Raw genomic sequence first — 72,089 nt, forward strand, 5'->3', positions numbered from 1 at the left:
ACTATACCAATTATTTACAGCAGGGAGTTTGTCAAGTCACGCCATTTGTGTCGAAACTGTGGAGTCATTGTCATAGTTTCCGATTTGCCTTTCCCACTTGGATCACAACTAGTATAATATTTCTAATAATAATAAAGTTTACATACAAGCTTAGGCTCTTTTCATTCCAGAGACCGAAGCTCTCTTGTCTACACTCGGTATTTCTTTTATTCCATATAGATACACTTCTAGTATTGTTCTTTACCTTGTATTGAAGATCCTAAAGCTTGCTTGTTTAAGTATCAAAGACACTAAAGCCTGCTTGTTTAGGTACAAAAGTTCTTGAAGCTTGCCTTTTCAGGTACCAAAGATCTTAAAGCTCAATTTTTAGGTACCAAAGAACTTAAAACTTGCTTGTTTAGGTACCAAAGATCTTAAAGCTTGTCTGTTTAGCTACCTAAGTTCTTGAAGCTTGCCTTTTCAGGTACCAAAGATCTTAAAGCTTACTTGTTTAGGTACCAAAGATCTTAAAGCTTGTCTGTTTAGCTACCTAAGTTCTTGAAGCTTGCCTTTTCAGGTACCAAAGATCTTAAATCTTGCTTGTTTAGGTACCAAAGATCTTAAAGCTTGTCTGTTTAGCTACCTAAGTTCTTGAAGCTTGCCTTTTCAGGTACCAAAGATCTTAAAGCTTGCTTGTTTAGGTACCAAAGATCTTAAAGCTTGCCTGTTTATGTACCAAAGATCTCGAAGCTTGCTTGGTTAGATACTAAAGATCTTAAAGCTTTTCTCTTTAGGTACCAAAGATCTTGAAGCTTGCCTGTTTAGGTATAGATTTGCATGAACTTTATGACGCCACTTCAAAATGAGACATTATTATTATTATTATTATTATTATTATTATTATTCGCTAAGTTAAAACACTAGCTGGAAAAGTAAGATGCTATAAGCCCAAGGGTTCCAACAGGAATAGGTATCCCAGTGAGGAAAGGAAATAAATAAACGATATAAGAAATTATGAACAATTAAAATAGAATATTAACAGTAACACCAAAACAAGATATTTCATATATAAACCATAAAAAACTTGTCGGCCTGTTCAGCATAAAAAACATTGCTGGAAGTTTAAACTTTTGAAGTTTTTCCTGTGTTAAAGGGACAAACAAATTTGAACTTTTGAATTTTTCCTATGTTAAAGGGACATCTTGTAAGTCTGTGTTTATAATACATCCTTTATAAATGTCCTTTGCCGTAACTTCATTGGTAACATTTTTTCATGTTTTTGGTTTAGGTTTCCACATGGGACCCGGTCTGTTACACCCAGTAAAACGTAAACGACAAGTAATAGGCTTTAAAGGTAATCCTTGGGAAAAAAGTGGTAATGCAAATAGTCATTTTGGGCAAATTAGTCACTTCCGGGTTGCTTTGTAAGTTAGGAGAAATATTTGCGGGATATGAGGGCATTTACTCTGTAAATGTATACAGTTCTAGTTTAACAGCTATATCTCTAGATTTGAGAACAAAGCCCTCAGAAGAACATTTGGAGTTAATGGCAGGATTAGAAATGAATCTATAAGAGAGATCACTCGAGTGCCATATGTGATCATGGTGAGGGGTAGATGGAGATGGTTTGGGTATGCTTTTCGCACTCCCCAAGAAAGATGAGTTCACCAAACTTTCAACCTGGCTCTAGAATGCATTAGAAAAGTTAGAAGACCCAGTTCTACATGGCTGAGGACTATGAAGCGCGAAGTAGATGATGATGAATGGAGAAGTATTGATTTGAAAGCTCAAGAAAGAGACTGGCAAAATCTAACCGAACTCCTTTGCGTCAATAATCGTATGAGGAGATGATGCTGATGATACAGTTCAATATATTTTCTCATGTATGCTTTATGCCGTAATATCATAGTTCTCTTACTTGAGGGTACACTCAGTCACGCTATTTGATTTTTGTCCGTATTTCCTTTCCTCACTGGGCTATTTTCCTTGTTGGAGCCCTAGGGCTCATATCATCCTGCTTTACTAATTGGGTTTATAGTTTAGCCACTGATAATAATAATGATAATAATAATAATAATAATCATCATATCAGGAAATATAATAACGTCTTTATTAATGGAGATAATTTTGTAGATCGTGTTGATAGTTTTGGTATAACCAATCTAATTCAATTTAATTTTTAACATTAAAACAAATTTCTCATCTCAGAAATTGTAAGTTTCCTTTACTGCCCAACATAGAATAATTGAATAGGCGAAGAAGTCTGGCTGCTTGCTTCCCTTGGTACCGGCGGAGGTTGTGGGGAGAACTTGACTGTATTATTTAGCGAGTGAACTAACTCCCCTCCCAGTGATTGTGCCTTGCGTGTCCCTCCCAGTGATTGTGCCTTGCGTGTATTCACCTTTTGTTTGTATATAGATCGTGTCTGTGGATGAGCCGATTACAGAAACGGGTAATTTATTATTATTATTATTATTATTATTATTATTATTACAAGCTGAGCTACAGACCCAGTTGGAAAAGCAGAATGTTATAGGCTCGAGGGCTCTTCACTGGGCTATTTTTCCCTGTTGTAGCCCTTGGGCTTATAGCATCTTACTGCTTTTCCAACTAGGGTTGTAGCTTAGCTAGTAATAATAATGATAATAATAACAGGGAAAATAGCCCATTGAGGAAAGGAAATAAGGAAACTACAAGAAAAGTAATCGCAGTTAATATAAAATATTTTAAGATTAACAGTAGCAACATTAAAATAAGTATTTCATATATAAACTAAACCTTAAAAAAAAACAAGAGGGAGATAAATAAGGTAGAATAGTGTGCCCGAGTGTACCCTCAAGCAAGGGATCTCTACCTTAAGACAGTGAAAGACCATGTTACAGAGGCTATGGCACTATCCAAGACCAGAGAACAGTGGTTTGATTTTTGGAGTGTTCTCCTAGAAGAGCAGCTCACTATAGCTAAAGAGTCCCTTCTACCCTTACCAAGAAGAAATTAGCCACTGAACAATTATAGTGCAGTAGTTGACCCCTTGAGCAAGGAAGGATTATTTGCTAATCTTGTTGTTAGGTGTATGAGGACAGAGGAGAATATGTGAAGAATAGGCCAGACTAATCGGTGTATGTATAGGGAAATAGAAAATGAGCCGTAACCATAGAGAAGGATCCATGTAGTACTGTCTGGCCAGTCAAAGGACCCAATAATTCTAGCGGGAGTACCTCAACGGGTGGCTGGTTCCCAAGCCTACTTGCTACCTAAAAAGATAGTTCCATCCACGGAAAGTAGATTGGTAATGTGAAACAGGTTCCATACAATCCTACATTGCAGTGAATACTTCAGTAAACTTTCTTTAAAATTGGGAATTTGAAGTGGTAAAAAACAAAGGGGCAGACCCATTGCCCCTTTGTTTTTTACCACTTCACTCGTACTTCTTAGTTTTCTCCTTGTATTTTATACTTTTGTGAAATATTCTTTACTTAACAATATAGTTATCCTCCCTACCTTTGTCTATATAAGCTTGTCGAAGCTCACTTAGAGGTAAAACTCACCTACTACTACTACTACTACTACTACTACTACTTGCTAAGCTACAACCCTAGTTGGAAAAGCAGGATGCTATAAGCCTAGGGCTCCAATAGGGAAAATAGCCCAGTCAGGAAAGGAGACAAGAAAAAATAGAATATTTTAAGAACGGTAGCCTTTTAAGCTTATCATCGCGTGTTATACACCAACCCCCCCCCCACACAAACTATTATTTATTCCCACAATACCCCTCCCCACCCGTCCCACAGTTGCTCCACCCACATTCAACTGTCCAGGCACTGATATTGATCGCTTGCAGGTCGGCTAGTTTTTTTTTTCTTACCTGGTTGTTGAACCCCTGGTGCATAAATGCATTATTATTATTATTATTATTATTATTATTATTATTATTATTATTATTATTATTAGTTGCTAAGCTACAACCCTAGTTGAAAAAGCAGGATGCTATAAGCCTATGGTTCCTATAGGGAAAATAGCCCAGTGAGGAAAGGAAACAAGGAAAGATATATTTTAAGATCAGAAACATTGAAATAAATATTTCCTATATAAACTATAAAAACTTTAACAAAACAAGGCGAAGAGAAGAAAGACAATAGTGTGCCCGAATGTACCTTCAAGCAAGAGAAAGATGACGCATCTTTTTATGGTCTTTATTTGCCTGTCTATTCCCGCAAATTTTCCTAGTTCGTCAATCCATCGTCTTCTCTACCGTCCCCTGCTTCTTTTGCAAGCACCAGGGACCCATGTTGTTATTCTTAATGTCCATCTATTATCTGTCATTTTCATTATATGTCCTTCCATGTCCATTTCTTTTTCTTACAATTTGTAAGAATATCCTCTATTTTAGTTTGTTAAAATTCATGTTGTTCTTTTTCTATCTGTTAGTGTTATCCCCAATATTATTCTTTCCATAGCTCTTTGAGTTGTAATAAGCTTATGTTTTAAGGCTTTAGTAAGCCTCCAAGTTTCTCATGCATAAGTTCATACTGGCAGGACCATCTGAGTAGATACATTTCTTTATAGAGAAAGTGGTATTGTACTTTTCATAACCTCATTTTGTGTGCCAAAAGCTTTCCACCCCATTGCTTATCCTTGAGAGAGAGAGAGAGAGAGATTGTGACAGCTACATTATAATAGTTCATCCTGGTGATCCATGAGAGAGAGAGAGAGAGAGAGAGAGAGAGAGAGAGAGTTGTGACAGCTACATTGTAATAGTTCATCCTGGTGATCCCACGAGAGAGAGAGAGAGAGAGAGAGAGAGTTGTGACAGCTACATTGTAATAGTTCATCCTGGTGATCCCACGAGAGAGAGAGAGAGAGAGAGAGAGAGAGAGAGAGTGTCTGTCTTGTATTAGGAAATATATTATTCTACAATTTTCCGGCTGGTTGTGACAGCTACAGTATAATAGTTCATCAGAGAGAGAGAGAGAGAGAGAGAGAGAGAGAGAGAGAGAGAGAGAGCGCACATACCTTCATTTTCTCGTTGTGCACCTGGTCTGTCCACCCGTACGGAATTCCCCCAAGCACGCTGATGGAAAATTCTCTCTCATTTGTTTTTTCAACACAATGTTTTATAGTTTAACAAAAGGGGTCATTATGCTTTAATTGGAAATTCTCGTAAAGATGAGAGAGAGAGAGAGAGAGAGAGAGAGAGAGAGAGAGAGAGAGAATTATGATGCCTCAGTAAAGATAATTAAAAAAGTGATATTTTAGTTCGTCTGAATCTAGATATTAATTTTGTCTAGTAATTTTAAGATAAAAAAATTCCATTGTTCGTAGAATGCTGATGACCTTTGGAATATAAGAGAAATGCTATTCAATGCAGGTGAAAAATCTTTATTAGAATAAACCCGGCTTGGCAACTTCTCCCTCACCCACCAGCTGGCTTCAGGGTAGGTTACCAGTTAACCTTTTTTTCATAGAAAAATTCACTGCATTTCTGTTGGAATTGTGAACTTTTGACATTTCGAGGTTTTGTTAATACTCGTCAAATGTATGTAAGCGTGGACAGGTTATGACTATTTTTAATTGTTAAATGTATTTTTTTTATTGTAGATGGACTGTTTTTTGTTCAAGTTATATACAAATCCAAGGTACATAACTATGAAACGTAAAGATGAGTAAGTCTGGAAAGCAGTGTATTTAGGTCAGAGATGAGAGAGAGAGAGAGAGAGAGAGAGAGAGAGAGAGAGAGAGAGAGAGAGAGATGATATGATGATATCTCAGTAAAGATAATTAAAATGGTGATATTTTATTTCCGCTAAATCTAGATATTGATTTTGGCTAGTGATTTTATGAGATAAAATGGTAAAATTTTGCAGTAGACCTTTTAAGGTTGATCACTATTGATGGCTGGTTATATAGTAAAAATGCATCTGAAAAGAAACGGAGGTTGCATTTTTTTCTTGTAATTCAAGGAAAACTAGTACTAGGGGGGCCTCTAGACAGCGAAAGGTGAGCTAGGGACCCCGAGTCTCTCTCTCTCTGCACTTGCTACTTTTGATGCTTTGAAACAACTGCTTTAGAGATATATTAGCACTTTAGCCTAGTGCACCCAGGTAGACATAACTAGACTGAGACTAGGAGTCCATATAAACCTCGAACGAAGTTTTCCTCTCTCTCTCTCTCTCTCTCTCTCTCATCTACCATTTCAAGGTTAATTCACAAAAGTGAGTGAATTTCCGTCGTTTCAATTTGCCATTGAATGGTGTAGGACATGGTCAGTTCCGTTTCGATGTGTTGTAACCCTTCTCTCTTTCCGGTCAGGGTCAACTCTGCAACGCCAGACTGACTTAGGATATGAATATAGTTTTTGTCTTTATTTTGCCTTTTCAACGTACTTATAAATGTAGTTTTACATATACGTTATACATTCATCATAACTTTATCTTGTATGTGTTAGGTTAGGTTAGAGAGAGAGAGAGAGAGAGAGAGAGAGAGAGAGAGAGAGAGAGAGAGAGAGAGAGAGCGAGCTTTTAGTTAATCAGGAAAGTTAATTTGAAAAGAATTCTCATCTGCATTGCCTTCTGCTCATATGAGCGGACCATATTCGATGTTAATCAATCAATAATACAGTAAATTCATCCATCCCTATTGTTTCTATCACACTTGAGTTGTTCAATTTTTTTTCCTTGCCATGCTCCAACTTAGACTTCTTCCTTGAGAACTAGATTTAACAACCCCCTGTGGATATATGTGGAAGAGATCTTGTTAAAACGCTGCACAGGATTATGATGATAATTCTGGATGTTGTGTTGAGGACAGCCCCTGAGGGAGCTGCTGATTCTAGAGTCATATCTAAAAGTATTGTTCAAGATTTTTACCAAACCTATGAAAATTGTTTCCATTAGTTATTTAATCTCATATAGACAAGGCAGGTTTGCAGGGTTGAGTGGAATCAAGGTCAACAGTGGAACTCAAATTGATGTTGCAAGTTTGTAGGTTTGAGTGGAATCAAGGTCAACAGTAGTACTCAAACTTGTGTTGCAAGTTTACAGGTTTGAGTGGAATCAGGGTCAACAGTGGTGTTCAAATTGGTGGTGTAGGTTGGAGTGGAATAGAGTTCAAAAGTGGTATCAAGACTTGTGTTGCAAGTTTACAGGTTTGAGTAGAATCATGGTCAACAGTGGAAATTGGTGTTGCTGGTTTGCATGGAATCAAGGTCAACAGTGGTACTCAAACTGATGTTGCAAGTTTGCAGGTTTGAGTGTAATGAAGGTCAACAGTGGTATTCAAATTGGTGTTGCAGGTTTGAGTGGAATAGAGTTCAACACTGTTACCAAAACTTGTGTTGCACAAGTTTGGAGGTTTTGAGTGGAATCAAGGTCAACAGTGGTGTTCAAACTAGTGATGTAGATGGAACTCAAACTAGTGACATGGCCCTTTTGTATATTCTAGGGATCTGATTATAAGAAAGGTTATTCTATATCAATGGCAAGTGATCTCTAAAAACGACAGTCACACCAAGTGTAAAATTAATTTGTATAGGTTAAGAAGGAATATTAGTGAAGTTTTTCAATTATTATATGTGTAAATGTTACTTGTAATGAAGTTGGATATTTCATTTATATTTTCACATTTTATTTTCCAGGTTGATATTGAAATTAATGGAGAGCCCGTCGACATCCACATGAAGCTTGGAGAGACGGGCGAGGCTTTCTTCGTGGAAGAGTTGGAGGATGGAGTGGAAGTTAGTGACCTCTTAGGAACATCTCCTCTTCCGGAATCCGTTCTGATCGGAAAGCATGATCTCCTGAATGATGAGGATGCCAGGCAAGCTGGGGACTCCGGTGTCGATGACATGACATTCCCGTCGACCCAGTCCTCCAAGACTGAAGGCAAAGATGATTCCCCTTCGTCGGAAACCATCACTGCTGGGGATGTTACGGAGTCGACTCTAACAATGCCGTCTGATGGAATGGAAAGTGAAACCAGTGTTGCTAACAATGGCAAGGAACCCAGTGAAATCGGAGTGATCAGGATAGTCCGTAAGAATAACACCAAAAAGGAGCAGAAGGATATGGAAACTCAGACAGATAGGCCAACATTGTCTGTAATCATTCACAAGAAGGGTGATGCTAATAGTACCCTCAAGAAGGGAGTGTCATCCACCTCTCTCGTCATTGAAGAGGCCGGTCCCAAACGCACTGTCTTGATAAACGAAGGCAGGGGGAGTAAAACTGATGGTGAAGAAACTGTCAAGAGTAAGTTGTCTTTCTGGTCAATTTTTTCCTATTTTTATATGAAATTGATATTGCATTGCCAAAAAATTGTCTGACCACACTTTGGTTTTGTTTTGGGTAAAATTTGTTTGATTATAGTAGGATAAAGGTTGACATATTCATTCTCTCTCCTAACAGGCAACAAGAGTATCCGTCGGAAGCGCAAAAAGCGTTACAATGGCAAGAAGAACAGACCAAAGAGCTCTGGCAGTCAGTCGAGTGACACTTCGACCACCAGTGAGGTTGCCGACATTACAGCTGTGCTTCCTGAATCCAGAGTAGCACCAACTAATCAGGATGGAATATTTGTAATGGATGATATTGAGGCAACGGATAAGGTTGGTCCAGAAACTTGCGATGAAAGTGGATGCTAAGCTTTTCCTTTTTTTTCCCAACAATTGAGGCGTTCACAATATTAGGGGTCTCCAAGGGCCCTAGCAGAAGTATAGATCACGAGAAAAACGCGTATGAAAATTGGCAATTTTCAGATACTATCTCGGCAATTTATGTACAAATTTTGTAAAGTTTTGGAGTACCATTTTTAATGTGAAAAGACTAACTTTAGAAGCCATTGAAGAAATGATAAAAGTAGCACTTTTAGCTCTGGATACCATAAGTACTAAATTGTGAATGCCTCAATTGTAAGGTTGTGGTATTTGTACGGGCCTTGTCGGTTAGGCCGTAGTATCCTGCATAAATTACTGAACATAGGTTAACTGAATCTGTTACCTAATTGTACATTAATGTTCACTACACAATCTTAAAAAAATTTGAAGTAGAAAATCAATTTTTGACAATTAGAAGAGCAAATTTTTCTTTTATTTCGTTTAGTCTTCCCTCAAAGTAACATATCGGTATAGACTTTTAGATTACAGAAGGTCCTCAACCTACAAACTTAATAAGTTCCAAGAAGCTGTTTGCAAGTCAAATTGTATTAAATTTTGGCCTAGGGTAGGCCTAACCCGACTCCCATGCCTACGATTTCCAGCTACAAAAGTCGGCAAATAGTCCCATTTCATATGAAATATATACAGTATCAGGTTATTGTAAACGTTATTTGTTCCAACACGGAGTACTTACCTCGAACTACTTTCTTAGGAGTATCTGGGATTCTCCTCCCAACCGACCAGAATATTGTGTAGTTTCCCCTAACTACGTTTTCTATAGTGGGTCCATCAGTGGCAGAGACTGCGTGGGTACACAAAGGGTCGCACGGGATTAGAGAGTGCGACAAGATGTTAATCACGTCACGACCAGAAACTTACTGTTGACCGAGACCTGGCCACGCACGCTCACTGACCCGGGTCGCGTCAGGGCGCGTATTCATCCGCCACAGATGGACCCACTATAGAAAACGGAGTTAGGGGAAACTAGAAAACGGAGTCTCGGGAAACTACACAAAATTCTGGTCGGTTGGGAGGAGAATCCCAGATACTCCTAAGAAAGTAGTTCGAGGTAAGTACTGTTAGGAAAAATACAAATTACTTAAAATGTGTGATTTTGCCTACTGTATTAAATTATATAAAATTGTTTTATTATAGTATTTCTTTTATCTTATTACAGTATACAAACTTATGATACAATATCTGAGTTTTAAGATCTCTGTTTTATTTGTATCTCTGAATGTTTATGTTGAAGACCTTCATGTAATTAGTTATCTCCAGTGATAGTAAAGGACGTTTATATAGAATCTCAAATGCCACAGCCTTTATGCATTATATTTTAATTTAAAGTATAAACTAAATCTGTTTTTGTCGTGATGGATTCCATCTAAATTTGTTTTAGTGACAATTATAATTTCTTTTATTTTCCCTTTTAATATTTCATGAAGCTTGTTTAAAAAAAATGTTTAGAGAACTATTATTTTTATAGATTCGTTGATATGGTGCTGCTCTTATTTTTGTGGATGTTAAATTTTCAAGTTGTTAGTTTTTTCAATGTATTTTTTTTTTTTTTTACATAGTTTTCGTAAATTTAGTGTGTTGTCCCAGTACAGTAGCAATAAACATACTTGCCCAAGGCTCCAAAATCTGAACAGCAGCCCTATTTTAACTCTGTCAGTCTGCTCCAAGTTCCTGTACTTCCACCTCTCACATGGCACAGTCAACATCGATGCCGCTGCTTCGAGAGAAATCCCGCGACGAGGTGGTCAGCGAGTGGACTGGGCCGATGTCGCGGTCTATGGGTCCCGATTTCCATCCGTTTAGCGACACTGATCTCAGCCCCCCTCCCAGGTGAGGATTTGTTTCCTGTTGCCTTTGTCTCTGGAACTCTTGACCAAAAGATTTTTAACTCCACACTATAATAGTTCTAGTAATTACAACTTCTTTATCCACCAGTGGAGTTGAATTGATTTCACTTACGGTTTATATTTTTTGTTGAGAACAACTAAAAAAATGAGTAAAGTTGCAAAACAGATTTTAAGCACCATGATATTGTTAAATTTTGAGGGTGTGCATATTGCTTTTTTCTAAGCGAAATAACATTACAAAGGTACTTTATGTAGAGTTATGCAGAATGCCATTTTTATTATGTAGAACAAGGAATAAATCTATTATATATGAGAATAAGTGTATGGGATGTTATAATTGAGGGAAAAATAAGTTTCTAACTGGATGGATGTTTGGAGAGACCGTGATTGTTTTGGATGCAGTTTCATAGTATTTGTCTGAATGTCCTCATCCCCAGAACTATGCATATGGTTCAAGTTTTATATATTCAATGACATACTGTATGGAATGAATGTCCTAGCATTTACATTGCTATAAAGACAAAATAATTTAAGCAATAGTGGAGCTGTACATACATACATACATATACCAAGGCACTTCCCCCAATTTTTGGGGGGTAGCCGACATCAACAAAGAAACAAAAACAAAAAGGGGACCTCTACTCTCTACGTTCCTCCCAGCCTAACAAGGGACTCAATAGAGTTCAGCTGGTACTGCTAGGGTGTCACAGCCCACCCTCCCACATTATCCACCACAGATGAAGCTTCATAATGCTGAATCCCCTACTGCTGCTACCTCCGCGGTCATCTAAGGCATCGGAGGCAGCAGCAGGGCCTACCGGAACTGCGTCACAATCGCTCGCCATTCATTCCTATTTCTAGCACGCTCTCTTGCCTCGCTCACATCTATCCTCCTATCACCCAGAGCTTCCTTCACTCCATCCATCCACCCAAACCTTGGCCTTCCTCTCGTGCTTCTCCCATCAATTCTTGCATTCATCACCTTCTTTAGCAGACAGCCATTTTCCATTCTCTCAACATGGCCAAACCACCTCAACACATTCATATCCACTCTAACTGCTAACTCATTTCTTACACCCGTTCTCACCCTCACCACTTCGTTCCTAACCCTATCTACTCGAGATACACCAGCCATACTCCTTAGACACTTCATCTCAAACACATTCAATTTCTGTCTCTCCATCACTTTCATTCCCCACAACTCCGATCCATACATCACAGTTGGTACAATCACTTTCTCATATAGAACTCTCTTTACATTCATGCCCAACCCTCTATTTTTTACTACTCCCTTAACTGCCCTCAACACTTTGCAACCTTCATTCACTCTCTGACGTACATCTGCTTCCACTCCACCATTTGCTGCAACAAGAGACCCCAAGTACTTAAACTGATCCACCTCCTCAAGTAACTCTCCATTCAACATGACATTCAACCTTGCACCACCTTCCCTTCTCATACATCTCATAACCTTACTCTTACCCACATTAACTCTCAACTTCCTTCTCTCACACACACTTCCAAATTCTGTCACTAATCGTCCAAGCTTCTCTTCTGTGTCTGCAACCAGTACAGTATCATCCGCAAACAAAAACTGATTTACCTCCCATTCATGGTCATTCTCGTCTACTAGTTTTAATCCTCGTCCAAGCACTCGAGCATTCACCTCTCTCACCACTCCATCAACATACAAGTTAAACAACCATGGCGACATCACACATCCCTGTCTCAGCCCCACTCTCACCGGAAACCAATCACTCACTTCATTTCCTATCCTTACATATGCTTTATTACCTTAGTAGAAACTTTTCACTGCTTGCAACAACCTTCCTCCAACTCCATATAACCTCATCACATTCCACATTGCTTCCCTATCAACTCTATCATACGCTTTCTCCAGATCCATAAACGCAACATACACCTTACCTTTTGCTAAATATTTCTCGCATATCTGCCTAACTGTAAAAATCTGATTCATACAACCCCTACCTCTTCTAAAACCACCCTGTATTTTTAAGATTGCATTCTCTGTTTTATCCTTGATCCTATTAATCATTACTCTACCATACACTTCCAACTACACTCAACATACTAATACCTCTTGAATTACAACACTCATGCACATCTCCCTTACCCTTATATAGTGGTACAATACATGCACAAACCCAATCTACTGGTACCATTGACAACACAAAACACATATTAAACAATCTCACCAACCATTCAAGTACAGTCACACCCCCCTCCTTCAACATCTCAGCTCTCACACCATCCATACCAGATGCTTTTCCTACTCTCGTTTCATCTAGTGCTCTCCTCACTTCATCTATTGTAATCTCTCTCTCATTCTCATCTCCCATCACTGGCACCTCAACACCTGCAACAGCAATTATATCTGCCTCCCTATTATCCTCAACATTCAGTAAACTTTCAAAATATTCCGCCCATCTTTTCCTTGGCTCCTCTCCTTTTAACAACCTTCCATTTCCATCTTTCACTGTCTCTTCAATTCTTGAGCCAGCCTTCCTTACTCTCTTCACTTCTTTACTGGAATGAATTACATTTTTTTACACATGACACTAAGTTCCATAGTAGAGTTACAGGAAAGGAGAGCTTTTGTCTATTAGTGAACACTGTATTAAACTGAGTACCAAATATTTTTGTACAGCCCATCAAACTCAAGACCTCCAACACCCATTAAATCTGATACGGAATATGAGGTCGAGAGGCAGAAGGCAGATTTGACAGATGGCTCTAGCCAAACTGATGAGAACAAGTGGTACTGGACTTGGGGTGAATTGCCAACACCACCCCCAAAGACGCCCACCAGAACAGGTAGTTTATCACAGAAATCTGATTCTGCGACTTCAAATGCAGAGAAGAATGGGAAGACCTCCAAGGAGGAAGGTTAGTTTGTTTATATTTGCTATTTGGGTATGCTGGAAAGACTTTCACATCCTATAGAGAAGAAGGAAGTGTGTAGACACCCTGATAGGATGGATGTGGTTATGCTATTAGGTGTTGTCTTTAGATGGTACAGGAAAGCTTTTATTGCTAATTGTTTATTTAGTGTTAATTTGTGATGATGATGATGACTATTAGTATTTAGTCACATGTGCCTCTTGTGTTAGCCAGCCAAGTGATGTCCTTGTTTTGTCTTTAGCATTGCATCTATGTCATGTGAATGTGACCTGTTGAATGTTCTTTATGAAATGTCATGTGAATCAACATTGGTTCCTTCATGAATACAAACCTGATTCCTATTATAGGATTCACGTTTGTATAGTTAGGAAAAAAAAAATAACTTAAAACTTTGTTTTTTAATTCGGCTGTTATTTTATCAACAGCGGAAGATAATTAGTGGTGAGTTTAACTTTTCCACTGTAAGGTTTTTCTTAATCTAGTTTATTTTAATATTTGAAAATGCATTAATGAAATAAGACCTTTGTGACTAGTTGCAACTAGACATCCTATTAAAAAGGTAATTTAGATAGAATAAGAGTACATGTGGTTATTGTCCAGAGTGGATTTTTTTTTAGTACTGCAGTATGTCCTCTTGTTCGAAGATATATGTTGTTGGTTGTGTTATCTGTTGAGTAGAATTACATCTACATGATATAGGGGTATTGGAAGTGGAACCTTTTTTATTAAGATATTCTTTTTATAATCGGTAAATCTAAAATTTTAATAACTAACATTATCATATTACCTTGCCACAATGATACATTTTATTTACCCTTTAAGTCAGTTCAATAACCATTTTTATTGCATTAGGGTACATTGCCATTAACTGTCACAGGTACTAATGTTCTCTTGTATTATTATTGTACATTACTGTATATGCTTCAATAACACATGTGAAAGGGTTAATCAAGTAAGGTTTTACATTTTAGGCTTTTGACCATTTCATCCACTTACACATGCTAATGTCAACAACATAACGGAAATGTATGGACTTATGTATGGACTTACTAATCCACAACACTTGCTATCATCTAATTGAAGGAGGGAATGTATACACTAATGCCTGTTTAGGAATCCTGGCTGAAGATTCGTACCTTAACATATTTCTATTGAATTCTGCTTTTGGGTGATAAGTATTTCTTATACCTTTTCCATTGCTGCACCTCTCTCTCTCTCTTTTTCTCTCTCTCTGTCATTTGCTATATTTTCTGAAACTGTATGTATTGTATCAAGAATTTTTTATTCATGTGGGTAAGTATCACCGAGGAATACTGTGTATTTGAGTTGCTCTTTACTTTTATAAAGATATTCCTAAAGGTATATTAATATTTTATGGGGGTTTATTTGATTGTGGGCTTACATTTTATGATGGGAAATAGATACTGTAGTTGGCTTTATAAGTAAAATCTTGGCTTTGAAGTATTTTGAGATTGAAAGATGTGTGGGCTTGTTTTCCTTAGATGATGAGCGATCTGTGTTGGGCAGTATGTTTAGCTTCATGAGGGCGACCAAGAAAGCTCGCCATAATCCAGAAAGCGAAGGTATTTACCTTGATGATCTCAACTTGGAAGAGCTTGATCCCGAAGTGGCAGCATTGTATTTCCCACGTAGCTTCAAAGTTCCAGAAAAGCAAGGCTACAACAGCAGTTTCCCATCGGGTATGAGTGTGACCTGGAAATGCTACTCTGTTGAACCTTTTTTCTTTTGTCTGTCTTACATGAAAACTCCTCCATTGTAGAAGGCAGATCTTCTTAAAGCTGCTGAAATAATTAAAAGATTACCTCATGGTTGAACCCTGTCAGGGCAAGTGCTGGAAGAATACATACTAAGCTGGCCGGTCACCTTTTTCTTAACTGAATGGAGAAATATAATCCTCTAACCTGTAACCATCACACTGAACTCGAGATGGAAACTATACTTAAAAATCTATGAGATGGAAAAAAAAAAAATGGCAAAAATTTGACGTTCGTCTGCTGAGCTGGACAACATGTGCAGAAAGTATTGAGAGATATGATATTTGCATGATGTGTACATTAGTGTTATTGGATGGTACACTTCATCTGTTAAATGATTTTATATTCCTCTTAGCTGTCTCGTAACCTGGTCTCACTGCCATATACTGTACTAACTTCTGCAAATACCTTGTATTGCTCAGTGTAACTGATTTTAACTATGAGATGTGATGCCAGTGAAGGTAAACTTACAGCATGTTTGCACTAACTGGGTTCTTCTGTTAAGAGAATGAAGTCTTAGATTAAAAATGCATCTAATACCCTATCTTGCCATAATTGTATTGCTATACATAGCATGAAAGTCAAGATAATCCATATGTATGAATGAACTTTAATTTTACATATGTATGGCATTAGTTTTTAAAAGCATGTTCCACTGATGTATAATCTTTCATATACAAGTTTGGCAATTTATTCTATGGATATGGTATTTTTTCTTTTTTTTTTGTACTCTTGCTATCTCTATAAGGATTAAATTCATTGCTTTTATATGTGATAAAATGGCTTTTGGTGTAAACTCTCTCTGAATGTGGAATCTCATTTACTTGCTTTGCATTTCAGGTGGCATCAAAGACGACGATGCAGAGTCAGGGAATGGACCTTCCCTCCCACAGTCACCACATAGCGTTGAAGGTGCCATTGGTGGCCCCAAGCTGTGTAGTGATTCCGATTTTGAAGATTCCAGACACCCAATCTTTGATTACAAGTAAGCTTTTAGTTTAAACTTTTGGATCATATCCTACATCCTGAAATTTTACAAACTTATTTTGCTGGAGTTCTTGTGTTTACAGAGAGAATGCAAGAGAAATAACACAAGTGAGGACAGGGAGTGAAGGATGGCTTTATGCACAGAGTAAACTTGACTTACTGAATTAATTATGCTTTTTGTAAACTAGAGCATTGCATTGTACCCTTGTAACTAGACTCCTGGAAATGCAATTGACTAAAGTTGCTAAAGCTATTGACTAGCTGTTTGTTTATCTAGCAATTATGCACCTAATTGCAGTAGCTACTATAAGTTATTGCTACTTGTAGTGTCTGAATGAAAATAAAGTTTTCTTGTTACTTTTACTCTGTTAGCCAAGTAATACAGTTTATATATGTATTTCCATATGATAATGAGTTGAGTAGGGTTTTTGTTGATGGCACTGCCAAAACTCTTAAAAAACGTAGTATTTGACACACCTTAATTGGGAAGATGTGGTCGCTCATTAACTAAAGTATAGGGGGGTTGCTGCTAAAATCTTAGTCAGTGTTTTGATATTGTGTAAGAAGAAACAAACATATAAAAAGAAAATTTATACATGAACTTGATCAAAGCCTAAAAAACAAAATTTTTTTTTTCTTGATACCCTAAATTGTTTGTCAAGGTTTAACTCTTCCATTTAAAAACAAAATTCATTCTTCTTGTTTAATTTGTTCACTGAACATCGCTGGGATTTCCTCCTTTTGTTTGAAAAATAATTGGTGTAAATCACAAAATAAGGGGGAAAAATTCCCCTCAATTTTTCAAATCTGGGCAGCAGCACTAACTAGATGAAAGATAATAATCTAATTCTACACTTGATCACATTAAGAATATAAACACGTTTTTAAGCCAACACACTTGGGGTTAAAAAGAAACGCTTTCTTCCACTAGCATACCAGGGTTGGCACTGTGTGAGCCACAGTGCTCTTTCCCTAGCATGTAGCTTCCTATCTTGGATATGTGAGCATGTGTCAGCCAAGCACTGTGTTGCTGGAACTGTAAAGTGCACAGTTCTATACAAGGGTTTTTGTATTACTGTATATTTTTTATTCATATACAGTAGGATGGTTATCGATATCAAGTATAAGGATTATATAAGGTGATAGTGTGTATAGAAAAAATTGAAGAAAAAAAAACTCATTAATATTGAATGTTGTTATTGAATTTTTAAGTAATAGATTGCAAAGAGTTGTTGTTGATGGGCACCATAGTGAGTATAGGAATGTGATATCTGGTGTTCCTCAGGGTAGTGTTCTTGGCCCATTGCTTTTCATACTACATACACATAACAGCTTGTTGCATATATACATGATGCTACTCTTTGCATCAATTCCATCTTCCCTGAATGTATATCTGGGGTTGCTGAATCCCTTAATAGAGATCTAGCTAAAATTAGTGCATGGTGTAGATTATGGGGCATAAAGTTGAATCCCAACAAAACTCAAGTATGATTATAAGTAGGTCAAGGGCAGTGGCTCCTCAACATCCAGATCTTAGCATTGATAATATTTCTTTAACTTTGTATGACTTTTAAAATTTTAGGTGTGATTCTCAACAGCAAATTTACTTTTAAGAAATGCATTAGGTATGTCTTCTTCAATTGCACAAAAAATTGGCTTATCGAGAAAGTCTTAAGATTTTCGGTGATCAATCTATTCTGTAGAAGTGTTTTAAATCTTTTATTCTACCTTGTTTTGAGTATTGTTCTCCTGTTTGGTCTTCAGCTGCTGATTCTTATCTTAATTTGTTAGAAACTTACGGTCTAATAAATTTCTTATTTCTGATCTAGATATTAATCTCTGGCATTGTCGTTCAATTAGTTCATTATGCATGTTGTATAAGATTTTTTTTTATAAATCTGACCTTCCTTTGCATTCAGATCTTCCCGGACAGTTCTATCCTGTTTGTAATACTAGGCATACAGTTAATTCTAAAAGTCAGGCCTTCTCCATCATGAGGCTCAATATTACATAGTACTCTAGAAGTTTTATTTCATCTGTGACCAAGTTGTGGAATGAGCCTAATCGGGTAGTTGAATCGGTAGAACTTCAAAAGTTCAAACTTGCAGCAAGTGTTCTATGTTGAACAGGCTGACACATAAGTCTTTTTATAGTTATATATGAATTATCTGTTTTAATGTTAATGTTTTTAAAATATTTTAATTGTTCATTACTTCTTATTTTGTTTTATTTCCTTTCCTCACTGGGCTATTTTTCCCTGTTTGAACCCTTGTTCTTATAGCATCTTGCTTTTCCAACTATGGTTGTAGCTTAGCTAGTAATAATAATAATGCTGTAATAATAATGATATCGAGAATATTGTGAATATGGGAGGTGCATCAGCTGCGCAGTGCCTATGCACGTCCTGCCACTGCTGGGAAGCTTTAATATATCACTTGATGTATAAGGTCGTCATAAATCTGGTTTTGAAATTTGTAGCTAATAGTTCTGTATTTAATTTCTTGAAACTGCAATACATGCATTTATTCATTTAATATTTTTAACATTATTTTTAGGGGCTATGATGACATTGCATTCTCGCTCTGCGGGCGTCTGCATGAATACGAAGGAGACTTCCCCGAGAGTCTGTTCTTGCAAAGTATCGTCACCTACGATGACTTCATTGAAAATCCACAGATTCTTGACAACCCCAACCTGGTTGTCAGGTTTGGGGGCAAATACCTTACGTGGTTGGCAGCATCTCCGCAGATTCTGTCTTTGGTTTTATTCCAACGACCAATTCCTCAGGTAAGATGTGCGCAATTGTTTTTGACATTGAATTTTTTTCGGCCTTAAATGTAGGGGTATGTAGGGTAGTACTAAATTCCCACTGAGGGTACAGTTAGCCACACTATTCTATCTTATTTCTCCTCTTATTGTGTGGTTGAAGTTCTTATAGTTTATATATGAAATATCCATTTCAATGTTGTTACTGTTCTTCAGAAATTTAATATTAATTTGTTTATTGCTTCTCTTGTAGTTTGTTTATTTTCTTAATTCCTTTCCTCACTGGGTTAGTTTTCCCTGTTGGGAGCCCTTAGGCTGAGAGCATCATGCATTTCCAACTAGGGTTGTAGCTCAACTAATAATAATGATAATGATAATTAATAATAATAATAATAAATGATAATTAATAATAATAATAATAAATGATAATTAATAATAATAATTACTTTATACAGTACTGTACAGTAATCTATTTCACAAAGGCTGCAGTTAGTTTTAATGGGTTAAGATAGCAACACGTTTGATTTTCTTTCTCTAGTGAAGGTGTATGCATTTTATTTTACGAAATTTTATTCTTTTCAGAAATTATCCAGTCAACTCTATAAGGAACATATGCCAAAGAAAGAGATAAGGAAGAGATCCGAATCCAAGGGCTATTCCTGGTTCTCATGGAGGCGTAACAACCCAGCCGAATCAGACGAGATGGATAAGAAGGAGGAGAATGCATCTGAAAAGACTGAAGGTGCTGAAATAGCAAGAGAGGTAAGAATGCCAAGTCTTTTTTTGTGGTTATCAATGTATTGTATTTGCACTGGTATTGTTTTTTTGCTTTAGGAATTCTAAACAATGGAATCTTTCTCAGTGTTCAAGGTTCACATTTATTGGGTAGACTTCATTTCTGTTCTGTACTTGCATCCTCATTTTAGTGTGTTTAGTGAAATGTGTGAATTTGACTGTGATGTTCGAGTTTTGTTGTATGTGCAAGTTATGTAGATATGACAAAAAATGTTGAAGATGAATCCTTTGTTGAATTAGAAATGTGTAATATGTTCTGTCTTCTTAGGGAAATTTAGTTTTCAACTGTTACATTGTGTACTTTGGTAATTCGTTAAGCCAAATTCACGAAGTTTGTTTAAAGTATATTTATACAAGTTGGACTTGGGAATGAAAGCTCTATTAATTTAAAAACAAGTGTTTTGATTTAGGTAATATTGTAAAAAAATATACTAACATTATAGGGCTTTTCAATTTTGAAGGAAAGTTGAGCTTACATTAAAGTTATCTTGGAACATTGAACTACAAAGAAAAATTGAACAATTTTGAAGCTTTTTTTTTTTTTTTTGGTCTCTTCCCATGAACTGCAAGTTGTAAATGGCTTATATCAATCATTTATATGTTTTAAAAGGCCTACTTACTAACTGTGAAGCAGTTAAGCAAGAGTTGATGGGAGAAGTACAAGAGTAAGGCCAAGGTTTGGGTGGATGGATGGAATGAAGAAAGCTCTGGGTGATAGGAGGATAGATGTGAGAAAGGCAAGAGAGCAGGCTAGAAGTAGGAATGAATAGCGAGCTATTGTGATGCAGTTCCGGTAGGCCCTGCTGCTTCCTCCGGTTGACTTTGTGGCTGTGGATGTAGCAGCAGTAGGGGATTCAACGTATGAAACTTCATTTGTGGTGGATAACGGGGGAGGATGGGCTGTGGCACCCTAGCAGTACCAACCAAAGTCGGCTGAATCCCTCGTCAGGCTCGGAGGAGTGGAGAAAGAAAAGGTCCCATTTTGTTACTTTGTTTGAATTCAGCTACTCCCCAAAATTGGGGGAAGTGCCTTGGTAAATATATTGATAGACAAATATTGTTAATTTTTTTATGATGGTCTTTTGGAATATTGACAATTATTTTTAACCAGTTGTGTTGCACATATTTATATGCCTTTCTCAAGCTTGAAAATGAATGTTGGTGTTTTGTATAAGCATAAATGATGATCCTAAATGTTTTTTTTCATTGATGCATGTGTGCATTTAGCAATTAAAAGAGGGATGCTGAAGATCATTTATCAAAAGTTGAATTCTTATGGATGTGATCTTGGCGGCTTATGGACTGTGTTGAAAGATGTATGAGTTTATGGAAAAATATTTTATAAATATATTTTATAAATATTTTCCATCTTACAACTGATTGAGCAGCGTCATCTTATGTTTGCTTGCTTTTCTCATGGTTGAAGAAACTTCTCATGTTAGTGTTAGTATCTAACTCTAATTTACGGTACGTGTAACTTGTTAGGTGTCTTACTTCAAATGCTGTTATTGTGGCCGATTGGTAAAGCCTCTGCCTGGTGTTTAGCAAACGGGGGTTCGAGTCCCGTTCAGACTCGTTAGTGCCTTTAGTGTCTGCCACCTTACCATCCTTGTGAGCTTAGGTTGGGGGTTTGGGGTAGCCTACAGGTCTATCTGCTGAGTCATCAGCAGCCATTGCCTGGCCACCCCTGGTCTTAGCTTGGGTTGAAGAGGGGGCTTGGCTGCTGATCATAATAACAAATGGTCAGTCTATAGGGCATTGTCCTGCTTGCTAGGGCAATGCCACTGTCCCTTGCCTCTGCCATTCATGAGTGACCTTTAAACCTTTAAAACCTTCAGTTAACTTTTCATTTGTTTTCAGATTATAATCTCAAAAGCTCTGAAATTTTTCTGTGTTAAGTCGTACAAAGAAGATAAGTTGTATTAGTGATTCATTGTTAATTATTTTAATACTGTTGGAAAAGTAAGGTGTATGATAATAGTTATGGTTATAACTTGAATAAAACACATGTCGCGTCTGTTGATCTTGGGTATTAACATTCACAATTATATGCATTGTATATTTAAAAATAACAGGAGCTTTTGCACTTTTTAAATGTACAACACATATAATTGTGGATTTCAATACCCAAGTTATGATTAAGGTAAAATGGGTAGGGGTATTTAGTTGGTTTCGTTTTACTGTTTGTATAAAATGTTTAAATAAAATATAATTGGCTTGGAAAACCTAAGTTAAATTTTTTGAATATGGTATGTTTTTATTAATGATTGTAGTACAGTACTGTATTGGAATTTTATTAAATTTTAATAGCTAGTAGAAACACTGCCTTATACTTTTATTAGATTTTAATAGCTATTAACAACACTGTCTTATACTTTTAGTAAATTTTGATAGCTAGTAACAACACTGGCTTATACTTTAACACTTCTATTAATCAATAAAATGCTTATATCTTCCTAAACCTTATAGTAGAGACTATAGCTTCCATTCATTGTTACCGTTTACTTCAAAATGTTGAAGGTAACTAATTTTTTTATGTAAATAGCAGTAGCCTGCTAACTTTGATTATACTCTTATCAGCTACATCTAAGCCATTTTGTTTTATGCAATTCCAGATGCGTTCCACGATCCCTGTCTCCCTCTCTCTCCCAATATTATTCAGTACTGAGGTATATATGTCAGTACTTATTAAGTTTATACCATTTACCTATTACTTTTTTGTCTTGAAAGCCTAACTGTGTGGTTGGCAATTTTAAAACATTTCCTATATACCCCTTTTGATTGCTATGAGTTAGGCACAGCTACAAAGCATTGGCGTGCCAACTATTCGTTTCTTTGTTTTCACCTCCCATTTCCCATGTTCATAGGTTAAAATTACATCGGTGACCTAATAATCTTTTAGTTTTCTCTCTTATATGCATTTTGGCCCATTGGACGGATGTTTTGCTAAACAGTGTGCTTACAATAGCAGTTTGCCTAAATTTTTCAAGAGCTACAAAGAAATTTAGGTTTGCTGCCCTTTTCACATAAAACAAATTATTGCATTTTTTTTTACTGTTTATTGAAAATTATATGGTTAAGGTTGTATTAATTTTATGGACACTGGTAATGCAGAAAAATAACAAAATTAATTTTATTTTCTAGTCCTTTAAGTGTGATTCGAATACTTATAAATGTTATGCAGATTTGAGAGAATTGCACATTACTGCATGACACAGTTTTTCTTGTACAGTAATTAAAAGACTAATTTGAAAATCTTTGGTGACAGGAAAATTTTATTATTGTAAATATTATTTTTGAGAAAAGAAAATGGAAAATTTATTTCAATCAGAATTAGGATTGTTTGAAAAATTCTGGGTAATTTCTTTCACAGAATAAACTGTGTTGGAAGACATAGATTGGATAAAAAAGTATTCTGATTTGCTTGGTTTGAACCAAGTGCATGACTTTTTGCATTGATGAGAAGCTTCTAATTTCTATAATTGCATGATCCTTTATGTGCTTAAACATTTCTAATCATATTTTATGGGCAGACTGGTAGATTTTGATTGACTTAATTCTTGATGAAGGTAAAAGTTAAGTAAATGCTATGTACTTTCAAATTTCTTTACTTGTGCTGTAAACACAGTACAATATCACATCTCTTAAAACTTGGTTTCCCATAAAATTGATATTTCAAATAGCTTTTAGTTTACTATTTACAGCCATGGGATAGGCATGATTCATGCCGAGAATTGCTTATGTAGTTTTAAAGTTTGCTTCAAAGATTCAACTTTCTGTTGTTTATCCTATTTTTAAACACCATTTTCTTATTTCGAAGTTGTTGAAACTGATGAGGTTTGCTGTAGCCCTTTTAGGAGGAAATCTATTGTTAGTGTCTGTTCTTGGTCATTTTACATTGGTTTTGATGAAACTGTATTTTGTATGAGTAAATAACCTTTGTTGTTTTTCCACAGCACATGCAGGAGACTGGTAGTTCTGCCAAGCAAGAGGATAGGATTGACCCTAATCTTATTGAGGTAAAAGCAGCTGAAACTCAAACAAGCCTACCAGGTACACCAAAGAAAAAGGGTCTCCATGAGAGGAGGACAGGTACAGATTCTTCGGAGTCAGAAGACCAAGAAGAACTGAAAGAAAGGCAGCCATCTGGAGAACGTTTTAAGAAGAGTCTGAGGTTGACATCTGATCAGATTGTGAGTAGTTTTTTTTTTCACAATGCAGTTTTGCAATGGTGAATATCAGTTTCTTAGAAATACAGTACGTACTATATGGCTGAAGTTGGTGCGTTTGGTAGGATAGGATAAGTAGATATAGTACGTCTACTTTTTATCATGAAATTCCTGGACAGTATTCTGAATTCTTTCAAGTTGTGGATAAGTTGAATTAAATCTCATTGTATTTATAGTGTAATTTGGCCAATACAAAACTAACCATTGTGCTGACAATTTCAATTTATTTATAATCTTGACTGTTCCATTGAAAATTTTTTTTACATTTATTGGATACTGGTCAGGTAATTTTGAAAACTTGAAGTTTAACTTTTTTTGTGTTTATCATTTGATATTTCAAGGGCTAATCTTATCTTTCTTTTTAAAGGCAAAGCTCAACCTCCGTGAAGGTAGCAATGAGGCACTGTTCTCGGTAACAACGGCCTACCAGGGTACGACTCGATGCAAGTGCCATATTTTCCTATGGAATCATGATGCTAAGATTGTTGTATCCGACATTGATGGTACCATAACAAAATCAGATGTTCTGGGCCATCTACTGCCTATCCTTGGCAAAGACTGGGCTCAGAGTGGAGTGGCTCAGCTCTTTACAAAGATCAAGAACAATGGGTACCATTTCCTTTACCTTTCAGCTAGAGCCATAGGTATGTGGAAATTATTTTTACTGTGTTTTTCTATATGCAAGCTTCAAACTGAGCTGTTTCTTTCACAATAATAGTAAATGCACAGCTTGTAATTTTTTTTTCTATAATTGCAGGGCAAGCTAGGATTACTCGTGACTACCTAAGGTCCATCAAGCAAGGGGATCTCTCTCTGCCAGATGGCCCTCTTCTGTTGAATCCTACCTCACTTGTTCAGGCCTTCCACCGTGAAGTCATAGAGAAGAAGCCTGAAGAATTCAAAATTTCCTGCCTCAGAGATATTCAGGCCCTGTTTGCTGTTGAAAGAAATCCTTTCTATTCAGGATATGGCAATAGAATTAATGTAAGTTAATTTTTATGCACAATGTCTCATTTTCATTTTGATAAATATTTATTAAAGTTGGCTTAATTTTATTTTTTGTGTTTAATAGAAATGGAGCAGATATAGTACAGTATATTACCCAAGTCTGAGAGGTATATAATTTCCTCATTTCAAGAAGATAGTTCTCTTGATTCATATATATTACTGAATACTTAAACTAGTGTACTGCCAAGTAACAAGGCATAACTTGTTGGATGGAATTTAAGAAGAGTTAAATTTGTCTTCATATTCATATTTTTTTCCAGTTATTATACAGTATGTATTATTATTATTATTATTACTTTTACTTGGTAAGCTACTACCCTAATTGGAAAAACAGGATGCTATAAGCCCAGGGGCTCCAACAGGGAAAATAGCCCAGTGAGGATAGTAAAAAAGGAAAAATAAAATATTTTAAGAACAGTAACAACATTAAAATAAATATTTCCTATTTAAACTATAAAAACTTTGACAAAGCAAGAGGAAGAGAAATAAGATAGAATAGAGTGCCTGAGTGTACCTTAGAGCAAGACCATGGTACAGAGGCTATGGCACTACCCAAGACTAGAGAACAATGGTTTGATTTTAATAACTACAACAATTCTTTTTGAGGCAACATTACTTAGTGTTTATATTTAGTAAAAATTTGAAGATATCTAAATAAATATTAATTAAGGTTTAGTTGAAGTAATAGCTTCAATCTTAATTTAAATTGGTCATACTTATTTGATCTTAGGTATTTTATGATTTACTCGTTTAACCTAGTCCCTGCAGAAAAATACTTTGTCAAACTTTTTATGGCCTACTTTTTAACATATAAAACTCAAGTACTGGAAAAATCATCGTATTTTTTTTAAGTACGGTAGTCACACTATAATAAATACAGTACTGTAGTATTGTATATTAATAAGAAACAAAACATTCACCCCACCTGTGTGTATGGTAAGAATGTTAATTCTTGTCTGTTTGAACGGTTTATTGAGCATAATGTGTAATTTAAGTTCTTTAATAGGATTCTATTGAAAGAAAAATTAAGAATGGTTGTAACTAGAAATATATCGATGTAATCCTCCGAATTGGAAATGTTCAGTACATCATTGGATATTTCTCCTTCAGGACGTGTGGGCATATCGTGCTGTTGGCATCCCTATCTCCCGCATATTCACCATAAATCATCGGGGAGAACTGAAGCACGAGCTGACACAGACATTCCAGTCTTCGTAAGTAACAATCAATTTTTTTTTGGTTTATTCTTGGCTTCCCATTTTATAAACTAAATATTTGTTGCACAAATTCTAAATCTTACTCTCTTGTATATATTCCGATTGATTTCCTAACTGTCACCGTATACATATACTATAATGTAATATGTATCCTTGCAGAGGCTTTGGTGACTTTCTGGCTTTTTATTTCTGTAGTTTAATCTTTATAAACGGAAATGCTATAACCGGGAAGAATGGCTAAAATATGTATTAAACTCATTTGCTGCATATCTTTACAGTTACATGCGACAAAGCAAAGTAGTTGATGAGATATTTCCTCCTATTGAGAAGACAATGGTTCCCAGAAATCTCATTAACTATATGTACAGTGAAAGCGAGTGTGATGAAAGCGACTGCAGTGATATGTTCATTGATGATTATGTTGACAGTGACTGGGAAGGATTCCCAACCGGATTAGATTTAATCTCTCTAGGATCGTAAGCCGAGAGTCCCCGTTTTGGGGACGGAATAAACTTAAAAAAATAAGTGAAACATTTCCTAAGGAATGTTTCTCGTAAACAAGGAACGTACAAGTATGTGCTAACAGAAACGGAGGAATTCCCAAAAAACCAGGCCCTCTTCAAAATTGATGACTCCTTGATTGCTATCGTCTGCAAGGTTAGAGCAGCTTTTCCTCTGCATACTGTGCTCACTTTGCAGGGTGAGCATCTGTTGTGTGGCGCAGCCCATTTCAATAACTCCTTGAGCTTGCCTTGCATTCTTCTTTTGGAGCCAGATGTTGTGCTGCATCCAGGTATACTGTTGTGCCTTGGACTAGTGCGTTCCATTATTGTAAATTTAGAGCTTCCTCTTTATAGCTTCCCTTGCTCATATTTGAAAAAATATTTGGGTATGTTAGATTTCCTTTCATGCAAATGATGTTAGTTTACTACCAATGGCATTTATACAAATTTGTGTTGAGGAATTGTACCCCTCATCCAGATTTGACATTATCTTGGCAACCCTTTCTTCCCCCTGGGCTTAACAATTTCTTGGCATATGAGCAGTGAACAGTTGTATCCCTCCTAAGCTAGAGAAGTATTAGTATATGGACAAAAATATACTATAGAAGTAAGCATAAGCATGAAATATTCAAGAGATTTTGAGAAGAGGAAAAATGTTTGGATGAGGTATAACATCAACTACATACAGTATTCTGTTCTCTAAAAGATTCTGCTTCTACATCGTTCAGAAATTACTAACCTGAAATGACTTGCAAGACTCATTTCACTAATGGGTGTTGCCTGCATTTACAGCATGCTTCTGGGAGTGGGTCAGTATCTGGTCTCTGCCAAACTGCCATCCAAACTACTAACCTCTTTGCCTTGTCGTCATTGCAGCCATACCTTGTTTTGTTACCTTTCTGGATCTTCGGAATAATAAGGTCGTTATATATAACATATGGAGCCTAATGAGTTGGTTTTGATTGTGAATCTTTCATGCACATGGGACTATGATTAAGAAATTTTAGGGATGAATGAAAAATAGATGGCTAAATTAAGGAAGGCACTGAATGAATTTTAAGGCTAGTAAAATCATACTACAAATAGAAAAAAGCAAAAATTTCTTTGGGGAACTTAGGTAGGGTAGAGAATTGCAATTTTATACTGCAATCTAATGCCTTGGGTAAGTGCAATACTTTCGGGGTGTGCCGTTATGTTTTCACAGGGGTGATTGTTTATATTTGGCTGTGTGGATTTTATTACTCTGTGGCATATGATAACAGAATGGTTCTTGGCAGGAAAAATTTGTTGTATAGCTTTTGGATATGTTTTTTTCTAGTTCCAGTTGCATGCTGTACAATTAGAGATATTTTTGCTAACAGGTACAGTAATTTGATGACATCTTGACATTTGAAAGCAACCATTTTGAATCTTTTGTCAGCCTCAATACAGTAGCAATTATATAAGTATTTCTTGGAATTTGTAAAAGCAGCCTTTGTACATAATACTGTATACTGTACATTATTAACTTAATATTTCCATGCATACATGGCATCACTAGGGTATCACTAAAGTGGCTAATAATAGGGAAATAATTTTCTATACTTTACACTAGTCAGTCTTGATTGGGAATTTTGCAGTGTTTTATGAATGGTAGAAAAGTTTAAGGCGACGTGAAAAATATAACCAAGAGTTGCGGAGATGTTGATTTTAATGTTTATTTGACCTCTATTTATTTTTAGTTTGCTGGTCTTTGTTTAGTAATTAGGTCATTTCTTGGGAGGAGTAGGACATGATGTGGTCTGGTAATGTTTGTGGCTTCTAAATATTTGCTTTTTCATTTGTCCCTCCTGGTCACATCCTTGTCCCATGTTTTTTTTATTTATTACTCCCGTTGTAATTGTCCGGCTTCTGCAGATTTGTACCTATGAAGAAAACTGTGTCGGTTCCTTAATATTCGAAGCTTTATAATGGATACATTGACCTTTTTTGAATCATGACATGGATTGAAAAATTAATACTGTATAATGGTTGTGTAATTGTTTGTAAGCAGTTTACTCCTGGTTTAAACTACTAAAAAAACCTATCTAATTAGGTGAGGAAAGCTGGTTGTTGTCCTGCACCTCTGAGCCTTTGCGGTTCCTGTTTCTTGTATATACTAAACTTGAAAATCATTTAACACTTCTTAGTAATTGCAAGAATATTTATCACATTGTCATATGTAACTGTGTGATATGCTGTTTGAGTGGCCTTCATTTTTATGTAGTTTTCTACAGACTCCACCATTTTTGTAAGTTTTATTGGCTGAAAAAATTGACTACAAGTACCCTACAATTGTTTATCTAGGTTGACACTGGGCTCAACTGTTGTGTGCTAGTTACATCTCAGTCTTGAGAGATTACATGTTTTGTACACCATGATGTTTGAAATGTTTGGAGATTTGAATTACGAATGTGGTTAGTATTGTATCTAAAGATCTTTTGGAAAATTTAAGATACTATACTTAGTCATTATTTGTATAGAACATCTGGCATTGTCAATCTCTAAAGAGAATGCATTTGTTCACCAATAATTTTAAACATCTATCTGGTGGGTGGGACACAGTTGGCTATTTTATTATACGAAGAGGCCTAGAACTCCCTCCTTAGTAAGATAAGTGTGTTTGGGCCTGCTAGGGTTTAACACCTATTATGAAATCATGTTGTTAAATCGTTTTCAGTCATGGCAAGGAATCATTTACAAGTCACTGCAGTACTAAACAACTTTAATGTAGCATATGCTGGTAATTACCTAATCGATTAGAATGTATTTTCTCCTTGATAACTGTCATTAAATGTACTTGTCCCTTATGGGTTAATTTAATGTTGTACATAATATTGTGCAGACACCTTAAAAATTTTAATCTATAATACTGTATAATCATTTAATTCTGAACACTGTTCTAACTTCGTCAATTTTCTAAAAAATATTTAGATGCCCTATATTCTTAGAGGGTGTTGTGTTATAGGAAGCTACTTTCAACGTTATTGAACAGGTTTAATGGAAGTAATCTGTTTTCTTCTTGACTATACAGTATTTTCAGAAACTAGAGGCGTTAGGTTTTTTTTTATATGGGGGGGGGGGTTGGATTGGTAATAAATGGGTGTAAAAATGTTTATTAGGGTGGGAAGATTTATATGAGAGTTGGGATGTTGCCTCCATAAGCCTTGCCAGCCTTATGAGAGAAGGGTTTTTTTTTTAGATTATGAGACAAGGAAAATAAAAAAAAAAAAACAATAAAAATTTGGTACATTAATACAATTTTATGAACTTCTCCATGGGAGCATGTGGGAGAGATGTGATCTAATCAAAACTAATATTTTTAACTTGCCTGCTTTATTTGAGGACATTCTTGGACATTGTAACATTGACTCTGTACAATATTCTAATGAAATTATTACAGTGCAATTTTTGGCAAACTTATAATTAGAGATTTATTAATAACTCATTACAGTGCAATTATTGGTTAACTATTATAAGTCAAGATTTTGTTACAACTAGGGTCCATATAAATATAAATACTTTGAGGGAAATATTTACTCTATAAGAGTAGCATATCTGGTAAAGTAGGACTTTTAAGAAAATATAGTGTAGTTGCATCATTATTTCTGGAAAAATAACGTTACATAAGTTTTGCCCATTAATTTTAAGTTGAAAATACTTAGTTTTTATGCATTCTTTTCACTCTTATTTGAAATCTTTTTGCTTAAACATTATTACGTAGTACCTGATATTAATATTGAGATTTTCTATTTCCTTGCAGATACTCCAACTTGTGTGATATTGCCAATCACATGTTTCCTTCCATACCACACCAGGAGACTTTAGGAGAATTTTCTTCTTTACAATATTGGCGGCCACCATTACCAGATGTGTCTATCGAAATTGAAGCAGCCCTTGCTCAGGAAAGAGGAAAATAACTGCAGTGGCAATTAGAAATTTCAATTGTTAGTAAGTAACCTTGGGTATTTTGCATTAGATTTTAAGGATAGATTTTTGGTTTTATATGAATGAATTCCCATTTGTATATTTATATTGAACCATTTTGATATTTAAAAAACTGTTAAAGGTGGTACCTAGAAGACTGGAATTTTAACTTTGTGATAAAACTAAATTTACAAACTTGGCTGAAATTTTACCATGGAAGATAGAGAGTAACCAGGGTTCAGATGGGAAAAAATAAATTATGGACCCAAGCAAAAATGAGAGAAAGGAGAATTGTATAGAAATTGAAGTGAAGAGTGTTCTTTGAGGAACTATAGGGTAATGGAACTGTAATAACACCAGAAGTAGGTTGAACTCAAAACTAATAAAATATTTGTTACACATTAAGTTTGACTTGTGCACAGTAATGCTAATTTTGGCATGATTCCCAGAGAAAACCAGTAAAGGATAAACCTATTTCACATTTATTAAAATAACCCAGTAAAATAAAAAAAATAAAGCTATCAAAACATATGAGTAACCCTTTTTAGACAAGGTCATTAACTTAAACCTATTATGGGCTTTGAACCTTCTTAATACTAACCTATTACATAAGGAGGACGTTTGTTTTTACACAAATACAAACCCTCGTCCTTTAACAGGAGTATGCTTTCAGCAAAACTCAAACTTTTAATGATGTGGGTTTTGTCCACCCAACTGTCCACTGAGCTCTTCACATTGTTTTCAGTTGCCAGAAAGTACAGACATATTGACTTGAACGTTTGTTTGTTCCAACACGGAGTACTTGCCTTGAACTACTTTCTTAGGAGTATCTGGGATCTCCTCCCAATCGACCAGAATCTGGGATCTCCTCCCAACCGACCAGAATTTTGTGTAGTTTACCCTACTCCTTTTTCTATGCGGGGTAACTCTGGGGGAGTGATACGCACCCAGAGACGACCCTGGGTCAGAGAGCATGCTTGCTCAGGTCTCGATCACCAGTAAGTTTCTGGTCGCGGATAACATCCCGACGCTCTCTCTTACCTAGTGCGACTCTGTGTGTCTCGCGCGGTTCCCACGTGGTCCCTTATCCTTTTCCCTCTGTGTTCCTATGTGTCGTGTCTTACTAGTGCGTTATGGAACATCCCCGTCGTTGGCCTGGGCCTATGGCCGGTAAATCGTGTGGCGCCTTCCTCTCTAAGCCTGAAGTTGACCTGCACTCCCTGTCTTCTTCGTGTAGGGGCAGTGTGTGTTCCCCTACAACCACGTGTCCGGAGTGCGAGTCCTGGAACGAGGTACAGTGGGTGTGCTACGGCACCAAAAAGAAGAAACGATTTCTAGATGTTCACCTAGGAAACTGAGCGTCTCTTCGCCTCTCGCTTCGACCGGCGTTTCTTCGGACAGTCTCTCTCTGCCGCCTTCCCCTACCCAGTGTAGGGGTCGAGGTAAGTCTGTTGCGGGGAAGAAGCCTGTGGCCCTTCCCCAGGAGTCTGATTTACCTGACAGTGGGATTGTGTCTTTGATCCAGGCAAGTGGGGGGCCTGAGGGAGGGATGGGAGTGTGTTTGGGGGACGGAGCCCTGGTGAAAGCAGGGCCCGTCAAGTCGGACGATCCTATGTGGGGTAAAACTGCTGCAGCCTCTTCTCCCGTCTCTTGGGCAGGTTTTTCAGGTGCGTCAGCAGCCGAGGGCACCGCCGAGAAGGAAGACTCGCCGCCGTCGGACCCCCTCACGTGGGCGCCTCCGAAGACGCCCTTCAGATCTCCCCGAGGATGGAAGAGGAGTTTGAGACTTGGTTCCCCAGCGAGGAGCTCCCCCGCTCCCCTCCAGCGCCTTCAGCTACGTTCCCGTCAGTCTTCCTGGAGCCTTCGTCGCCGACCGGACACCATGTGGACCCACCAGCAACGAGGCGCGACTCAGGCCCTTCAGTGAGGTCCTACAGGTCTTCGGGCTCCTCGGTCGAGGCCCACTCCTACTCATCGGAAGACGGAGCCCCGAGGGACCATAGGAGACGGCGAGATAGGTCCCGCAGGAGACGGTCTCGCTCACGTTCCCGTTCCAGATCCCGCCGCGTGGGTAGGCGCTCTAGATCCCCCAGGAGGAAGTATAGGAGAAGCGACTCGCCGGAGGAAGAATGGGTGCGGGTCGCCATCCCCCCGTAGCCAACTCCTGGGGGCTTCAGCAGTCCCGAGCACCTCGGGATGGCTCCCTAGGTCCCGCTCACCAGTAGGATTTGTCTCCAGCAGCAGATATAATCGATGGAGGGAGTCGTGTCTTCAGGCCCCAAGGGACAGACATAAGACCGCGAGGGTTCCGACTCCATTCGCCCGGCGGAGAGAGTCGCCCCTTGGGTCTGGCAGCTGCGTCTCGGCCTCAAAATCTATGACGAATCGTCCGGAACAAGAGAGATTCCTTCCCTCGACAGGCAAGCCCGCAGACCCCTGGTCCGCCGGAAGAAGAGAAAAATCCAGGACGGAGGCCTCCGTCCCTGCGGCGATGCCCGTCCTACACTCTGAACCGCAGAGACTGGACCACTCCAGGAAGATGCCTCCTCCCCGCGCGGCTCCCCCCGTCGGAGGTCCTCTGTCACGAGCACTGGAGCGCCCAATGGAGAATGTAGAGGACGATGTAGAAGGTTCGGCAGCGGAAGTTACGGCCTACAGGAGGCTGATAGGCCTCATTAGGCGTCACCACAGCCTGGACGAACCTGAGCCCTTTACTGACGAAGTCTGGCTCTCGAGCCTCGGAAGGCTGGTGGATGCACCTGTGCAACAGAGGCCCTTGCTAGCCCTCCCTTTGGCTAGGGATGTTAGGCTGGGTATGGCGCATGTTGACAAGATCGTGGCTAACCACGCGGAAGCTCCCAAGAGCCAGAGCCGGTTCTACCTTCCTGAAGGACACCGCGCGGGTCCCTGTACGGTGGAGCCAGCAGTCGCCGTCCTGGGACAAGGAGCGGCAGAGGAGAGGGCTACCACTGCCCTGGTTTGTTTCTCCCCTGCGGAAACATCCATGATGGAGGAGCTGGCCAAGGACCTGGTGCATGTGTCATCGTGGCTGGATTGGTGGGCCTCCACGCTGGTGGGGTTCCAATCCTCGCACGACCTCGCAATTCCTGAGAATCAGGCCTTGCTGAAGGAGCTGATTAGCTCGGGAGGTAAGGCCCTGAAGTTCCTCTCCTACCAATCCATCGCACAGGCCGCCAATTGGATACTGCGGAGGAGGGACACTGTGCTCAACAAGTTAGTCAGGAGGCTCCCTGACAGAGAAGCGAGGTCCCTGAGGAGCCTGCCACTGTGGGACGACTCGGTGTTCCCCCTGAAGGCGGTGGAGGAGACGGTAGGAGGGTTAGGAAGCTAAAGGATGCGGGAGAACCCAGACTCTCCAGCGAGAAGACCTGCCCATAGAAGGACACCCTCCGACGTCTCTCTCCCTCCTCGCGCCTCACCTAGCCAGGCCAGGAGAGATGCCTCTACTGTGTCCTGGCAGCAACCTTCGCAGCCCTCCCGTAGAGGAACGCCGGCTGCGCAGTCAGCCTCGGGCCTTCCTATTCGGCCGCCAGAAGTTCAAGACCCTGTGCTTCGGTTTGTCCGCAGCCGCTCGGGTCTTCACGAGGGTTTTCGCAACAGTCTCTGCCTGGGCACACGAACTGGGTATCTGCCTGATTCGATACCTGGATTACTGGTTGTTGCTTTCAGCCTCGGGAAGTACTGAGGGAGCAAGGCGCGAAGCTCCTGCAGTTCTGCAACGTCCTGGGTATCATCATCAACTTGGAGAAGTCCCAACTGATACCCTCCACCAGGATGACCGACCTCAGGATGGTCCTGGACTCCCGGTTGGCGAGAGACTTCCCTTCCGCGGAGAGACTGGACAACTTGGACCAGATCCTACGGCCCTTCCTGTCGGACCAGCCAAGGACTGGCAGAGACTGATAGGCCACCTCGTGTCGTTAAGAGAAGCTAGTCCCATAGGGGAGACTCAAACTCAGGGGAGTACAATGGAACCTGAAGGAGACCTGGAACCAGAGCGACTCCCCGCACAAGGTGGTCCCGATGTCCCCGGAGACGAAGGAAGTCCTAGAGTGGTGGCACGACAGATCAAACACCTTCAAGGGGATGCCCTTCGCAGCCGACCCTCCGGAGATGCTCCTGTTCACGGACGCATCCAAGGAGGGTTGGGGTGCTCATCTCCTCGACAGCACAGCAAGAGGAAGATGGTTAGCCGAAGAGAAGAACCTGCACATAAACGTACTAGAAATGATGGCAGTGCAAAGAGCGTGCCTAGAGTTCGTTCATCGGCTCCGGGGAAACACCGTGGCACTGATGTGGCATTATAAAGAAGCAAGGAGGACTGAAATCAAAGGAGCTGTGCGACCTCACAGAGTTTCTGGAATGGGGCGAAATGGAGCAGATCAAGATCTCGGCCAGATTCATCCCAGGGAAGAGAAACGTCCTGGCCGACGGCCTCAGCAGATTGGGTCAAGTGGTAGGGTCCGAGTGGTCCTTGCACACGGAAGTGGCCAAGACTTTCATTCAGAAGTGGGGCTCGCCAGTGATAGACCTCTTTGCCATGAGACTAAAGGCACAGCTCCCTGTGTTTTGTTATCCTGTGCCAGATCCGGGGGCGGCGTTCGAGGAACCCTTCCAACACCCTTGGGACAACCTCGATGTTTACGCCTTCCCTCCCTTCGTAATCCTCAACAGGGTGAGGCGAGCAGACAACCTGTGGATGACTTTGGTAGCGCCCTGGTGGACGGAGAGAGAGTGGTCCGCGGATCTAAAGGAACTGGCGTGCCTTCCACCTAGGCCCCTTCCAGACAGACCAAACCTTCTCCGGCAATCACACTTTCAAAGGTTCCACGAAAACCCTCGGTCCCTCTGCCTTCACGCGTGGAGGTTATCGAGCGTCTCCTGAGGAAGGAAGGGTATTCGGCGAAGACGTCAACAATGATGTCAGGGTACCTGAGACGTTCGTCAGCCGCAGTATACCAGGCAAAATGGGCTACCTTCACTTAATGGTGCGTCTCGAAGAACATCAAGCCATTGCAGGTCTCCATCCCGGAGATAGCTGACTTCCTAGTCTATCTCGGGGACGAGTTGAACATGTCCATCCCAGCCATTACAGGAGTCCGGGCTGCCCTGGGACAAGTCTTCCTCCTGAAGGGCATCGACCTGGGTACCTCCAGACACATCTCGATGCTCATCAAGAGCTTCGAGCAATCATGCCCCCCTCAGGCCGTTAGGGTGCCCCAGTGGGACGTGGCTAGAGTCCTGAAGATGCTGTCAGAACCTCCCTTCGAACCCCTAAAGAACATCTTGGACAGAGAGCTCACCCTCAAGACAGTTTTTCTGTTAGCAATGGCATTGGCAAAACGGGTAGGGGAGATTCATGGACTGTCGTATGAGGTGTCACACTCGAAGGGTTGGCGTGAAGCTACCTTCAGGTTTTGTACCATCCTTCATGGCCAAGACCCAGAATCCAGCAGTCTGGGACCCCAAGTTTGAAGGATTCTCTGTGCCGGCAATCCCTCGTTCGGACAACCTGAGGGACTTGCTTCTGTGCCCTGTCAGAGCGGTACGGAAGTCCTTAGAGAGGATAGCCAGACTTCGACCCGAAATCAAGAGTCTGTTCGTCTCCTCACGATTAGTAAAGAAGCCAATCTCAAAGAATACGATCTCCTTCTGGCTACGGCAGGTGATCATGAGAGCCTACAGTAGTGCAGGGGTTCCTCTTCCGGGGAAGTCTAGACCCCACGACATCAGAGGGCTTAGTACTTTGTTGGCCTTTGAGAAGAACATGGCGCAGGTACATGGGCTAGTCAGTCAACCTTCACAGCTCACTACTTGAAGGAGTGTTCAAGGAGATCCCTGGACGGATTCTCTCTCGGTCCCGTCATTTCCGCGCTTCAAAATATTTAAAGGTGTAGCCCCAGGGAAAACCACGGGCAGTAAGTCCAAGAGACACAGCTTCCTTCCTTACCCCTCTTTTTCCCTATTACCTTCCTTGAAATGACCCTAAAATCCTTTAACTGCCATGGGATACATTGTTAGTGAATGAATACGTCTCCAAGGATTTTTACAGAGGCGAGTTACTTAGACACTATCTTAGTGTTGTGGGTAGTTTTCCCTATTTCTCGTGTTTTCTCTTGGGGGGTCAGCAGAACTTAGCCTCCTATCTAGGTTCCCCTTTTCTCTCCTCATCACAGTCTCTGGGTCCTGTGGAACACTCCCACCTCTTAAGGTATAAGTCTCCTAAGAAAGTAGTTCGAGGTAAGTACTCCGTGTTGGAACAAATCACAAATTTTAAGTAATTTGTATTTTTCCTAACAGTACTTACCTCGAACTACTTTCGGGTTATGGCCCGCCCATCCTACCCCGAGTGCCTTGCAGGACTTGGTAGAAACCTATCTGTCAAAAACTTACTGGAGATAGAGACCTGAGCAAGCATGCTCTCTGACCCCGGGTTGTTTCTGGGCGTGTATCACTCCCCCAGAGGTTACCCCCGCATAGAAAATGAGAGTAGGGTAAACTACACAAAATTCTGGTCGGTTGGGAGGAGATCCCAGATACTCCTAAGAAAGTAGTTCGAGGTAAGTACTGTTAGGAAAATTACAAATTACTTGAAATTTGTGATTTTCTTTGGATAATTTTTGGCGGTTTGTTGTGTGAGGGACATTTGACAATATACATGTTGCTGTGTTTACCCTTATGAATGGAAGAGTGTCTGCTGGTGCCAAGGTGAAGAGAAGGGCATCGTCCTTCTTGTCAGTGTTGTCCTGTGTCGGGAAAGGTGCGAGAGATGCAACTCCTGGCAGGTCTCTTCAAATAGTTCTTATGATCTCTTTTCTAGGATATGATTTCATTCCTAGGAGTGTCATAGTTGTCCTGAAAGTGACACTAGAAGGAGACTAAAAGTTTTTACTTCTTCCACCTCACCACCATTTCTCCATGCACTGTTGGTCAGGATGGAAGAGGTCTATCCTTTTCCCTTTGTGGATGAAGAAGTCCAAAAATGTTGATTGACAGGAGTTGCATATATATGTGACTTACTGAGGGCTCCACCTGTAGACCCCCACGATTCCCTTCACCAAAGACGAAGAAAACAATTACCCGGAGAAACAACGCATAAGGCGCCTGAGAATGCATTTTCGTTTTTAATTGCACACTGCCGGTCGGGATATAGAAGTCCTAAAGACGGATTGATAGGAGTTGCGTTTGCGTGACTCCTGCCGTTTCTCTCCCTGTGCAAGAGACATTGCTGCTTCAGGATTTCCTCGACTCCCTTCACCGTAGATGAAGAGATGAGGACAACTTCTGCATACCCTCATCTGCTCACGTGGGCACCCACTACCATGCTGCTATGCGTTGCCTTGGCTGTTTATGAGTGACATGCTACCATGAGTGAGGTCTCTTGTTAACAACGTACTAAGTGCTCTCAAGTATTTCCCATTCACTCTTTTAAGTGCATGCCCTCTTCTTTGGTTAGAACATGCTCATCATAGTCACCTGATCACACATACTGAGAACAGGAACTACCTAAACTTGAACCCAGGGAAGGGGGTTAGTACTAGGTAGAGAAGTTTAGTACTATGTACAGAAGCTCAACGGTTCTACCACTAACACTAGGTCTCATATGAGACAGTGATTGTTCCTTTTCTACCTAAGGATTTTCCTAAAACACTTAGGTGACATCACAACCGCAGTTCAGCAATTTGGCGGTTGTTGCACTAAAAACAGCGATCTGATATATAACTCAAGTATGGAGGACATATCCTTCTCAGGACCAAAATTTTGTACCATGGAAGCTATTTTCAGGATCAGTCTGGTAGCATCTTACTCCACTTTTGGTTGGATGAAGTCATAATTTGTCTCAAACTAAATGGGGGAGAAGGCAAGGACCTAGGTGATTTGGGAACAATATAGTATACCGTTGGTTCCCAAAACAACACATACTCTACAGTACCTTTTAATCCTGAAGGAACACAAAGGAGAGATGCACTTGTCGACCTTCCAGATTGTTTCCACGGGCTGTTGCAGTCGACTCTAAGAGTGAAGTAGTAGACTGCAGCCTGGTGAAAGACTCAATTCGAAGGAAAATGACGGGTACTCTTGACTACCACAGGGGTGTTCCACTCTAACCTTGCCTCCAGAGACCTTACTGTTCAAAAACAAATCCAAGGAAAATTGGAGTACACAGGAGGTGCACAATTACCATGAGTATTTTAAGAAAAATACCTGCTTTTCAACCTTCTGGTAAAGTTTGCTATGTGACTACTTAACAAGTAAGGTTGGTGAAGTACTCTGTTCATTTGAGACTTAACACGCTTCCATTTGTGACTTTTGTTGGGGGGGGGGGAAGCTTGTTTCAGACCCTAATAAGACTAGCACACTCTTTGGAAAGTTGACAGGGGACAGCAATATCCAAGATTCCTCTAGGCAGTAGGACTATGCAAGCAAACACACTTGGTTGCTAATAGTTTTGTACAAGACCATTTGTGATCCCTACATCATTGCAGGGTGGAAAGGCTTTGTTCTTATTTCACAAATTGCCTGGCAGGCTCCCCTTCAAGTTAAACGGGAACTTCAGTTTTGGCTACTAAATCCTAGTCCATTATAGAAGCGTTGAAGGGCTTTTTACAACATCCATAGAGATTATATGCTCTTCTACCTTACTGACCATCTTTGCTTGTCAAGTCACTTGGTGACAGGTTTGGCATGGTATCCGGATCAGATTTTCTTCCTTCGTCAATGACACTCCTCAATTTTTGCAGTGAAGGAAAATGCTTGGACCTCAATCTAATTTTCTCCCAGGTCTGGACTCTATCTACAAAATCACGAGAAGCTCCTAGGGAATCAACAAAACCACGAGGAGCTCTTACGGTGTTGAAGCCATAGGGAACATTACTTCATCTCTTGCAGTCATAAATGACTAGCGAGGACCAGGATGTCTTGCCTCCCTGTTCTGGGAGGACACCCCAATTCTTACAACAGCAGTAATAAAGGAATATCCTAAAACACTTTCTTTCTGGCTTTGGAAGACAATAAAACGTCTCTCCCCACGGGTGAGGAGACAAATGTGCCATACTGGATTCATTTGCATGAAGACAGATATACCTAATATGTCCCAGTTCTCGTGAATAAGTTTTTGAAGGGCGGAAGTCTTGAAGACCTGTCTGTTAACAACAGAATTGAAGACCTGTCTGTTAACAACAGAATCATCTCTGCTGATTACCTATGGAAGTAGACCAACAGGGCCTAGATACCGATATTCTTGGCCTAGTGGTAGTTGCTCAAGGGATTATGTAGCAAACCTAGTGCCATTATGGGATGCCACAATGCAAATCTGGAATGAGAGGGAGATTGATTAGGCTGTTTAGCTCTTCTTTCATAACCTTCATTTGGGGGATGCAGCAGTCGCTCTATTATTTGCTTTATCGGAGCCACATGATAGGCAACTTTGCTTACAGGTAAGCCATGTTTAAAAGTTTCTAACCTATCCTCTCAGAAGATGGGAGGTATAGCCAATTGTATGCAACACCTTTTCATAATGACCACATACATTCTGTCAACATATCCTCCAAATGGATACAGGTTTCTTTTGACTATTCTACCAGCTCCTGGTTGGGGTGAGGGGGGGGGATGCCTAATACCCACATTTGCCCTGCCAGACCACTAGAAACTTGACAAGAGTCCTCACCTTTATTTGTGTACAGGACCAAAGTGCTTGGAAATTTTCTAGGATATTAAACCAGCCAGTTGGGTTCCAAAGACTTCCTCCCTTCATAAGGCAACTCTCCTATTAAAGGACGAAGGTTTGTATTAATGTAGGAACATTTACATTTTTTTCCTTAAAATTTTTAACTTTCTAAATTCTATATACATAATGGGCACATTAAATAAAGTTGGTTATTCTAACAAATAATTGTGGGGGGGGTGTGTATTTCCATATTGCCAAATAGGTAAAATCTCAAGAATTTTTCATCAGTTGTCTAAGTTGAAATATTCCAGAATTACGCAGTTACAGTATCCCTAAAGGGAACATTGAATTTTAAGTGAATTTTCCTCTCTGCCATTTTTACTTTCAAAGTTATTTTCCTTTGAGAGCTGAATTTGGAGGAGGCTGAAGTTGAGACAGGTGTACAGTAAACTGTAGAGTTATTAATACTTTCAATGGTGTGATGGACAGTCACACTATAGACAGTAATCCTTCTCACCTCAAAAGGTTCCTTATTCCCAAGAAAGTTGATGTTTGGTGGTGGTGGTGGTGTTAATTGTTTTTTCTTTACAACTAACCAGGTTTGGTATACAAGTTTTATTCATGTGACTATTGTTTTCAGGTATCCAGATTGGCTGATAAAACTGAAAATTTAGGGCACTCGCTTCAACATTCCAAAGACAATGAGTACCTGTTTATGACGCAGAGACACTAGTGAACTTCTGAACAAATCGTTGATGTGAGGTAGCCAACACTTCCTACCTAACTCATTTTTATAAATTTCTTTGGTATTTTTTTGTGGGGAATTAAGTTGCAATTACCTTAGAGATTTTGTATTTTTACTCTGCTGACCTTGATTTACAAATAATTTTTTTGTGCAGTTTAGTCCAAAAATTATAGAAAGCTATTTCAAAGGGTCCCTCACCTCTAGTACTTGTATTAAGAGCCCAAAGTTTGATGTTATTATTTTAAAATTTTTGTTTAACAGAGCAAGCTTAGTTAGAACTTTTCTGACACTATATTTTATCAAAAGACCTGTAAAGGATGAACCAGTGTGATGGGTTAGATAACATACCAGTAGGAATTGTTAAACAAAATATTTGTTAGTTCAGTTGCAATTTTAGTTTCCACAGTCAAAAGCTGAATTCATAATTTGGAAATTAAAAGTTAAACACTGTTTACAGTAACAGTAGATTTTCTGTTCAACAGTATTTATATATCTGGTAACGGTAACTGATCCCATTTAGTAATACTCTAGTTGATGTGATATTATGTTTCAGGATAAAATAATAGGATTTTTTAATAAACAATGCACTCCCTTTAAGTAAATAGAATGGCCTTTGAGCAACAGTCAGTTTAGATTATGTTCAGTAAGGTCTATCAACTTTAGATGTAATCTCTTTTAGAGGTTGATCTGTTAAGTTTTTTGTCGTTTTGCATATTGAATTTTTCGTTGTAGAGTTGAGCATATCACTTATGTTATTCAGGGACTTTCATTACACAGTATTTATTTTTTTCCGTACGGATCCAGCTCTTCATCTTTTCATATCATTTCTTACATTTCATTATTTTGTATATTTCATTATTTTCATTATTTGCATTCATAGATGTAAGTGAAACCAATGTACGCTATATGCAACTACAGAACTTTATATTGTTCTCCCATATTGAATTCCTAGGTTCTGACCTTAGACAAGAGCATTAGTTTTAAATGGAAATACTGCAAGTAGGTTTCCTTCTTTATTGGAAGGAGACTGACTGGGGTTGTTCATTCCTTGAGACAATTAGTCAGTTTTGTGATATCATCTGTATAGTGCTCTCATCTGTGATTTGCTGAACACATCCACCACGGTGCTTGTAGGTGACGTGACATGTTATCTGGTTAGGCATTCTCGATTTACATATCCTAACTGTGTAAAGGAGAAAGGGTGTAACATTTGTGATCAGATACTTATACCACAGTTATGCAGTGTGTATTCATGTTTTTTGTAAGCAAGTTACTTTTTTGTTGATATGGAAGATATGATTTTTACCACTGAGGCATGATCTCTCTGAAGGCCAGATTTTGTTTACAGTTTTTTATTTTCAAGTCTAAATCACATCTAGAGAATAGGAAAGACAAGCAAAATCCTTGAACATTGAGGGATGGAAAAATACCACATACAATATCAAGGTCTTAAGTAATAATATTACAAGTAGTTGTTCATACATTTGTAATGTGGATAACCAGTAGACCGTGGCTTACATATGCATTAGATATCAGAGGGTGTACTTCATTGTAATGGAAATGTTTGTGTTTCTTACTAAGATCATGTTAATTGTATTTCCTAGAGAGAGAAAGTTAAGAGTACAGAAGAATAGATCAAGTTTGGCAAGTCATTTGAGAAGTTTTAATGTACTGTAAAAAAACAATCGGAATTAAGATTCTTGAATATTGATTTGGAGACCATGCAGAAAATCATTCTGTCTTTTTGTAGGTTTCAACATTACAGCTAAGTCAATATATTTTTTAAAAATTAAAATCAGGAATTAGCTTTGTTTTTGTGTTGCATATAATTGTGCATTTTGTACAAACTCTGCTTGTATCAGGCAGATTGATTTTTATTAGAAATACAGTTTGTTCCTATCCTCATATGTTGCATAGTTTTATATTTATGTATATGGTAATGTTTAAGTTAGGTTATTCTAAAATATTCTTTTATTATAGCAATTGTAGTTTTATTTAAATTGCTACCTGAAATTAGTTATACAATTCATCTTTTGGTATATCCAAAATGCATTTACGTTACTTCGCTGATTTTACGCATTTCTCTATCTGAAAGTTTATTTCTGATGTTCAGGCAGTGCTCAGAGTTTGATAGTTATGCTTATTAAATACTGTTAATTGCAGTGACACCAATTTACGTATTTGTTTTATCTTTTAAATACTCAAAACCTGAAATGAGTGTAGATTAAATGTTGACAAAAATAATCTGCATTATGTTTTATTCTGACAAATTTCTACTTGAACCAGTTAAACATCTTTAGAATACTAAGTTTCATTTAGGGTTATAAATGTGTTGTTTTCATTAATGTCTTGAATCCCCAAAAGTCAGTAGCATTTAAAAGATTGAAGATGGGCATTTATAATTGCAATCATAATTATAGCACATTCCACAGCTGCTGTATCATTGTAATTTATTTTTTTGTTTTTAAATTTTCATCACTTGATTACTAGTTGTTTTCTGTTAGGTAAGAGAGTATGATTGTAGGTAAGAGGTGAACAACTTCGGTGAATGTTACTTGTTTTGCAGTCTGAAAATATTGCTTTGAAAAGTTAATTCACAGCATTTGAATATTTATGTCATGGCTATGAAAGTTATGATTTGAATGTCTCAAATATGAGGTTATTCATCATAACTGCTCAGTGTCTTAATTTAAATTGATTTATGTAGCCTTTGAAGAAAGAAATTGGAGAGATGAACTTGAAATAATTAGTAAAATTAATTTGATCAAACAAATATTCAACTACAAGAATAAACACTCAAAATGCTGCTGATTAACAAAATGTTTTAAAATTCATTGAGTGTTCACTGTCTTTAGAATTCAATTTTCATTAACACCTTAATAGGGCAATGGAAATCAGTTTAGTGTTGTAAAAAAAAAAAAATCTTGAGATTTTTTTTCTCCCCATTTTTCAATCATGTCAGAAGGAAATGAAATGCTTTTTTTTTTGTGCTTATTTGCTGTCTTGTGATAAAAATGCCAATAAATGAGTCCGATAAAATTAATGTTTTAATCCTGTCCTCGTGTACATTGAAACCACCTATACAAGAAGCTCCTGACACTCCCCCCCCCAGAGGTTTATTGGCTAGATGAACTCTACAGTTTGAAAATTCCTTCTATGATATACAGTACACTGTACTGTATACCCCTTGAGTGGAAAATAGTTGTATACAATATGAAAGTATCTATATGCTAAGGCACTTCCCTGTTATTCACCACGGATGAAGCTTAATAATGCTGAATTGCCCCCCCTACTGCTGCTACCTCGGCGGTCATCCAAGGCAACTGAAGGAAGCAGCAGGGCCTACCAGAACTGTGTCCCAATCGCTCGCCATTCATTCATATTTCTAGCACGCTCTCTTGCCTCTCACATCTATCCTCCTCTCACCCAGAGCTGTATATTAAGATCATTCTTGACAAATCCTGTTTGAAAATGAATGTTGCTTGGTTATGAAGCGTCTGGTCCAACATATAATGGTCATGACTGCTGCCACTCTGGCAGGAGATGAAAGAAAGAGTAGAAGGCCAGTCATTCTACATTTTAATCTAGTCTTAGGATGAGATGCTTCTTTAAATGTTAGGCTGTCGACAGTCTGTTGAGCAGCTACCAGGGGTAAAAGTATGTAAGGATGTGCTCCCAAAGGTTGTGTGAAGTGAAATTACCTGCTGTTTCTCCAGACTCCGGCCTTCAAAACCTGAGCCACCGTTTCCCGAGAGCTCCAGTGGAGTAGTTACCCCTGACTGTAAGCCTTTGCCTTGTCACTTTTTTTCAATCCTTAGTTGGTCGACGGGGAGATAGTCTGATGTTCTCATTTGGCTAGAACGAAATTGTTTTCTTTGCTATCTTTTTCTTCATCCTGCTGCTGCTAAGAGTGTATCGTGCTCGAGCATAAAGCGCCGAGTCCTCTTACGATAACGTTGTAGAGCCCTTACAGTACAGAAAGAAAGTCATCCTGTTTTCTGCTAGATACTTTCTTAAGAGGGGGAGATGGCGAAGGAATTAAAACTGATATCATGCACTGCTGGGTTCTGGGTCTTGGCCATTAACTCTGGGCCAAAAGTAAACGGGGCCTCCTATCCCTCAGAATGACTAGTGACATACGATATACTATACACTCAACAACTTGCTTTGCCAACACTAAGACTAGCATGAAATCAGTCTTGAATGTTAGGCCTCTTCTCTAAAGATCATATGATCACGCATAGGAGTCTTGAAACTTGATAACTCTGGTAACATCTCACACTAGAGGCCGGAGATCCAGGGGTGGCCTAAACTGCTCGTAGCTCCTCATCAGAAAAGAAAATTCCCATAAGGAGGGAAGGTGTAAAGCCCTTCAATCTTAGCAATAGCCTTTCACAGCAGGAGTACCCTCTCTCACTCACAAAATGGATATCCTTCGCCACTTTTGGTTGCGGGTGAGAGCTTTGGAGGACAGGTGATGGCGGGAAAATTTGGTAAATAGCTAAAAGATTTTAAGTTAGGAATAATACAAATTACTTTCAAATTTGTCATTTGTTCCTACACGACAACCCTACGCTATTTAATAGGGATGACTCGCCCGTTAGTCCAACTTCTGGCTTGGTCACTGCCGCAGGTTTCGACCTGTACAAATTAGACTGCAACTGGGAAAAACTTTGACACCTCGCTAAAAGGAGACGTTGTAGAATCTGCTCACAGCGGCCTAAGTAACGTGTAGTTGTGAGAAACTTGCAATGCGACTACCTAGGTAAGATTATTCAAAGTTTAAAAATGGGAATATGATACAAACATAGACGTTCCCAATAACTCCCTCACGGGGGGTATAGGGGCAAGTACAAGTATAAAGAATATACTAGGTTACACAAGGGAAATGTTATTACCTACATATCAATGAGGCCAGCGTGCAGAGGACCCATGGTGCTGTTACCCAAGACAGGAAAAGAGAAGAGCCAGTCATTCTTAAGATTAATACAGACTAATCCCGGGTAACCAATGCCCTCAACCATCTGCTACTTGACCAACAAGGTGCTTGAGGTAATTTTGGTATTTTAAACCAACTGTTGTGCAGCCACCACAGGACCAATAGAAAAAGTAGCCATTCTCCTATGGGTCATGTCTTGCAAGTAATGGGCGGTGAAAGTGGTCTAATGTTTCCTCACGACCGCTTGTGATACTTGCGTTGCAGGGTAGTTGCGTTTAAACGCCAGGGATGTGGTAATGCCTCTGACGTCATGAGCTCTAGGTTGTCAAGTAGGAGGATGGTCAGGATTTAATGCATGGTCAATGACCTTGCGAATCCAAGAAGAAATGGTATTCTTTGTGACCCTCTTCTTAACTCTCCCTGTGCTAACGAAAAGAGCTGGCACACGGGGATGAACTGCTGCAGTGAGTTTAGGATATCTCAAACTTCTTACTGGGCATAGTAACAGTTGATCTGGGTAATCAGTTACAGATCTAAAACTTGTGATTCGGAAAGTCCCGAACCGTGACTGATGGATTTTGAGTCTACGCAATAAACTCAGGGACAAAGCCAAGTGTCACTTCCCTCCAACCCCTGGAATGGGTGACATGGTAGGATAGACCATGAAGTTAACTAACCCTCTTTGCCAAAGCTAAAGCGAGCAGGAACACCGTTATCAAGGTGACAGTGTGATCTATTGCCTGGCGTAAAGGTTTGTAGGGGGGGCCCCTCCAAGGAACACAGGATCCGAACTACGTTCCAGGGAGGTGGTCTAACTTGAGACTGGGGGCAAGTGATCTCGTAGCTTCGTATGATGAGAGAGAATTCTAATGAAGAGGAAAAGTCGATTCCAATCAGTCTATGGGTCATGTTAAGGCTGAGCGGTAGCCTTTTACTGCCGAGACCGAGAGGAGTTTTGCCCCCCAAAGGTAAACTTGGACCTCCGCTATTATTGTTAGAGTGGCATCCAGGAGAGAGATAACCCTTCCACGACATCAACCACGGAATACTGTCCACTTTGCTTGGTAGACTGAAGTAGAGAATCTTCGTAGGTATCCAGACATCCTTTTTGCAACTTGTTGTAAAAAGCCTCTATGAGAGAGAGATGCTGGATAGTCACCAGGTGTTAAGACGTAAGGAAACTACTGCTTTGTGGAAGATCCGGCTGTCTGAAAAGATCTGGTCGTGGAGCAAGTACCCTCTGTGACTCTATTAGGAGCTGCAGAAGGTACGAGAGCCACTCTGTGTGATGCAATAAAGCAGCTATGAAAGTCATGTGTAGGTTGTTGGATGCTCTGACCTTGTTGAGCAACCTTCTCATAAGACAGAATGGGTGAAAGGCATATTCGTCAACGATGTTGGAATGCATCTTGCTAGAGAGCTTGAGGGTCCAGGACTGGGGAGCAGTAAAGCGGGAGCTGCAAGTTCTCGGACGTTGCGAACAGGTACGCAGTCAGGGAACCCCACAGTCAGGACTTTGTTGGCTATCAGATGATTCGAAGACCATTTGGAGCCCTGCTCAGATTGTTGGCAAGCACGTTCTTTTTGCCAGGAGGAGCTGTTCATGGGTTAGACAACCCATTGATAATCCTCACCCAGGTAAGGATTGCTGGAAGGTGGATTCAGATTCCTGTCTCTCCGCTTCGGACTGGAACTTTGGACTTGCCGGCTTGGAAACATTGTTGTCACCCTAGTCCAGGAATTCATCCACATCCAAGCTATAATCCATAGAAGCATGGAGTGGGTCATGGTCGTCATCATGAGGGATATTGTGAGAGGGACACAGTGCAGGGGAACCTCTAACCATCTCTTTGAGTGTCTCACACGCTTTTGAGTTTTTCGTGACGATCTCCGTGGCCTTGGGCTCTCTATGGAACGGCAAATACTGAAGGATTTAGTTGGAGCTTGCCACTCCTTAGGAGCCTGAATCTCTTTAACCTGAGGTTCTTCCTCCTCCGCAGGTGGTTTGGAGGGAGGACGTAGTTCGAGTGGAACTACCTCAATGGAAGAAATCCAGAACGAAGCTACGCAAGCGATCTTACGAGGAGAGCCAATGTCCCTGCTTATCCTAGGGTGAAGAATGTCTGCATGTAGAGAGGTCTGCTTCAGCATCCTCCTCCTATGTCTAGTCGTAATGACCGGCGTTAGTTCCAGGGAACTGAGGTCCTGTACCAAAATTGGGGCAACTTTTGTCCCACTTCCGTCTCCCGATGGGAGAAACGGGCGGCGGTGGAATTGGGTTCTGAGATGGAACTGGAAGCTTCCTAAGGTCAGAGGGAACAACAGAGGAAGAGGAGAATGGAACTGACTTCTCCAATGAGATGACATGCGTAGAGGAATCTACGAGCCTCTGCTGAGGATATTCATTAGTTGGTGGAAGTCTTTAATGCTTAAGAGGATCTGCCATAGCAACTGAGACCGCCTTGATGAGCCTGTTGAACCACGACGGCCGATCCACCACAGATGACAGGTCCAGAGTTTCCTTGGGAAGACCTGGAGGTGGAGAATGCTTCCTCGGAGGGTGTGGCCACGGGAAGGGTTGAAGGGAGAGGAACCAGCATCAATCGGTTCTCCTTAGACAACCATTTAGGGAGATCAAGAGAGATTGGACTATGAGCAAACTTTTTACCGGCTGACAGAAGCCTTCTGGAAAGGGAACAGGTCATCTACTCGTTGCTGTTTATGTGACGGGCCTTAAGGTGGTTCCTCACTCGTGACCACTCATGATAACAGATGAAAAACTCCCGGATGCTCGTGAATGTGTGCGTGGTACCTCTAATTCACAAGTGGGTGGGCACGTTGCACGAGCGAGTGATTCATGAGTCAAAGAAGGTGAGCGAGGAGATAAAGGCCTTGGGGACCTTCAACAAGAGGCTCAAGAGCGAAAACGCTCTGGAGATCGATGAGCAAGCGATCGTAAGGCGTCAGAGTGATGGGAAGGCGAGCGTCTGGTGGTGAGTGACGCGTTGGCAACCGTAGCTATTCAACCATCAGGAAAGATAGATCATCCCATACCTCTTCTACTTGAAACAGATGGGACGGTGGATCGATAGCTGTTGACCATGATGCTTCAGACATCAATGAGGCAATCTCTGGTGGAGACGCTGGTGTGAAACATGTTTCTCATGTGCCATCAGCATGCCCAGATACTAAATTGCTGCTAAGGTGTGAGATTCTATTTCTCCCAATTGATCAACCTCCCCATATCAGAATAAAAAGATAGCAGTCTGTATAGATCCTGTAGCAATTGCCTCTTGGAGGAGGCCAGGATCAGGCTATTGTCGAAAGCCTAATCCTCTTTGAGTGGGCCCAAGATGAGACCAGAATGAGCACTCAAGTGAACATTACTTGAACTGGTACACTAATCTCTCAAGGAAAAAGTGGAGGTACTTTCCGGAGGACTAGTGGATGAGTATCTAGAATTATGCGACCTTCAGGTCTACCAAAAGCATGAAGTACTACTCTCTGATAGTAGACCGCATGGTACTTGATGTCTCTATGGTGACCAGAGTTTGATAAACAAGTGCGTTTTATCAACAAGAGATTGATGACTGGTCTCCAGCCTCACATCGACTCCTCCACCAGGAAGAGTTGACTATAGAAACCCAAAGAGTTGTCTTGAATGACTTCTAGCACATTTTTCGTCTCCATTGTTTTCACCCATGCCACTAAAGCCAGGGATTTCAAAGGTTAACTCTGTAACACCAAGTGAGGGGAGGACGAAGTTTTATGAAGGGAAAACGGCATGTCCCGAAGGACTTCTACCACCCACTGCTATGAAATATGTTGCTGCCAAACTACCCAATGGCATGACAGGCATCCCCACACTCATGTCAGCTGGAGGAGGGAACTGTCCACTTCAGTGTCCTCTCACTCCCTTCTTACCTCTACGTCATAGCTGATCCGGAAATTGCCTGCAGCTGCAGATGCCTTCGAAGTGCTTAGGCCCCTGAAAGTAACTGCACATCTGTATAAGGGATTCTTGGTTAGCCTTTTTCCACTTTCCTATTGTTGCCTCTACGTCCCACTAGGAAAATACGCAGGACGCATCCAGTAACTGGGTGTTCCTTTAACCCAACGTTGCCTCTTGTTCAACTTGCCAGGAGACTTATGAAACGACCAGGAGACTTATGAAACGACAGCATCCCTCCTATTCAGGACCCAGTTGGTCCAATGGTTCACTGACTGGTACTGCACATAGTAAGCCTGAGTTGCTGTACTTCAGTCAACGTCTCAGGTTTTGACAAATCCTGAGTAAAGCATTGGCAAAGTAGGCAACAACACTGGACCACAGGCTGACCCAGGAAGACGTCAGGAGGCTAGCCAGGGAAGATGACTGAAAAGAAAGTGCTCTCATTATTGAGCCTCTCCACAGATATGGCTGCCATCAACACAGACACTGCCGGGTTATTGAGATGAAGAGCCAGGCTCATAATCTCGGGGATGTAGAATCTTCTTGGCTGAGAGAGTGCTTGACCAGTTAGATTGTAGTGAATTTTAAGATTCAGAGATCTGAGAATTCACTCTGTCCCGGGCATGGCCAGCCAGTTCAAACAATGGTAAGTCAAACAAAGTATTAGATACTTGAGGAGTGCTGAAACACCGATCAATGACTGTCAAACCCCCCCAGTTGCAGGAGCCAATGTAACCTTTCCAGTTTCATTGTACGTCTGGATAATTGTAAGAACATTGATGAATGAACACTCAATCTCTGGAGTCTCTGTCTTCACCAACACTGGAGCTGTTGGGGCACTGAAAGCATGAGACCTTTCATAACTCTGAAGGGAAGAAGTCTCGATAGACATGGGGGGGTGGTTCCTCCTAGAGAATGTACGCCATGGACTAAGAATGGAGCTGGGTGTATACTCTAAAGAGGTTGAATGGAGTGCCAATTGTTGATTGCAATCCCTTAAAAGAATTCCCTTTTACCCATGTGCCCTTAGAAATGGCTCAAGTAACACATATTAGCTTCCAGAAGCAGCATCAGAACTAACAGTCTTCAAGGCCAACAATGATGATTGTGGAAGCGAAGGCCATAGGGATCTCTTCCATAGCAGATGAAAGGGAAGAAACAGTGAGGAAATACTCGTTAGTACTATTGGCTGCCAAACCTTCCAGAATTTTCATGACAAAGGAGCATCAATGAGGACCAAGTCATCATCATCGTCATAGGCGAATTTGAAGGCAAAGATAGAAAGTATTACCTTAACTAGGGGAAGGTGATATTGGTGCTTTCCCTAGGGAACCTGAGTGTGAGCCGAGGTCTACCCCCCTTGATTCCTCCAGAGGACCTAGCCCTAACAGAAACCGAGGGAGACAACAGGTTGAGCAGTGCCAAAAGCAAAAAAAAAAAGAAAAAAAAAAAGAAAAAAAAAAAGAGCTGCTAAGCTTCTTTGGCATCAGCTAGTGAGTTTCCATCTCTGATACCTGAGAATCCCTCAGCCATTTTCCTCCTCTAAGCAAACTTCACTCATTGCAAAGGCCTTCGGCTTACACTCATCACAAGGGGACGTCTATGAACAGTATGGGTACTATTTGGCATGTGGTCAATTGGGAGCTATCAAGGTTACTCTGAGATTCGGAGTTGTCAACATTCCGTTGATTACTCAAAGAATCAGACAGGACACCCTAAATACGTAGACGTCTATGTTTTCCCAAGGATGTTGAAAGGCATCTTCTAGAGCTGCTGATGGGTTTGGCACTGGAGAGAAGAACATTGGGAGTTTTTTGTTGAGCTAGGTGGCAAACATGTCAACTGATAGAGAACCCCACAAAGTTAACAGCTTCTTCGCTACTGGACGATAAATGAACCATTCTGCTTCTACTTGACCCTGGTAATTGAGCCTGTCAGCAATTACATTCCTCTTGGTTGCAATGAATCTTGCTGACACCCCTACTGTGTTGTTGAGTGCCCAAGTCTGCTCCTGACTATGCTTTATTACAATAGCTTCTTGTTTGTTGACATAAGTCACTACAGTCGTGTCGTGTCATCGCTTATCTACACCATCGAGTGACTTATCAGGCACTGTTGAAATGATTGCTGCACCAAGAGTACTGCCTTCATCTCCAACATGTTCAGGTACTTTTCTTCTTTGGATCAACAAACTGAGGTGGTCTGGTTCCTCAGGGGCTCAATCCATCCCTCCTCCAATGTGTCTGTGAACATTAGCATTTCCGGAGCAGTCCCCTTGATGAAGTTCTTATCTTCTGAACCACCAAGTTAGATTGTTCCGTAGCTCATGTTCCACTAAATCAAGAGGGTGTCAGGGATTGTTGGCTGCTGATTATTGTCTTTTCAGACACCACTGATGGTGGAAACACCCATGACGAACAAACTTCTCCAAAGATGAGAGATGTCCAAGCAGTTCTTGCTATTGTTGGGCTGGTAGTTCTTGATGAATGAGAAAAGGTCACATTATTTTCCTCAGTTTGGTGAAACAACTGTCTGATGGAAAAACTTTCTGCTAGCATGTCTATCAGCATTCTTGTGTACAGTACTCCATCCTCTACTTGGACGTGAGATTGGACTCCTCCCCTCTCCTAATTTACATCAATCCCCAGATCATGGCCAAAAGTAAAATGACTGTTTTGGTGCTGAAGCAGTCTCCTCCAGGAGGGCAGGATAGCTAGGTGTCCAGGTATCTTAACAGAAGAATTCCGTTGGCATGAGTCCCAGACGAGATGACTGGGAACACTTGAGGCACTTAGGGAACCAGTCTGAAGCAAAGAACTTTGAACTAGTATACATTCCCCTCAAGGACAATACAAAATTACTTCCTGTAGGACGGATGGATTGCAATCTAAAAGTACGAGTCTTTCAGATCCACAAAATTCAAGAACTTGTTTCTCCTGATGGCAGCTGGCATGGTACTCGCCATCTCCACCTTAAAAAAAGTGTCTACAGCACAAACTTGTTCAAAGGGGAGAGATCAATGACTGGTCTCCAATCCCTATTCAGCCACAAGGAGAGCTGGAAAGCTGTCTCGTATGATCTGCACCATACCCTTCAGCATATTCTTTACATATGCCCGAAAGGTGAGGGCTTTCTCAGAAGTTGGGTGGTAAGGCAAGGACGTCATCAGTGAGCGAAGAAAAGATAGGATGAGAGCTAGTGAACAGAAAGCGGTATCCATCCTGAAGGATCTCTGCCATCCAGTCTTCAGCTTTGTGCTGCTGCCACCTGCCCAATGGTTTTATAGGCATCTCCCTACTCGTGGCAGTAGCAGGAGGGGACTGCAAATCCTGGAATTGCCTTACCTCTCTTGGACAGGACAGAATCCACACTTCTGTGAGTTGTACAGAAGAGGAGGTTGGAGGTGCAGACTTGGCCCTCGATGAAGCAGCTAACACAGTACACCGTAGTTTATACCTTTGAGGTGTTAGGGCCCTTAAAAGGTGACAACTTGATAGAGGAGGGAGTACTAACTAGTCTTCCTCCAATTCTACAGTAGTGTCATCCACTTCATGAGTTGGAAAAAGGGCTGGGTTCCGCAGCACTGACGAGTTCCTTAGTGCTAGGCCCTACCATTGACCAATCTGCCTCATAAACTGGGAAACTACTGCATTCCTACATTTGGGTACCTAATCAGCCAGCTGGTTGGCAGACTGGTGTGCTAAGAAGGTAATGGCCTTAACATCTGACAAAACTACGTCAGTAAATGTATTCTCAGAGTTTGCCAACTCCTGAGAATTAACAAAGCAGGCAACAGCTCCCAAACAGTGGTTTTACCAGGTAGTTGCCTAGAGATTTGCCTTGGAGGTCACTTCCATGGTGGCAGACTTGAATGCCGAGAAGACAGTTTCCTCTGACCCCAAGTTCCTGGCGTAAGGGTTGTTACGGTAGCATCAATTGATGGTGGATGAGGGTTGGCATTCTTGGAACATAGAATCTCCTTTGATGGGAGAGCGTAAAGGGTAAGATTTGTTTGAATGGCTCTAGCATAGCAAGTTCCTTGGATCAGAGATCTGGGAATCCAAGTTACTCAAAGTCCTTTGAAAAAACTCACACCGGGGCAGTTCAAGGGCAGGCCTTGAACCCTGAGGAGCACAGAAGTGATGACTGATATAGGTCATCGCGCCAGTCATTGGTGCTTTAGTTTCTTTTGAAAGGTTGTTTAACTCTTGGATAAGAAAAAAAGACTGACAAGAGTTGATGTTGATTCTTCACCAGTGCTGGTCCAGAATCAGGTGCTGAGGGATCAATGTTGTCTTTGGACTCCTCCACTCTATAGAGAGGGGAGGTCTCGCAGTGATATAGTGGTAGCTCTTTTGGTTTCGCCTGTCTCCTCTTCAGGCCCAAGACTGATCCTTATTGGTATGATGATGAAGCAGGGACAACAGCAATTGGGTTCGATTCCTCTGCATCCTGAATGGTGTCTTTTGCCCTCGTGTATATCTTGGGTGGAAGGGCAGAGGCCCTAACAACTGAAGGACACACGGGAGAATGCAAGGAGAGCCTGAGGACAGGTGTGTCAACTGAAGTTAAGTATCGTTAGTGGTTCGATGAAGACTCGACAAGAATGAGTGACTATCTACTCCTTGACCCTTCATGCGAATGGTAAGGCATGTTGTTCTCTGTTGCAGGAGTAGATATTGAGGAGTATGTCATCTTTTAGCTAGAACATCTGGGCATAGCAAACTACCAGCTGAAGATCTTGAGGAGGAAGGAGAATGTCACCTGGGAGCTTGAACCTCACAATCCCTTTAATGTCCAGTCAGACGGGGGTTAAATGCATGTCTCTCGTGCGACTCTGAATTCTACCAGGTGAAATGTAAGTCGTGGAGTTCTCAGAACAAATGTTACTGCTTGAAACGATCTTATGAAAAGCTAGCACTGGATGATCTAAAACTGCCGAGTTTGTACGTGACGACCTCTTAGGAGGAACTAAAACTGGGAGAGTTTGAATGTGACAACCTTGCAGAAAGTGAGTAAGCATGTGAAAACCATGTGCTATACTGTACTGTACATTTAATGGTACAAAAGGGTTTACTTGATGTTACCGAGTATTATTTACAATGAGTAAGACAGAGGGAGCAGCATCAATAATTTTTGCCACATAGGAAGGTGAAAAGTCAAATGCACCATCCTAGTGGGTGTTACAAGGTGATTTACCATGATGGAGGGGGTTTAAAGTTACAGTACAACATAACATAGAGGTCTGCTGTAGTTACGTTTGGCCAAGAAAAAAAAAAGAATACATTTTTAAGTTGATTGTTCCTATAATGTCCAATGTTACAGATGTCAGACCAAACTCATGCAGATATAGAAAAGTTAATTTCTATAAAGACATCAGAATATTAAATGAATATTCATCAGAAGTAAAATTTCCACATTTCCACGCATTTTTTGAACACTGTGCAGTTTTATTTTTCTTTTGCAATTATGTTCAGTACAGAGTTTTATAGATCTAAGTACTGTATTATAATTTTCCAAAGTATCATGTATAGTTTGAGTGTGGTTGGAAAAGTGTATGGTAGAGTACTGATTAATAGGATTAGGGATAAAACAGAGAATGCAATCTTAGAAGTACAGGGTGGTTTTAGAAGAGGTAGGGGATGTATGAATCAGATTTTTACAGTTAGGCAGACATGCGACAAATATTTAGCAAAAGGTAAAGAGTTGTATGTTGCGTTTATGGATCTGGAGAAAGCGTATGATAGAGTTGATAGGGAAGCGATGTGGAATGTGATGAGGTTATATGGAATTGGTGGAAGGTTGTTGCAAGCAGTGAAAAGTTTCAACAAAGGTAGTAAAGCACGTCTGTTAGGATAGGAAATGAAGTGAACGATTGGTTTCCGGTGAGAGTGTGACTGAGATAGGGATGTGTCATGTCGCCATGGTAGTTTAACTTGTATGTTGATGAAGTGGTGTGAGAGGTGAATGCTCGAGTGCTTGGACGAGGATTGAAACTGGTAGACGAGAATAATCATGAATGGGAGGTAAATCAGTTGTTGCGGATGATACTGTACTAGTTGCAGACTCGGAAGAGAAGCTTGGCCGATTAGCGACAGAATTTGGAAGAGTATGTGAGAGAAGTAAGTTGAGAGTTAATGTGGGTAAGAGTAAGGTTATGAGATGTACAAGAAGGGAAGGTGGTGTGAAGTTGAATGTCATGTTGAATGGAGAGTTACTTAAGGAGGTGGATCAGTTCAAGTATTTGGGGTCTGTTGTTGCAGCAAATGGCGGAGTGGAAGCAGATGTACGTCAGAGAGTGAGTGAAGGATGCAAAGTGTTGGGGGCAGTGAAGGGAGTGGTAAAGAAGAGAGGGTTGGGCATGAATGTAAAGAGAGTTCTGTATGAGAAAGTGATTGTACCAACTGTGATGTATGGATCAGAGTTGTGGGGAATGAAAGTGACGGAGAGACAGAAATTGAATGTGTTTGAGATGAAGTGTCTAAGGAGTATGGCTGGTGTATCTCCAGTAGATAGGGCTAGGAATGAAGTAGTGAGGGTGAGAACAGGTGTAAGAAATGAGTTAGCAGCTAGAGTGGATATGAATGTGTTGAGGTGGTTTGGCCATGTTGAGAGAATGGACGGTAGCTGTCTGCTAAAGAAGGTGATGAATGCAAGAGTTGATGGGAGAAGTACAAGAGGAAGGCCAAGGTTTGGGTGGATGGATGGAGTGAAGAAAGCTCTGGGTGATAGGAGGATAGATGTGAGAGAGGCAAGAGAGCGTGCTAGAAATAGGAATGAATGGCGAGTGATTGTGACGCAGATCCAGTAGGCCCTGCTGCTTCTTCCGGTTGCCTTAGATGACTGTGGAGGTAGCAGCAGTAGGGGATTCAGCATTATGAAGCTTAATTTGTGGTGGATAACGGGGGAGGGTGGGTTTTGGCACCCTAGCAGTACCAGCCAAACTCGGTTGTCCCCCTTGTCAGGCTGGGAGGAACGTAGAGAGAAAAGATCCCTTTTTTTTTTTTTATTTGTTTGATGTCGGCTAACCCCGAAAATTGGGGGAAGTACCTTGATATATGTATGTATCATGTATAAATTAAAGTTTTATGTATATATAAAAACGTATACATGTAATCGATTTGTAGCTGCTTTGAGGTAGCAACTGGAATTCAGTTGATGGAAAACTATCCTAAAATGACAAATTCGGAGATAATATGTATTTTTCCTAACCATACAAACCTTAGCTATTTACATAGGGTTTACTTTCGACGTAGCTGAAAGGACAAGCTATTAGAATTTAACGAGGGTGTATTACCCCCCGCTAGTTAGAGGGGGGGGGTAGGGGAGTGGTAGCTAGCTACCCCTCCCCCCTCATACACCGGTGAACTGATTCACTTCACTTAGAGGTAGGACTTGCCTTGTGGGACAGGGCTGGCGGACAAATATGTGTAAATAGCTAAGGTTTGTATGGTTAGGAAAAATACAAATTATCTCCGAATTTGTCATTTGTTCCGTAACCGAAATACAAACCACGCTATTTACATAGGGTGGAAAGTCCCCAGCCTTACTGGCTTTGGCTTACCCGGGGACTCAGAATCCGAGTGAGCAGCACTCGAGAAAAAGAGTCCCTGCACCTCGTAAGTTCTTGCTACGCAAGAAACGTGCGGCCTACATAAGCTGTGTGTGGAGGGAAGAAGTGTGACTTGTCCTAGGAAGTCGACCTGAAGTCCTTTAGCTGGAATTCTAGGCTAGGACGTTCCCAATACCACCTCGTCAGGGTATGGGGGACATCATCATCAAGTACGGGGTGTTCAATGTCGAACGGCCGTGGCCCTCTGCACAAAACTTCTCCATTCATTCCGGTCTTGAGCCATCCTTTCCAACTCCACCACCGTTAGCCCGCACATATCCTTGATATTGTCACTTAATCTAGTTTTAGGCCTTCCTCTCGTTCTTGTACCATAGACTGATCCAATTAGTAGCGTTCTTTCCAGAGTATTGTGTTTCCGAACCTGGTGTCCAATAAAAGTTAGTTTTCTTTCATCCAAAATGTCAAATAATCTTTTTTCGATATTGATCTTTTGTAGGACTTCCACGTTAGTCTTTTTCTCAATCCAGCTTATCCTAAGGACTCTTCTGTAACACCATAGTTCAAAACTTTCTAATCTTTTCCGATCTGTAGCTTTTAAAACCCAACATTCTGAGCCGTATGATGCGATGGGGAAAACAAGTGATTTGAGAAGCCGCTGGGGGACGCGACAGTATTAACTCAATACTAGGAACACAAGGAAGCATGGTTTACCTGCAGAGGTTTGAGGTCAGCTATGCAGAGAACCCAGGATGCTGCTTTCCCCAAGAGAGGGGAGGATGAAGAAAGAAGTAAGGGCCAGACATACTTCTTTCATTCATGCAGACTAAAACCGGATAACAATGCCCTCGACCTTCTGCTACCTGTCCAATAAGGAGCCTGAGGTTAGACCAGCTGTTGTGTAGCCACCACAGGGCCGATAGACGTATCGAGGCTCCAGTGGGTCACGTCCTGCAGGTAGTGGGCTGTGAAGGTCGTTAGACGCTTCCAAACTCCAGTTTGTAGAACCTGCGTCACAGAGTAATTTCTCTTGAAGACCAGGGACATTGCGATGTCTCTGACATCGTGTGCCCTAAGGCTACGTGACGGAGGAGGATCTGGATTCAGGGCGTGATGGATGATCCTTTGCGTCCAGGCTGAAAAGGCATTCTTGAAGACCCTCCTCTCCGTCCTCCCTGCGCTCCCAAACAGGGCTTGCACGCGAGGACAAACTGCAGCTGTTCTTTAAGATAACCCTTCCGACTCCTTACTGGGCCTAGTAGGAGAAGGTCTGGGTCATCTGTTACAGAACGGAGACTCGAAATCCTGAAGGAGTCGACCGAAGGTCCGGGACTCCCAGATTTTGAGTCTAGTAACCAACTCAGGGACGAACCTGGACGTTACCTCCACCTATCCTCATGAGTGGGCGACGCCGTACGAGAGACCATGACGTTTGCTGACACGCTTGGCCGAGGCCAGAGCGAGCAGGAGCACCGTCTTCCAAGACCGGTGACGATCAGAAGCCTGGCGTAATGGTTCGCAAGGAGATCTCTTAAGAGCCCTAAGAGCCCGAACCATGTTCCAGGAGAAGGTCTCATTTCTGACAGGGGCAGGTAAGTTCGTAGTTACGTACGAGCGAAGAAAGATCCAGCGAGGAGGAAATGTCTATTCCTTCCAGCCTGAAGGCCAGGCTAAGGGCTGGGCAATAGGTTTCCACCGCAGAGAGCGACAGGAGCATCTCCTCCCGCTGATAGACAATGACTCCGCTATTGCTGGAATAGTGGCATCAAGGGGAGAGGTACCTCTCCCACCACACCAACCACAGAAGATTCTACACTTCGCCTGGCAGACCCCTGCGGAAGACTTTCGCAGGTGTCGAGACATCCACTCCCCAACTTGTTGCAGAACGCCTCTCTCTGTGAGGGGATGCTGGATGGTCTCCAGGCGTGAAGCCGAAGCGATGCTACGGCTTGTGGTAGATGCCGTAGTGTGGTTGTTTGAGTAGCTTGTGTCGTGGGGGAAGCTCTCTCAGGAGTTCCGTCAGGAGATATAGAAGTTCCGGGAACCACTCTGCATGATGCCGCAGAGGAGCTATCAGAGTCATCGACAGGTTGACCGATAGTCTGGTCTTGTTGAGCCCCCTTCTCAACAGACAGGACGGTGGGAAGATGTAGACGTTGATGTTGTCCCGTGTAGAAAGGCATCTTGCTAGAGTGCCTTGGGGTCTGGGACTGGGAGTAGTACAGCGGCAGCTTAAAATTCAAGGTTGTCGCAAACAGGTCCACAAGGTCAGGACCTGTTGGCTACCAAGGGGGGCCGAAGACCACTCGGTACTCTCTATCTGTGAAGTCCTGCTCAGACTGTCGGAGAGCACATTCCTTGGCCGGAATGAAACGAGCCGATAGGGGATGAGTGGACTTCGGTTCATCTCAGTATCTCCACTGTAAGATGAGAAAGTTGATATGAAGAGGTACCTCCCTGCTTGCTGAAACGAAAGTCACTACTGTGGAGTTGTCGTCCACGGAGTGACTCGCCAGGTCTGTTGGAAGTGTTGAGGGGCCAGACTATGGCCTTCATTCCTAGCAGATTGATGTGGAGGTACTGTACCCTTCTGGTTCTGACCATAAGCCTGATTCAGAACATGGAACCCCCCACCCCCCTTGTTTTGACGAGTCCAAAAACAGCATCAAATGAGGGGGAAGGGCGAGAAGATCCATTCCCCTGCAAAGGTTCCATAGGTCAGCTATCACTGAAGGTCCATTCGTTCCGCAGGTCCCAAAGGGACCCGAATGTCCGGGGAATCGTTGTCTTGATTCCACCGGGACTTGGGCCGCCGACGCAGGGATTTCATCCTGAGGCGGCCGTTGGAACTAGATTGGCCAGGAGGAAAGGTGACCTGGGAGGCGTAACCAAGATTGGGCTGGAAGCTCTCCTCGTCTGAGGAAAGGTTCTGCGATTCTCCTCAGCCTTGCTATCCTGCCATCTGATGGGAAGGCTTGGAGATTGGAGTCCAATATCATGCCTAGATATCCCAGATGTTGAGATGGGAGCAGAGAAGACTTCCCGAGAATTACCATGATCCCTAGATCTTGGCAAAGTCCCAGAAGCTTGTCTCGGTGTTGAGGAAGGGTCGATTACGAGACTGCCTGGGATAGCCAGTCCTCCAGAAAGCGAAGGAGATGGAAGCCGCTCCTGTGTGGCCATGAAGATAACAGGGTGAACATTCTGGAGGACACCTGAGGTGCTGCGGGGAGGTCGAAAGACATCGAACCTTGAACTGGTATAACTGTTGTCTAGGCTGAATTCCAAGTACTTCCTGGAAGACGGATGGATCGGGATCTGGAAGTACCCGTCCTTCAGCTCCAGTGTGCACATGAAGAGTTGTGGTCACACTACAAGCCTGATTGGCTCTGCTGTTCCACTCTGAACGAAGTTTGTTTGACAAACTTGATCAGGGTAGAGAGGTAGAGACAGGTCTCCAGACTTCGGATGCTTTCTTACAAGAAAGAGTTGACTGAAGAAGCCGTGGGGGGGAGCAGTCGATGACCTTTTGGAGAGCCTCCTCTAGAGCATGGTCTCGATTCCTGCCCGAAGGGCTAGCCCCTTTGCCGATCCCATGGCATAGGAGGTCGGCGACACTGGATTTGCTGTCAGCGGAGGTAGAGATGTAAAGAACGGGACGCGATTCTTTGGCTGATCACGGAGATCGTGCAGGAATCGGCCCCGGGTTGCTACCACTTGAGCGCTCAACCTAGTGGCATCCCCCCACCGGGGACCCTGCAGGGGGGTTGCCAATCCTAGCGTTTGCGGCCTCGGCCGCTCTCTCAGGATTATTGCATCCCCAGAAGGACTTCCCGCCCTTCTTGCCACAGACAGGAGGGGGCTGCTGTTTAGCCACCTTGTCTTAGCTGCCGGGGCTTGTTCCGATGTCCTAGGCTGACGAGGCTGTTGTTGTTGAGGCGCTGGAGGTTGTAGGGTCTGGATGCAAGCGCCTATGGAGGAGCGAACCGTGATTCGCTTTCTCCATCTCTCAGTTGTCCGTTACCTGTCCTTGGGCTCAAAACAAGGTCTTTCCAAGAGTGGAAGAGTGTCTGAGCTTGCCAACATCCATTTGGGACTTCCGAGAGGAACATCTCGGTCACTGCATCTCAATGCTTCAACATCGAGTTTGCCCACAAGTTCGAAACTTGGTGAGCCGGGAAACGAGATGCTCGTGCCCGAGAGGAGGAAAGTTTCCATGACCTTCCTGGAGCTCTCCCTGGACAAAATCTCGCATCGCAGCAGGATGCCCAGAGATCCAAGCCAGACAACCAGCCACGAAGTGGTCCGCATGGCACACTTGCGGCTCTCTTCTGGTTTTAAGATCTCCGAAGACGAGAAAGTCACCAGCCGGGCGGAGAACTTCTCGAGAGAACAACTCCCTTGGGAGGCCCTTCCACGGAATGGTGGAGAGGAAGGGCTAAAACCAGGTTCCCCCATAATCTCGAAGTACCTCCTCTGCTGACGGCTGACAGACGCAGTGTCAGCGACTCCCGCTAGGGGAAAGGGAATCGAACGATCCTGAGGAGTAGAGATGATGGGGACTGCCCGAAAGGAAGAAGGATATTGCCCAGACACCTCTGAAGAACCTTCCTGCTCTTGTATGTGCCATGCTCTGCGTTTACGGGGCTTCCCGCCCTAGAAGATTGTGAACTGGAAGTACGCGCCCCAGATGACTCGCCAGGTTGCCCGTGTTACGATAACACGCTTCCCGCCCTACGGGAATAGCGGTCGAAATCACCCTAGCGCTCGCGCGATGGCAAATCGTTGGTTCGCGCGCGGGCGAACGTGGGCGTGCCCGCGCACGGGCGCGCAGGTGAGGGCAGGTGAGGGCGAGTGCTGTTGAAAGGACGAGCGCTGGGGGTCTGGAGACCGATGGCGTGTAGGCGAGCGATGGCGCGTTGGCGAGGGATGGCGCGTTCGGCGAGCGATGGCTCGCTGGCGGGAATAGCGCTGGCGCTCGAGCGATAGAAAATCGCTGGTTCGCGTGTGCGCGGGCGGGTGGGCATAAGGGCGAGCGCAGGCGGCCGGGAGACCGATGGCGCGTAAGGGAGCGATGGCACGACCTGGCGAGCGATGGCTCGTAGGCGGGCGAAGGCGCGTTGGCAAGCGATGGCGCGTTGGCGAGCGATGGCGTGTTTGGCAAGCGATGGCGCGTTGGCAAGTGGTGGCGCGTTGGCGAGCGGTGGCGCATAGCGACCGCTCGCGTACAGGAGAGTTAACGCGTGGGCGCATAGGAAACCTACGACGATTGAAGCGTTGGCGTTGAAAACGCTTGTGCGCAGGCGACGAATTGCGCGGGCGCGTAGAGGATCGCTGGTGCGTAAGGAGAGCCCAGGGATTCCTGTGAGGTATCTCTTGGGCGGCGGTGAAGTAGAGGCGCTGTAAGTCCAGAAGAACCTATGAGCGCCTGTGCGCTAGCGAAGGAACTTCTTGAACTGCGTGACGAGGCAGGAACCAGGAGATCGTAGGAGCGTAGTTGTGTGGCCAGCTGAGAAATGCGCGGCCAGACATATGAGAGAGGGTCGGCGAGGAGGCGAAGGAATAACTCCTTGCCTGCGCCCAGATCCGAAGATCATGGGAGTGAGGGCGAACGATGGCGCGTGTGCGCATATCAGGAAAATGTCCTTGCCTGCGCCCAGATCCGAAGATCATGGGCGCGTGGGCGAACGATGGCGCGCATGCGCATATCAGGAAGGTGGCGCAGATGCGAGCTGGCGAGCAGGCGTACGTGGAGTTCAGTTAAGAACAACCTCCCTGCTTGTGCCCAGATCCGGAGATCGTGGGCGCGAGGGCGAACGTGGCGCGCAATGTGCACATCAGGAAAGGGTGACCAGATGTGCGCAGGCGATCGTGGGCGTTCAGGAGACCGTAGGCGCGCATGGTGCGTAGCCGCACAGGAGGACTCAGAAGAGTTGGCGATCAGGTTGATTCAGCAGAAGTCTGGTCCACAGCAGGAGACTTGCGCCCAGATCCGGAGATCGTGGGCGCGTTGGCGCGCATTGCGCACATCAGGAACATTTGCGAACAACTGCGGGCGAGCGCGCAGTAGAACGAGGTAGCACAGGTAAAAAAAACCTGGCACCAAAGGGATTACTCCCATGTGAGATAAGCCCTTAGCCTCGAAGGGACCGGCGCCCATTTGGAAAACGGGGTGGAGGTGCCCACAGCGCTACTGCGTCCAGGAACGGAGAAGGAAGACAAGAAGATCTGGCAGATTTCGAAGATCGCAGGTCTAGAGAAGCAGCAGCAACAGTCTGTTCTCGTCGAGGAGGAACCTCTGCGGCTGAAGATGAGGACGACCACGGACAGGAGCACCATCATCAGTCCTCCGAAGAGGAGTCTCTGTTAATGAACTCCCCCGAGGGGGAGAGACACTCGCAGGAGAGACCGTTGGACTCAGCTGCCCCCTCGAAGATGTTCGGAGGGGGGAACTGAGCCTTCAGCAACAACAGCAGTAGGGAGTCCTCCGAAGAGGAGTCTCTATGAGTGTCCTCTCTCGCGAACGAGAAAGAAGAACACTTTGTAGAAGAGACTGATGAAGGCGCCCCTTAGGACCATTGGATCAGCAAGCTGACCATAAAGAGCAACCCTCTGAAGAGGAGTTCCTGCAGTTGCTCAGCCCCTTGAGCGTAGCTGCAAGTGCGACCGCTCAGCACCAAGAGCAAAATCGCACGAACACCATGGTCCGGCCTTGCAACCGCTCAGCCCCTTGAGCATGCTTACAAAAGCGGTAGCTCAGCACCAAGAGCATAACCGCCCGAGGACCAGAAAAAAAAATTAAGGTAGGAGAAGAAACCCCCCTGAAGGGGAAAAAACTCATACCTGGGAAGGGAACCTCCCTCGGAAGGGAAGAACCCACCCAACGAGGCGAACCTCCTGAGTGTTCTATATGAACTAAGGAGCTTACAGTTGTCACGGGAGAACTTCTAGGAGAAGGAACACGCCCATGACGAAGTCGTAGAGGAGGCGGCAACGGCAGACTCCCCAGGACCCAACAGGACAGCTCTGCTTCGTAGGCACATTAGGCAAACAAAAAAAATGGAGTTTTTATGATAAAACAAAGTTTTATGAATACTTACCTGGCAGTTATACTGTATATATATAGCTGAGTCTCCGACTCCGGCAGAATTTAATCGAAAATCGCGGCAACCGCCTTGTGGTGGTTGTGTGGTTAGATGGTTAACAACCCTTACAGGGTGGTACTTGGAATCATTCCCGTTTTCTGTTCCTCAGATTATCTTTGCCCGACCTGTCTACTGAGGGGAGGTGGGTGGGCTTTAAAATATATATATACTGTAACTGCCAGGTAAGTATTCATAAAACTTTGTTTTATCATAAAAATGACAAATTCGAAGATAATTTGTATTTTTCCTAACCATACAAACCTTAGCTATTTACATTGGGTTTACCTTTTAGCGCAGCTGAAATGACGAGCCAATAGTTTTAACGAGGGTTAATTACCCCCGCACTAGTTAGCGGGGGGTAGGGGAAGGGTAGCTTGCTACCCCTCCCCCCCAAACACACCGGTGACTTGCTTCACTTCACTTAGAGGTAGGACTTGACTTGGGGGTCAGGGATGGCGGGCACATATGTGTAAATAGCTAAGGTTTGAATGGTTAGGAAAAATACAAATTATCTTCGAATTTGTCATTTGTTCCGTAACCGAAATACAAACCACGCTATTTACATTGGGTGACTTACCCCTTAGGAAGGGTGGAAAGTCCCCAGCCTTACTGACTTCGGCTTGCCCGGGGGCTCAATCCCTCAGTGAGCAGCACTAGAGAAAGGGAGCCCCTGTACCTCACAAGTTCCTAGCATCGCTAAGAACGAGTGGCCTACATAAGCAGTGTGTGGAGGAGAGTGTGACTCGTCCTATGAAGTTGACCTTGAGACCTTCAGATAGGAATTCTACGATAGGACGTTCCAAATACCACCTCGTCAGGGTATGGGAGACGCAACAGTATTAAGCTTAATACTAGGAGCACAAAGAAGCATGGGTTACCTGCAGAGGTCGAGGTCAGCTATGCGAGGACCAGGATGCTGCTTCCCCAAGAGAGGGGAGAATGAAGAAAGAAGTAAGGGTCAGACATACTCTTTCATTCACGCAGACTAAGACCGGGTAACAACGCCCTCAACCTACTGCTACTTGTCCAAAAAGGAGCCTGAGGTTAGACCAGCTGTTGTGCAGCCACCACAGGGCCGATAGAAAACGTATCGAGGCTCCTGTGGGTCACGTCTTGCAGGTAGTGGGCTGTGAAGGTCGTCTGACGCTTCCAGACCCCAGCTTGAAGTACCTGCGTCACAGAGAAGTTTCTCTTGAAGGCCAGGGATGTAGCAATACCCCTGACATCGTGGGCCCGAGTGTCAGGATTCAAGGCATGGTGGATAACCCTTCGAATCCAAGCTGAGATGGTGTTCCTGGTGACCCTCCTCTTAGTCCTGTCTGTGCTCACAAACAAAGCTCGCACTTGAGGACGGACTGCAGCCGTTCTCTTCAAGTAGTGCCTCAGACAACTCACAGGACATAGTAGCAGCTGGTCTGGGTCGCTTGTTACAGAATGGAGACTCGCGATCCTGAAAGAGTCGAAGCGAGGATCCGGCACTCCAGGATTCTGAGTCTTGGCAACAAACTCAGGGACGAACCTGAACGTTACCTCCCCCCATCCCCTTGAATGGGCGATGTCGTACGAGAGACCATGAAGTTCACTAACCCGCTTGGCCGAAGCCAAAGCGAGTAGGAAAGCCGTCTTCCAAGACAGGTGGCGATCGGAGGCCTGGCGTAATGGTTCGAAGGGAGGTCTCTTAAGAGACCTGAGGACTCGAACCACGTTCCAAGGAGGAGGTCTCACTTCCGACTGGGGGCAGGTAAGCTCATAGCTACGTATGAGTAAAGAGAGTTCTAGCGATGAAGAAATATCCACGCCCTTCAGTCTGAAGGCCAAGCTTAAGGCTGAGCGATAGCCTTTCACTGCCGAGACAGAAAGGCGCATTTCTTCCCGCAGATAAACGAGGAAGTCCGCTATTGCTGGAATAGTGGCATCGAGTGGAGAGATACCCCTTCCACGACACCAACCACAAAAGACTCTCCACTTTGCTTGGTAGACTCCCTCAGAGGACCTTCGCAGGTGCCAAGACATTCTCTCCGCAACCTGTTGCGAAAAGCCTCTCTCTGCGAGGAGACGCTGGATAGTCTCCAGGCGTGAAGCCGAAGCGAGGCTACGGCCCTGTGAGGGACGCCGGAGTGGGGTTGTCTGAGAAGCTCGTGTCGTGGAGGAAGCTCCCTCGGGAGCTCCGTCAGGAGCTGCAGAAGGTCCGGAAACCATTCCGTGTGATGCCATAGCGGAGCTACCAGAGTCATCGAACAGTTGACCGATAGTCTGGTCCTGTTGAGCACCCTTCTCATCAGACAGAACGGTGGGAAGGCGTACACGTCGATGTTGTCCCACCGTTGCTGGAAAGCATCTTGCCAGAGTGCCTTGGGGTCTGGGACTGGGGAGCAGTACAGGGGCAGTTGAAGTTCAAAGCTGTCGCGAACAAGTCCACAGTCGGGGAACCCCACAAAGTCAGGACTTTGTTGGCTATCTGAGGATCCAAAGACCACTCGGTACTCACTATCTGCGAGGCCCTGCTCAGACTGTCGGCGAGCACATTCCTCTTGCCAGGAATGAAGCGAGCTGATAGTGTTATCGAGTGGATTTCGGTCCACCTCAGAGTCTTTACTGCAAGATGGGATAGCTGCTGCGAAAAAGTGCCTCCCTGCTTGTTGATATAAGCCACTACCGTGGTCTTGTCGCTCATCACCACCACGGAGTGACCCGCCAGGGACCATTGGAACTGCTGAAGAGCCAGAAAGACGGCCTTCAATTCTAGCAGGTTGATGTGTAGGCACTTTTCTGATTCTGACCAAAGGCCTGAGGCCCTCTGGTTCAGAACGTGCGGCCCCCCCCCCCCTTCTTTTGACGCGTCCGAAAACAGAGTCAATTCCGGGGGGAGGACGAGAAGACTCACTCCCTTCCGCAGGTTCTCGTCGAACAGCCACCATCGTAAGTCCGTCTGTTCCAGAGACCCCATTGGGATCAGAATGTCCGGGGAATCGGATCCTTGATTCCACCGGGACATGAGCCGCCATTGAAGGGATCTCATCCTGAGGCAGCTGTTTGGAACCAGACGAGCCAGGGAGGATAGGTGACCTAAGAGACGCAACCACGATTGGGCGGGGAGTTCTTCTCGCCTGAGGAAGGGTTCCGCCACCCTCCTCAGCCTTGCTATCCGGTCGTCTGATGGAAAGGCTTTGTGGAGATTGGTGTCTATTAGCATGCCTAGATAAACCAGTCGTTGGGACGGCTGCAGAGAGGACTTCTCGAGGATTACCACGATCCCCAGATCCTGGCAAAGATCCAGAAGCCTGTCTCGGTGCCGAAGAAGGGTCGACTCCGAGTCTGCTAGGATCAGCCAATCGTCCAGATAACGAAGGAGACGAATGCCGTTCCTGTGCGCCCAAGATGAAATCAGGGTGAACACTCTGGTGAACACCTGAGGAGCTGTGGAGAGACCGAAACACAGCACCTTGAACTGGTAGATCTTGTCGTCTAGGCAAAATCTCAGGTACTTCCTGGAAGACGGATGGATTGGGATCTGGAAGTACGCGTCCTTTAGATCCAGTGTGCACATGAAGTCTTGTGGTCTCACCGCAAGTCTGACCGTGTCTGCTGTCTCCATGCTGAACCGGGTTTGCTTGACAAACCCGTTCAGAGCTGAGAGGTCGATGACAGGTCTCCAGCCTCCAGTAGCCTTCTTTACAAGAAAGAGTCGACTGAAGAAGCCTGGGGAGCCGTCGACGACCTCCTGGATAGCACCCTTCTCGAGCATGGTCTCGACTTCGGCCTGAAGGGCCAGCCCCTTTGCCGATCCCGTGGCATAGGAGCTCAACGACACTGGATTCGCTGTCAGGGGAGGTTGAGATTTTGTGAACGGGACGCGATAGCCTTGGCCGATCACTGAGACCGTCCAAGCATCGGCCCCGTGTTGCTGCCACCTGCGGACGCAATGCTGAAGGCATCCCCCCACAGGTGGACACGCAGGGGGACTACCACCCCCAGGGCTTGCGGCCGCGGCCGCCACCCCTAGGAGTCTTGCCTCCCCTCTTGACCTTGGCTGGAAAGGGCTGGGGCTTAGACACCACCTTTTTAACTGCCGGTGCCTGCTTTGGAGCCTTACGAGGCTGCTGCTGCTGTTGCGGCGGAGCTGGAGGCTTATAGGGCCGAGCTGTAAGGGCCCTATGGAGGAGGGAGTCCGTGCTGGATTTCCTCCACCTCTCAGCCGTTCGCTCCATGTCTTGAGGCTCAAACAGGTTCTCCCCCAGAAGGGAAGCATGTCGGAGCCTACACACATCCACGGCGGGGACCTTCAGATGGAATCTCTCGGACACAGCATCGCGACGCTTCAACACCGAGTTGGCCCACAGGGTGGTAACCTGGTGCGCCAAAAACTCGATGGAGCGGGTGCCCGAGAGCAAGAAGGTCTCCAGGGCCTTCCTATTGGTCTCCTTGGACAAGTCCTCCGAGCGCAATAGGATGCCCAGAGATCCTAGCCAAAAGTCCAGCCACGAAGTGGCCTGCATGGCACACTTAGCGACCTTCTCGTGGCTAAGGATCTCTGCCGCCGAGAACGACACCTGCCGGGCAGAGAGCTTCTCAAGGGGAACTCCCTTCGCCAGCTCCTCCACAGAGTGATGGAGAGGAAGAGCGAGGCTGGACTCACCCAGAATCTCGAAATACCTCCTCTGCTGAAGACGAGGAGGGATGAGCTTGTTCCCGGCAGAGGAACGACTGGAGGAGGCAAGAATCGCGAGCTGAGCGTTGGCCCTAGCTCTGGCACTCTTCAGACCCCGAGACCAGGGCAGAGCCGCACTGGACTTAGGGGCCTTCCGAACGTCAAACACTTCATCTAAGATAGTGTCTTTGCCTTCACGGGGGGCGATGACGGGATCCATAAGCCCATTAAGTTGCCTTATCAGGCTTAGGACCTGCCAGAAGGCATGTTCGGATTCCTGGTGATCTCCTCCCTGCGGGCTGGCAGCTAAGTCTCCTGTCCCAGGGATCTCTTCCTGGGGTGAAGCGTGGACGTTCCCCCGGGGAGCCGTGGGTTCCTGGCGAATCCTCGAAGATGATTTCGGGACGGTCTTGGAGTCCTTGGATTCCCTCCTGGGAGGGATACAGGATCCCAACAAAGAGGTTCGAGGAGCCCCTTTCTCACGAGACGATTCTCCTCCATGAAGCGAAGTCTCCCCCCTTGGTGCCGAGGGGAAGACTACCGCTTCACTGGACTCACCCGAGGACGGAAAGGCCTCGTCCACGGGAGAAGGAGAAAGCACTCGAGCAGGAGAAGGGGCTTCGCGACAGACCTCTTGGGAACCAACTTCGCCCTGGGGGAAGTCACCACGAAGTCCACTCCTCTCTTTCTCTTCAGCGTAGGAGAGACAGCCGTTGGTTTGTTACCCTGGTCGGCGAGTGCTGGCTTCATAACCCTCACTAACGCCCGCGCCAGAGGACTAAACCAAGTCTGTTGCTCCAAGGACACAGAGTCCGAAATCCTCGCTAAAGGGAAAGGGATCGGGGGATCCTTTGGAGTGGACACCACAGAACCTGCCTGAAAAGAAGGTGGGGAAGAATGATGCACTAACCTCTCCTCAGTATCATCCTTGTCCTGCACTACAATACTGTGTTTGGGTGGAGGCGGTCCCGAGCGTTGTCTAGGAACACGCGTTCCTGCTGCTACCACCGGCTGCGAAATTCGCCGCGAACGATGGTCGCGCGAGGGCGAACGGTCACGCGGGCGAGCGATCGCGAGGGCGCGCAGGTGGATGATCACGCGGGCGCGCAGGCGAATGATCGCGCGGGGGCGCAGGCGAGCGGTGGCGCAGGCGAGCAGTGGCGCAGGCGAGCGGTCGCGCGGGCGCGCAGGCGAGCGGTCGCGCGGGCGCGCAGGCGAGCGGTCGCGCGGGCGCGCAGGCGAGTGGGCGCGAGGGTGCACAGGTGAATGAGCGCGTGTCCGAGTCGGCGAACGAAAGCGTTGGCGCGATGGCGAGGAAACGTGCTGCCACGTGGGTGAGGAAGATCGCTGGCGATGTAGATCAACAGGCGATCGGTGGTGAGCTGGCGAGCGCTGACGCGCAGGTGGGCGATGGCGCGTTGTCGCATGGTGACGCTTTGGCGAGCGATAGCGCTCAGCACGCGGAGGTAAGTGATCGCGCGATGGCGAGCTAGTAGATGGCGAACCATGTCCCTTCAGAACTTCTGGTCGACGAAGCGTTGGAGAAGGCGTGCGCGCAGGTTGTAAATCACGCGGGCGGTCCGGAGATAGCCGATAAACCGGTGATCGCTGATGCGTAGGAGAACGCTGATGAATAGGCGATACTAAAATCGCCTGTGCGCGCTGGCGAGCAGGTGAACGCTGGCGAGCAGGTGATCGCTGGCGCGTAGGTGATCGTTGACGCGTAGGAGAACACTGATGAATAGGTGATACTAAAATCGCCTATGCGCGCTGGCGAGCAGGTGATCGCTGGCGCGTAGGTGATCGCTGGCGAGCAGGAGGGCGACGCGTGAGATCCTGTGAAGGAACAGGTGGCGCGGCGCGTTCACGAACAGGAACAGGAAGATCGTAGGCGCGTGGGCGAACATGTGCTTTTGACACACGCGCTGGAGAACGCGAACGTTGTTGCGTAGACACAGGATGAGAGAGCTCAGGAGACTGATGGCGCGCAGGGAGTTCAACAGGAACTGCAGGATGGTCAGAGACCACAGGGCGATGATCCTCAAAAGAGCGCTGACGAGGAGGGCGAACATCAGGAGAGCGCCGGCGAACAGGTGAGCGCCGACGAGCAGGAGAGCATTGACGAGCAGGAGAGCATTGACGAGCAGGAGAGCGCTGACGATAAGGAGAGCGCTGACGAGCAGGAGAGCGCCTGTGCGCTAGCACTGCACGTGGAAGGGAAGAATTCCTTTGCCCCGAAGGGACCGTTGCCCGTCGGGTGACGAGTTCCCCAGAAGGTGAAGATCTAGCAGGAGTTGGAGAACGGTCTGCAGAGAGGTCCAAAGGAGCAGGAGCTGTAGGCTGAGTACGATGAGGAGAGTCCCCTTCGGAGGAAGAAGATCCAAAAAGGCGCCTCTTAACCCCCTTATAAGGGGAAGGGAGGCCCTTGCGACGCAGCGGACGGTGAGCCTTACGGAGGAGGCGGCCACGGGGAAGATCATCAGGACCATCAGTCCTCCGAAGGGGAGTCTCAGTCAAGGCACTTTCCTTAGAAGGAAGCTGAACAGCAGAAGAGCCCATAGGACTCACTTCCCCCTTCGAAGGATGTACGGAAGGGGGAGGAGAGCCATCAGCACCATCACCCTCAACTGCACCAGCAGAGGATTGCCCAGCCACGTCAGAGGCCTCTGCCACCACGACGTCGACGATAGACAGAGGGTCTACCTCTGCTACCGCCGGCGACTGCTTAACGGCGGCCCCCAACGAGACAAGGTCAATCAAG

At 43.2% G+C, this 72,089-nt stretch overlaps 1 protein-coding gene across 6 annotated transcripts; it reads left to right on the top strand.

Moving 5' to 3' along the window:
* Nucleotides 1-7,614: 7,614 nt before the first annotated feature.
* Nucleotides 7,615-43,318, top strand: Lpin (phosphatidate phosphatase LPIN). Of its 6 annotated transcripts, none has more exons than XM_068362523.1 (15): nucleotides 7,615-8,225; nucleotides 8,382-8,581; nucleotides 10,305-10,477; nucleotides 13,163-13,401; nucleotides 14,919-15,116; nucleotides 16,032-16,176; nucleotides 18,734-18,965; nucleotides 19,527-19,706; nucleotides 22,355-22,408; nucleotides 23,696-23,932; nucleotides 24,336-24,612; nucleotides 24,726-24,952; nucleotides 26,087-26,190; nucleotides 30,478-30,665; nucleotides 40,970-43,318. In XM_068362523.1, the coding sequence occupies exons 1-14, from the start codon at nucleotides 7,652-7,654 to the stop codon at nucleotides 30,632-30,634; spliced, it is 2,997 nt and encodes a 998-aa protein (XP_068218624.1). In that variant the 5' UTR covers nucleotides 7,615-7,651; the 3' UTR covers nucleotides 30,635-30,665; nucleotides 40,970-43,318. The 6 variants fall into 6 exon arrangements, with proteins under 6 accessions (XP_068218624.1, XP_068218625.1, XP_068218622.1 ...); XM_068362524.1 differs by having other exon boundaries at nucleotides 30,478-30,661; XM_068362521.1 differs by lacking the exon at nucleotides 40,970-43,318 and adding an exon at nucleotides 26,472-26,850 and having other exon boundaries at nucleotides 30,478-30,615.
* The last annotated feature ends 28,771 nt before the right edge of the window (nucleotides 43,319-72,089 follow it).

The sequence above is a fragment of the Palaemon carinicauda genome, chromosome 39 (genome assembly GCF_036898095.1).
Source record: "Palaemon carinicauda isolate YSFRI2023 chromosome 39, ASM3689809v2, whole genome shotgun sequence".
In the NCBI taxonomy this organism is placed as follows: domain Eukaryota; kingdom Metazoa; phylum Arthropoda; class Malacostraca; order Decapoda; family Palaemonidae; genus Palaemon; species Palaemon carinicauda.

Coding starts and splice junctions, on each gene's coding strand:
- Lpin (XM_068362521.1), top strand. CDS start 7,652: ATGAAGCTTGGAGAGACGGGCGAGGCTTTCTTCGTGGAAGAGTTGGAG. Junction 13,402..14,918: donor GAAGACCTCCAAGGAGGAAG/GTTAGTTTGTTT, acceptor TGTTTTCCTTAG/ATGATGAGCGATCTGTGTTG. Junction 16,177..18,733: donor CACCCAATCTTTGATTACAA/GTAAGCTTTTAG, acceptor CATTATTTTTAG/GGGCTATGATGACATTGCAT.